Source organism: Oncorhynchus kisutch, linkage group LG16, assembly GCF_002021735.2.
Source record: "Oncorhynchus kisutch isolate 150728-3 linkage group LG16, Okis_V2, whole genome shotgun sequence".
NCBI classification, from domain to species: Eukaryota; Metazoa; Chordata; class Actinopteri; order Salmoniformes; family Salmonidae; genus Oncorhynchus; species Oncorhynchus kisutch.
The window spans coordinates 21,720,733-21,792,821 of NC_034189.2; the positions used below are offsets into that span (position 1 = coordinate 21,720,733).

Below are 72,089 nucleotides of genomic sequence, written 5' to 3' on the forward strand. Positions count from 1 at the left end.
CCTCTCTCTGCCCCCCCCTTCCCCTTGCCTATCCTTAGCCCCGTCCAACCCACTCCTACCTATCCTTTGTCCTGTCCAACCCACCCCTACCTATCCTTAGCCCTGTCAAACCCACCCCTACCTATCCTTCACCCTGTCCAACCCACTCCTGCCTATCCTTTGTCCTGTCCAACCCACCCCTACCTATCCTTAGCCCTGTCAAACCCACCCCTACCTATCCTTAGCCTTGTCCAACCCACCCCTACCTATCCTTCACCCTGTCCAACCCACTCCTGCCTATCCTTTGTCCTGTCCAACCCACCCCTACCTATCCTTAGCCCTGTCAAACTCACCCCTACCTATCCTTAGCCCTGTCAATCCCACCCCTACCTATCCTTAGCCTTGTCCAACCCACCCCTACCTATCCTTAGCCCTGTCCAACCCACCCCTACCTATCCTTCACCCTGTCCAACCCACCCCTACCTATCCTTAGCCCTGTCAAACCCAACCCTACCTATCCTTAGCCCTGTCAAACCCAACCCTACCTATCCTTAGCCCTGTCAAACCCAACCCTACCTATCCTTAGCCCTGTCAAACCCACCCCTACCTATCCTTAGCCCTGTCAAACCCACCCCTACCTATCCTTAGCCTTGTCCAACCCACCCATACCTATCCTTTACCCTGTCCAACCCACTCCTACCTATCCTTAGCCCTGTCAAACCACCCCTACCTATCCCTAGCCCTGTCAAACCCACCCCTACCTATCCTTAGCCTTGTCCAACCCACCCATACCTATCCTTTACCCTGTCCAACCCACTCCTACCTATCCTTAGCCCTGTCCAACCCACTCCTACCTATCCTTAGCCTTGTCCAACCCACCCATACCTATCCTTTACCCTGTCCAACCCACTCCTACCTATCCTTAGCCCTGTCCAACCCACTCCTACCTATCCTTAGCCCTGTCCAACCCACCCTTACCTATCCTTAGCCCTGTTCAACCCACTCCTACCTATCCTTAGCCCTGTCCAACCCCTCCTTACCTATCCTTCACCCTGTCCAACCCACTCCTACCTATCCTTAGCCCCGTCCAACCCACCCTTACCTATCCTTAGCCCTGTCCAACCCACCCTTACCTATCCTTAGCCCTGGTCGTCGTACATTTCACCTCCCTCCACCCTAGAGATACTATAGTCCAGTTTATCCTCTGAAACCTTTGGTCATGGATGTCTGTTTCCTCTCTATTATTCAGACACACAGCTCCACTCTGATGTATTTGTAGTCTGCAATGGGAACCTTATTTTGGCAGTCGCAGGGTTAGTGGGGACAGGTGATTTACGACACCGGGGGCCTTAGGGGAGGGCAAGGGTTCCGCGTTTCTTTGTTTCTAAGCGCGGTCTGGATGTTGTTATGGCAGGCACACACACACGCCATGTAGTGGGCTTCCCGGAACGTTCTGAGACTGTCGGAATGCGTGGTGGGAGTGGGAGAGAGTGAGAAGGGATCGGTAGGCCGGGGTAGGTGGGATTAGGGATCAAAAGGCAGCGGGAGGGGGGAGAGGTAACATTAGCCTACCCTGCCCAGGTGGTGCGGCACTGGGGTCTGAAAGGAGACCCCCAGCTGGGGTGGTTGCGGTTGTGGTGGTGATGTGTGTGTGTGTATGTGTGTGTGTGTGTGTGTGTGTGTGTGTGTGTGTGTGTGTGTGTGTGTGTGTGTGTGTGTGTGTGTGTGTGTGTGTGTGTGTGTGTGTGTGTGTGTGTGTGTGTGTGTGTGTGTGTGTGTGTGTGAACTCCTTCTAGTTGGGTTTGAACCGTAACTGATGGGATTTCAAGCCAGGGAGGTGACCCCCAACCTTTTTACAACATCTGCACTGTGTGACACACACACACACCAATCCCCCCCCCTGCCCCAAATCTACTGTCTCCTTACACCCTCCATGTGCACCCGCTGTTCGTTTCTCTACCTCCTAGGACTTAGTACCTCATCGAAAGTAAAGGACAAGTTGATCAGCCAAAAGCTTTACAAATAAATATATTTATTTATCTTTACAATGTCTATAGATTACATGTCCCCTCTCTCTCTTTTTCCTGAGTCTCTGTTGGCCAACAGTGATGTTTCCAGGAGTTTAAGGTTCATATGTTGGTGGTCTCATCTTCCTCAGTGGTCTCTGTGTCATGTGATATGCATGTCTGGGCTTCAGGCAGGTTGTCACACTGCAGATAGAAATACACAACCTGGACCTACACACACACACACACACACATACACACACACACACACACACACACACACACACACACACACACACACACACACACACACACACACACACACACACACACACACACACACGCACACACGCACACACACAAAGAGAGAGAGAGAGAAAGACTGATACACACATTACACACACTACTACACAAAGAGAAACATGTTTAAAACAACTACTCATGGTCCGTCAAATACTTGGAAAAAGCCTCCTTCCTTACTACCTTGAAGTAGTCACTGATTTGACATCAGGGACTTTTTAAAGTACAAATGATGTACATTTTTGTAGCGGTTGATACATTTTTCATAAGAGAAAATCAAGTCTGAAATTTCAAACTTCAGAACCCTTTTCAAACCTTAAATACACGATACGATTTAAATGTCCTGCACCAACATGTGAAGGCCTGTATCCTTCCTGTATGCTACTGTAAAAGCAATCGGCTATAATAATAGCATAAGCCTGATGAAGTAGCCATGACCAACCTGCACTTCCACCTCCTGAGAGATGTCCACTGTCGGGCTGCACTGTCCCAGAACAGCCACAGGGGGGCGCAGTAGACTGGGACCAAACACAGTGGCCAGGTTCATCAGAGGCATCTTGTTCACATGCTGTCTGTCTGACACTCTGGAGAACAAAAAATACGAATGAGAGAATGACGTCATTGGAAAAAATACAAATGCATATGGGTGAGAAGTACTTTGTTATAAAAGTGTCTGCTAAATGACTCAATGTAAATAGTAATAGAAATATATTAATATAGTAGCATGTTATTAGTAACATATAAGTAGTGTATTAGAGGTGTTGAGAGACCTTTTGAGGTGGTGGAGGAGGAACAGGAAGGTGTTTTGGTTGACGGAGGGACAGGACTGGAGCAGAGACAACATGGTCACACTCCTGGAGCTCAGGTCTGGAATGTCTGTTAGAGAGACACAACACAGACATGGATGGAGAAGAGGGAGTGTGTGTGTCTGCATGTGTGTGTGTGTATGTGTGCGTGCGTGCGTACATGCGTTTGTGTATGTATGTGACCTACCCAACGCCTTGGTGAAGCTCTGGAACAATTCTGTTGGTATGAGAGGTTCAGGGAGTTCTCTGAAGTAGAGCTTCAGTATACCTGAGACAGCATTCACATCTGCACACCTCAACCTGGACACTGCCTCACGCAGACCTGAGAGAGAGAGAGAGAGAGAGAGAGAGAGAGAGAGAGAGAGAGAGAGAGAGAGAGAGAGAGAGAGAGAGAGAGAGAGAGAGAGAGAGAGAAAGAGAAAGAGAAAGAGAAATAGAGAGAGGTGGATATATATAGATATATATAGACAGAGAAAGAAAGAGAGAGAGAGAGAGAGAGGGGGAGGGAGAAATGATATAGACAGAGAGAGAGAGAGAGAGAGAGAGAGGGGGAGGGAGAAATGATATAGACAGAGAGAGAGAGAGAGAGAGAGAGAGAGAGAGAGAGAGAGAGAGAGAGAGAGAGAGAGAGAGAGAGAGAGAGAGAGGGGGAGGGAGAAATTATATAGACAGAGGAAGAAAGGGAGGGAAAGTAAGCGAGAGAGCAAGATCAGCATGCATTTCATAATGATTCAACTCTGATAACTGCACTTCATACAACCGCAAACTCTGTTTAGCGCGCCCGGTCCCTATGGAAATGACTGCATTCCCTGGTTTAGTACACGCTGTCTTGAAGGTCTCAAGCCGTGGCATCATTTTAACACTCACTGGTGTTGAAAGCAGTCTTGAGGTTGGTGATGTCACTGGTTGCTGCTGATAGCCTATAGATGCCCACCTCCTCCAGTCCTCTCCGCTCCACCTCTTCCACACAGCAACGCACCACATGTGGCACCAGGACACCCTCTTGTCTGGGAGAGGACACACACAAGACACACACTCTGGTTTGTGTATGTACATACAGTAGTATATACACACATTATATGTCGTTGGCATCCTAGAAAAAAGTGTATTGGATGTTCACATGGTGTTTTCAAATGACTTTCATTTATCCTCGAGACATGAAACACTCCAAGCACACAGAGGGCAATGACTACTTAAAATTTTTGTAAATAGATCAAAACTGCATTTTTCCCCCCCAGGATCAGACTGTATATGGTATGTGGTTCCCTTTCACTAGTCTTTCTAGTCTTGCCACAGATCTGCTGATCCTATATTGCCTAATCCTGGGTATTTCTCAATATGGATACTACCGTGCTACACACTCTCATGCTCTGAGCGCATTCTCCTAGGACGTTCTCTTGAGTACGTTCTTGTGAGGACGAGAGTGTGGAGAACGCATAAAACATTACATTTGACAAGCACTGGCACTACCCCTACTGTATGACCCCACCATTCACTGAACTTTATTCCAGCCAGGACGATGCCAATAGAGACGAAACAAGATATGCACAAAGCAAATGTTTTACTTCATAATTATCAGCTAGCTATATGCAAATCGTAAAAATCTAGCTAGCCAGGTAGTTAAACAGGCAAAAAATAACCTGTAATTAATGTTATGCAAGATAGATTAGCATTTGTTTGCGGGGAGTAAGCATAAAAATTGCCAACTAGTTAGCCCTATCAATTTACCCATTCACTGAACCTTATTTCAGCCAGGACAATGGCAATAGAGGAAACAAGATATACACAAAGGAAACGTTTTACTTTACATAACTAATGTTTGCAGCTAGCTATTTGTGAATCGTAAACATTTACATAGCTAATAAGATAGTTTAAAAGGCAAAAATGACGTAAAACTAATGTTATGCAAGGTAGATGTCAATTCTTTGTGGGTAGCTAGCTAGCTAACAATTATTTGTGCCTATCTAGCTAGCTAACAGTAGTAGCTAGCCAGTTAGCTCTATTGACTTAATATGGGCTTGTGATCTATTCACCCTACAGTGGGTGTTGTAGAAAGGTAAACATGACAAAATTAACACAGCATGTATTTACGTGTCAATATTAAATATTGTAGTCAGGCAACATATGAGATGTGAATAGGCAACATTACATCCTGAAGTTGGAGTGTGTTTTTTCTCGCTTCAGCTCAAATAATAGCCGCCATTGATTTCAATAAATGTTACTTCATTCTTCCCATAGTTGCATCATATTTCTGGTCATCGATGCATGCTTCAAAATATGTACAAACGTAGTACGCATTTGAGAAGTGCCCTCCCTGCTCTGTTTTGCATACTCTTATCTGGACTCATACTCCGACCCTCCCGTGGTCCAATGTGTGTGCTCGAAGCACGATAGGATGCATTTTGAGGAACACCTCGTGTTCTGGTCTGTCAGAATGGTTTCTTTTCATTTCATTTCATAACCAAACAAGAGAGGGAAACAAAAGTAGATCCCACTGTGTCATTTACGATTATGCTACAAATAACTTAGTTAAGAGATGAGAAAAGGAGAGGAAGTCACTTTAGAGTACTGAAATGCACCCATTGCGCAAAAACCCCAGGTCCTTAATCCTCATTGGACTAGTGATGATCGACAGGACTCACTGTGCCACAGCTCCAATGGGCATGCAGAAGATGGACTGTTGCTGGGCAGGGGTCAGACAGGGTGGGTCTAGAGGGTGAGGGCAGTACTTTAGAGACATAGTCACCTCCACCTGGCCTAGAGAGAGGGTCTGTCTCCTCCATCGCTTCTGTAGGAGGCCTGGGTCCAGCTAGAACACATTCAGATGAACAGGTGACCACACAGGTGCACGCACACGCACGCACACACAGTATACACTTTTAAACAGATACAGGCACACACACCTTCTGAACATTGAAGAACACACACATCTAGACACAGATGCACAGATGCAGACACACACCTGTATAGAGGTCTTGCAAAGGACTCGGTCCTCACAGCTCTCTCCTTCCTCTGGCTGCAACACACACAGCACCCTGAGGTTCTGAGCCCCATCCACCTGGAAGGAGAACTCCTGAGGACCAACACAAGACACCGTTGAAGAGTAGTATTGATGACGTACGGGTAGAATGGATATGTTAGAAAGTTATTTTAAAAGACCAAATCAAGTAAAAAGCATCCTCACTGAAATACAACTGAAAAGCATCATCATAATGATGTACATCGTCATGCAATGCAGGACAATTACATGTAGTTTATTTAAGGTTTAAAAAGGGTACTGAAGTTTGGTACTAAAAAGGGTACTGACTTCATTTACCCTTACAAAAAATGTATCAACCCCTACAAAAATGTCCATTAATTATAATCCACATAATAATTCACATATCCTGATACTGCTGTGGCAAACTGGCTCAAATAAGATCCTACATCTGTAACAACAATGATGTATGATGATTCCCCCAATCAAAATGGCTGCCGGTAGAGCTAGCCTAGATATGGCATCTTACCTGGTCCCAGTGAGGGCTGAGGCTGCTGACAGAGGAGTGGGTCTGGGCCTGGCTCTCATAGAACTCAAAGCCATCCACCTCCACACACACATACACACCTAGGTGGGAGAGCAGTGAAAATGAAAACAGTGTGCGTCTGTTAAAGAACTCAATGGTTTGTGTTACAGTGGAGTCTGAGGGTAGAGTATTCTGTGTGCATATAGACACTGCGGTATAGATACTGAAGATACAGATGCAGACACTCACTGGCTGGCTGTTGTAGTCCACTGGCAGAGTGAACGGCTACACTAAGAGTCCCACATAGAGACTGTTCCTCACCTGAAAGAGAGGGAGAGGTGTGGGGGGAGTGAGCATTAGAAAAAGTGTAAGAAAGTAAAATAAAGTATGATAAAGAGAGATGAAATAAACAGAAGTGAGTGAGAGGAATCTGTGTGTGAAAGCAGGTCTCACCAGGCAGTATGCTGTGAAAGGGAGGCTGTTGGGTCATTCTCAGTTTGACACAGGAGCTGGTTAGGGTGAGCAGGTCTGGAGGAACCATTTCTCTGTCTGAGAAATAACACACCCACATCATACACCACTTGATGGACATACTGTTCAGCACAACAACATCTCATAGTTTCCCTTCGAAAGTTGACGTATTGTGGATGAGTTCCACATGGTTACAAGGTTAAAACAGAAGGGACTCAAAGGTTAACAGTTTAGGCATTCATTCTGAGTGGTTAAGGTTAGGGTTATGGTTTTCAGAAGGCTTAAAACAAAATAATTAAAAACGACACTGATCACCATCAAGTATCTACAAGTATTCTCGCAACTTGCTAGAGCATTGTGAAGTGCGGTGATGCAGTGGTCTGAGCAGTGATTTACATTTTTTGGGCGAGAGCCGAGGAAGGCATATAGTGCCTTCAGAAAGGATTCCAAATGTTTTTGTGTTACAGCCTGAATTTAAAATGGATTACATTTACACACAATACCCCATCATGTCAAAGTGAAATGTTGTTTTTAGAACATTTTTGAAATTAATAACAAATGTAAAGCTGAATTGTCTTGAGTCAATAAGCATTCAACCCATTTGTTATGGAAAGCCTAAATAAGTTCAGGAGTCAAAATGTGCTTAATAAATCATGTAATAAGTTGCAAGGACTCATTCTGTGTTCAATAATAGTGTAAAAAAAATCTAAAGCAGACGCTGAATATCCCTTTGAGCATGGTGAAGTTATTAATTAGGCTTTGGGTGGTGTATCTACACCCAGTCCCCACAAAGATACAGGCATCCTTACTAACTCAGTTGCCGGTGAGGAAGGAAACTGCTCAGGGATTTCACCATGAGGCCAGTTACATAGTTTAATGGTTGCAATATGAGAAAATGGAGGATGGATCAACAACGCTGTAGTTACTCCAGAATACTAACCAAAATGACAGAGTGAAAATAATACAAATACAGAATACAAATATGCCAAAACATGCATCCCAAAGGCACTTAAGTTAATGCTACAAAAAATGTGTCAAAGAAATGAACTTTTTGTCCTGAATACAAAGCATTATCTTTGGGGGGAAAAACGGAATACAGCTTAGTATAGGCAAATTCCTAGAGGAAAACTTGGTCCAGTCTTCTTTCCAATAGACACTGGGAGATTACATCATCTTTCAGGCTGATAACCTAAAATACAAGGTCAAATATACACTGGAGTTGCTTACCAAGATGACATGGAATGTTCTTGAGTGGCCTTGTTACAGTTTTGACTTAAATCGGCTTAAAAATCTATGGCAAGACTTGAAAATGACTCACAGTCGTAATCGCTGCCAAAAGTGTTGCTGACGTGTATTCTCTCAGGGGGGTGAATCCTTATCTAATTAATATACACTGAGTATACAAAACATTAAGGACACCTTCCTAATATTGAGTTGCACATAGGGCTGTTATGGTGACCGTATTACTATTAACTATGTGTTGTTGTATGTGTCGCACTGCTTTGCTTTATCTCGGCCAGGTCGCAATTGTAAACGAGAACTTATTCTCAACTAGCCTACCTGGTTAAATAAGGGTGAAAAATAAAATAAAATAACCGCCACACCAGCGTTCACGAGTCATAACCGCAGTCAAATTCCACGTGACAGTTTAGTCATGGTAACTAGGCTTCTCCAAGCTTTGATGCTGCTGATTAGTAGTCTACCACACGTGCTAACTGCCTGGTACTCAGCACTCTAATGTCCCTCTAATCACTCTGACATCAATGCAAATGTTTTTGAAAATCAAATCATACACGTCATGAAAGCCCATAAGCTCATGTTGCGCAACATTTCTATAGGATATGCAACTGCGTGAGAAAACAGATTGATGGCCTCTACTAAAAAGAGCAGGATCCCATCAGCTTTCTATAGGTTAGGCCTACTATATTTATTTATTTATCAACTTTCCTAATATTAAGCACATTGCTTCTCTTTACAACGGGAGTATAGCCCACCTGGCTGGCATGAAAATGAACCTTGGGCAAAAGCGTCCTCCATTTGCTATTTAAGTGCATAGATGACATGTATTTTTTTTTCCATGGCCATGTTCCAAGACAGTTGCATGATAATGGTCCATGCTATATAAAAACTAATTTCACACATATATTATTTAGTATATGTAAAGACAACATTAAATTAAGAACAGTCTGATGGATGGCAATATTATCTATCACTTGTGAATGATGCCCAGCGTGTGAAGTAACGCAAGAAACAGAGCATGCCTTTTTTTCAAATCATAGTCACACACTTCATGTAGCCTAGCCCATAGGCCTATATGTTTTGATAAGGTTTATATCACAACTAAGTGGCTAAATAACTTCTTAAAATGAAGGACATTAATCCGATTTACAACCGGTGTAGAGCCGGTTGTAACTGGTATACATAGGAGGAGCATGAGTTTGCGTAAAATGCACCTCTGTAATAAAGCATTACATGTATAATCACATTTGGGATCACTTTTGAGAAGAGTGTTTTCCGCTTATTGATTGCATTTTGGAACATTCGCGTTTATAGCCTACTGCCATGTGCACATTGCTGCGCTTCTAATGTGATGAACTTGCAGCCTTGTTTACGTGCTGCTGTGCGTTTGGTTGCTAACCTTACTTTGCTACCTGACAACTTTACATTTTTTACTTTTTAATTAACGTTTAGATTTTTGTTTTTTCCCTCACTCAACTTTTTTTCATTCAACTTTTTCACTCCGGGCGCTAGATCTGGATGTGGTTCAGGACCTCCAACAGCCGAAGCTAAGTAGTAACATTAACATGATGCCTTCTAATTGCAGTCGCTCTACTCATAATATACAGGAGAACGATCGCCTTATGGCGAGGATAGCTGTGCTGCAAGCCCAGCTTCAGACGCAATCGTTAGGCAAGGGGAATTTCAGTTTAGGAAAGGATGAAACAGCGTCTGTGCCACCAGTAAGTACAGATAGTAGTATAAATCCCCTCGCACGGTCCCCGCAGCCGGACAACTTTCTCATAGCTTCAGGAGGGAAATGCTGTAGGAATGCTCAACCGGTGTCGGTGTTGCTCATTCAGCCGACAGAAATGTTCAACAGGTTCTCCCCATTAAGCAGCGAGACGGAGTCAGAGGCCAAGCCTTCTCTGGTCTCTACTCCTCCCGTTACGGGGTCTGAGATGCCAAAGCCTCCCACCATTAGCTCTGACAAATTGAAAACCCTAGTCATTGGCGACTCCATTACACGCAGTATTAGACTTAAAACGAATCATCCAGTTATCATACACTGTTTACCAGGGGGCAGGGCTACCGGCGTTAAGGCTAATCTGAAGATGGTGCTGGCTAAAGCTAAAACTGGCGAGTATAGAGAGTATAGGGATATTGTTATCTACGTCGGCACCAACAATGTTAGGATGAAACAGTCAGAGGTCACCAAGCGTGTAAATCAGCTAGAAAAATGTGTCGGCATTGAGTAATTGTCTCTGGCCCCCTCCCAGTTAGGGGGACTGATGAGCTCTACAGCAGAGTCTCACAATGCAATCGCTGGTTGAAAACTGTTTTCTGCCCCTCCCAAAAGATAGAATTTGTAGATAATTGGCCCTCTTTCTGGGACTACTATATTCTGACGGACTCCATCCCAGCTGGAGGGGTGCTCTCATCTTATCTACGAACATAGACAAGGCTCTAACTCCCCTAGCTCCACAATGAAATGGGGTGCAGGCCAGGCTTAGTGGAGTCTGCCACTAGCACAGTCAGTGTAGTCAGCTCAGCTATCCCCATTGAGACCGTGTCTGTGCCTCGACCTAGGTTGGGCAAAACTAAACATGGCGGTGTTCGCCTTAGCAATCTCACTGGAATAAAGACCTCCTCCATTCCTGCCATTATTGAAAGAGATTGTTGATACCTTACATCTCAAAATAGGGCAAATTAATGTTAGATCCCTCACTTCCAAGGCAGTTATAGTCAATGAACTAATCACTGATCATAATCTTGATGTGATTGGCCTGACTGAAACATGGCTTAAGCCTGATGAATTTACTGTGTTAAAAGAGGCCTCACCTCTTGGTTACACTAGTGACCATATCCCCCGCGCATCCCGCAAAGGCGGAGGTGTTGCTAACATTTGCGATAGCAAATTTCAATTTACAAATAAAAACAATGTTTTCGTCTTTTGAGCTTCTAGTCATGAATTCTATACAACCTACTCAATCACTATTTATAGCTACTGTTTACAGGCCTCCTGGGCCATATACAGCGTTCCTCACGGACTTCCCTGAATTCCTATCGGACCTTGTAGTCATAGCAGATAATATTCAAATTTTTGGTGACTTTAATATTCACATGGAAAAGTCCACAGACCCACTCCAAAAGGCGTTCGGAGCCATCATCGACTCAATGGGTTTTGTCCAACATGTCTCCGGATCTACTCACTGCCACAGTCATATTCTGGACCTAGTTTTGTCCCGTGGAATAAATGTTGTGGAACATAATGTTTTTCCTCCTAATCCTGGACTATCGGACCACCATTTTATTACGTTTGCAATCACAACAAATAATCTGCTCTGACCCCAACCAAGGAGTATCGAAAGTCTTGCTATAAATTCTCAGACAACCCAAAGATTTCTTGATGCCCTTCCAGACTCCCTCTGCCTACCCAATGACGTTAGAGTTCAAAAATCAGTTAACCACCTAACTGAGGAACTCAATTTACCCCTAGATGCAGTTGCACCCCTAAAAACTAAAAACATTTGTCATAAGAAACTAGCTCCCTGGTATACAGAAAATACCCGAGCTCTAAAGCAAGCTTCCAGAAAATTGGATCGGAAATGGCGCCACACCAAACTGGAAGTCTTCCGACTAGCTTGGAAAGACAGTAACGTGCAGTATCGAAGAGCCCTCACTGCTGCTTGATCATCCTATTTTTCCAACTTAATTGAGGAAAATAAGAACAATCCAAAAATGTTTTTTTGATACTATCGCAAAGCTAACTAAAAAGCAGCATTTCCCAAGAGAGGATGGCTTTCACTTCAGCAGTAATAAATTCAGAAACGTCTTTGAGGAAAAGTTCATGATTATTAGAAAGCAAATTACAGACTCCTCTTATTCCTCCAAAACTCAGTTGTCCTGAGTCTGCACAACTCTGCCAGGACCTAGGCTCAAGGGAGACCGAGGCTGTGGTAGTCAGATGAAACCAAAATTGAACTTTTTGGCAACAATGCAAAACGTTATGTTTGGTGTAAAAGCAACACAGCTCATCACCCTGAACACATCATCCCCACTGTCAAACATGGTGGTGGCAGCATCATGGTTTGGGCCTGCTTTTCTTCAGCAGGGACAGGGAAGATGGTTAAAATTGATGGGAAGATGGATGGAGCCAAATACAGGACCATTCTGGAAGAAAACCTGATGGAGTCTGCAAAAGACCTGAGACTGGGACGGAGATTTGTCTTCCAACAAGACAATGATCCAAAACATAAAGCAAAATCTACAATGGCATGGTTCAAAAATAAACATATCCAGGTGTTAGAATGGCCAAGACAAAGTCCAGACCTGAATCCAATCGAGAATCTGTGGAAAGAACTGAAAACTGCTGTTCACAAATCCTCTCCATCCAACCTCACTGAGCTCGAGCTGTTTTGCAAGGAGGAATGGGAAAAAATGTCAGTCTCTCGATGTGCAAAACTGATAGAGACATACCCCAAGCGACTTACAGCTGTAATCGCAGCAAAAGGTGGCGCTACAAAGTATTAACTTAAGGGGGCTGAATAATTTTGCATGCCCAATTTTTCTGTTTTTGATTTGTTAAAAAAGTTTGAAATATCCAATAAATGTTGTTCCACTTCATGATTGTGTCCCACTTGTTGTTGATTCTTCACAAAAAAATACAGTTTTATATCTTTTTGTTTGAAGCCTGAAATGTGGCAAAAGGTCGCAAAGTTCAAGGGGGCCGAATACTTTCGCAAGGCACTGTATGTTTGGAATATTTATTTATTGCACAGAAGGACAAGTCTACCAATAGAATAGGTCATATTTTGCTTTGCTCTTCGCTAGGCCTACTCATCTTGTTAGCTGACGAAAAGTAGGCTAAATGTGGACAGTTCTTCTAACATCTTCAATATGCACCTCGGAATTCGATAAGATGGAGGCGCACAGTTTCCCTAATGTGTCTCTCTACAATTGCAGCCCACTTCTTGGCTGAGATGCCTGTAAGAAGGAACCGATCATGTGACGGGCATTAACTAATAAGAATTGAGATATCTGAGAGAGCCATGTGATTGAGAGGTGCTTCAGAGCACGGCAGACGGAAGAAGGGAATTATAATTATTATATTCAGCTCAAGGGCACAACGTCCACTTTGACCGCAAAAGACATGGATCTTTTAGGGGGAATTACTGCCACACAAGGGGGATGCCGCTGGGAAATTTGAGGCCTGGTGAGAATATTATCAAGAGCTTGTCAAATTGTGAATGAGAGACTGATGAAGTGTGTACAGCCTGCACAAAAAAAACAAGCAGAGCTCATGCCGTTCATACGAGTTTTCGCATCATGCAGCCTTAGAAGGTATTAAAAACCTAAACATATAGCGCAACGTTGGTATCGCAACTAAAGTTGCATAAATAACTCTAAATTATAGGAGGACCTGTTTCTCTGTTAACCGCTCATCACATTAATAGCCGAATGTGCCCACTTCCTTGGAAATAGTTTGGAGAAGAAATCCTTTCTATTTTATTCAGCTATGTTCAATTGTATTCTTCATACTATAAAATAATACAAAAATAATGCTACAGATTTCTAAGCAATTCTTGTCTGCTCAATGAACTAGTGTAGCCCACAGCCATTTGGCATAGCCGGATCAGGACCTAACATAAGGACAACTCTGAGTATCCTTTTCTGTTCTTCTCAAATAGACTACATTTTCTTCATATAATTTTTCTTTAGATCTGTCTAAATTAGATAATGGACTTATTATGATGTTGTAGGCTATATTAAATGTATAAATTGACTTTTTAAAATGTAAATGTTCTAAAAGTCTACATCAGTGGCTTGTAGGCTGTACATGGAAGCCAGATGTCAAAAGTGTTTATGTTAATTAATGGTAAATTACCGTGAGGCCGTCAGTTATTTGCTTGACAGTCACCGGCTGACAAAATCTCATGACCTCCACAGCCCTAGTTGCACCACCCTCTTTTGTCGTCAGAATGGCCTCAATTCGTCGGGGCATGGACTCTGCAAGGTGTCGAAAGCATTCCACAGGGATGCTGGCCCATGTTGACTCCAATGCTTCCCACAGTTGTGTCAAGTTGGCTGGATGTCCTTTGAGTAGTGGACCATTCGTGATACACATGGGAAACTGTTGAGTGTGAAAAACTCTGCAGCATTGCAGTTCTTGACACAAACCGGTGTGCCTGGCACCTACTACCATACCCGGTTCAAAGGCACTTAAATATTTCGTCTTGCCCATTAACCCTCTGAATGGCACACTCACTCGCTCATTCCCTTTCTCTCACACGTATATACACCCCCACCTTCACTCACTATCTCCGGTGAGTTTGTGGATGGCCTCTCTCCACTCCTCTAGTTCATACAGAGATGACATCACCAGAGTGTGGCTCTGAAAAAGAACACCCACATGCTTGTGAGAGTGTGTTTGTGTGTGTGTGTGTGTGTGTGTGTGACTGTGTGTGACTGTGTGTGTGTGACTGTGTGTGTGTGTGTGTGTGTGTGTGTGTGTGTGTTTGTGTGCGTGTGTGTGTGTGTGTGTGTGTGTGTGTGTGTGTGTGTGTGTGTGTGTGTGTGTGTGTGTGTGTGTGTGTGTGTGTGTGTGTGTGCCTTTCCGCTGGGGCTATGTAGTTCCAGCGGGAGGAGAGGAGAGTGTGTCAGAATCATCAGTTCAAGCTGCTCCATCTTCTTCCATCTGCTTCGCTCTATAGTACGAGCTGCCAAGCACTTCTGTGGGACAGGCTTCTGTAGGACACATACACACGCAAAGTTTAGTTTTCAAATCTGGTTACTTTAAAGAGGGTTAGTTCTATTGAATACTACACTCACTCACTCACTTGCTCGCACGCACACACGCACGCACGCACGCACGCACACACACACAGTCACACACACACAGTCACACACACACACACACACACACACACACACACACACACACACACACACACACACACACACACACACACACACACACACACACACACACACACACACACACACACATACACACACATTCACACACATACACGCGAACACTCACCATTGTCTGTCGCAGCTCGTGTCTAAGCAGGTACATCTTGGCTCTCGTGGCGTGTATGCGGTGGTGTGTGTCTGTGGTGAGCTCCATCTCTGGTCCCCAGTGGAGTTTTAGTCCAACCAGAGGCAGGTACCAACAGAACCTGTACTGGGGCTGCTTACTAGGAGAGAGGACACACACACACACACACACTCAAATGAACAGATGCATGCATGCTCAGTTGCAAACACAATCTAGGTGGTGACTCTTCATCAACTTAAATTACTGATCTACCATTCTGGACCTGTCACTCACCCTTGGGCACCACCCTTGAGTTTGGTGCACAGCAGCAGGTCAGTGTACAGGAAGAGATGGCGAAGGTTACGCCCCCCCTCACACACATCCACCACAAAGCCATCACGAATCAGCTGGCGCCGCTGTAACACACATATAGCAATGGTTATGATATGGTGTATGTGTGTGTGTGTGTGTGTGTGTGTGTGTGTGTGTGTGTGTGTGTGTGTGTGTGTGTGTGTGTGTGTGTGTGTGTGTGTGTGTGTGTGTGTGTGTGTGTGTGTGTGTGTGTGTGCATATGTCCCTCTCACCATGCCTCTGCTGAGGGTGACCTCTCGTTTGCACTGTGATCCCTCGTTGACCCCAGACAGGAAGCCCCGGGACAGTCTCAGAACCTCCTGCAGCATGGGGTGGTCACTATGCTGCTGGGGAGTGTGTTTCAACAGGTCCTATACAGGGGGGGGGGGGGGGGGGGACAACAACAAGAGTGCATGGTTACTTGGGAGTCAGTGGATAGGTGGGTAGGTGGAGAAATCAATGGATGAATGCCAGGCAGGATGAATGGGGTGGCACTCTTACATGCAGCACTAGGGTTGTCTTGGTGATTCTGTCCAGAGGCTTGTACAGGAGAGCTGGAGGGATATAGACAGACATCCAACACATAAACACACACGTGATTCATCTGTGGAGGTTGGAGTGACATACAGTGACTTTTTAAAAAGAGGTGAAACCTTCATCTTACCCTCAAAGGTGTATTTCGTTTTAGTTCTGTCTGATCCATTATGAGACATCATACTCTGAAAACAGTAGGAGAGAGATAGTGTGAGGAGGTTGCAATGTCGCAATACTTCGACTAGAGAGGTCCCTGATAATGCATGTGTTATTCAAGATAGAAAAGAGAGAGATGTTGAAATACACAAATCAATCTGTCTTACCTCGGCCAGTATCCTGAAGCGCTGGTCAGTCTGAGTACACCTCCTCACGATCTCAACAGCACTCTCATAGTTATCAATGAATCCACGATACACACCTAGCTGGCTCACCTGTATGTGAGAATGTAACTTATCTTAGCTAAGACAGTGGGACAATGGATGGATGGATGGATGGACGGACAGACGGACAGACAGAGCAGGAGCAGTAACTCACAATCTTTAGGAAGAGGTCTCCAACCATTAGCTGGTAGCCGCTTTGGCCTTGTTCTTTCTCCTCCCCCTGCTCCAATCCCAGCCCTGGCCCGGGCCCCTTGTCTGTCTCTGGGTGTGCTTGTGGCTCCAGGTGCCCCAGGCGGTCCCTCAGGCCAGTGTAGAAGTCTCGGTGCAGGTCTCTGAGCTCAGGCACCTGGTAGAACACAGTCTGGACCTGTTGGCTGGACAGAACCGGCTGAGACGTCCCTGCTGTGGCCTTTAGAGCCTTCATAGGCTGGGGGAGAAAGGAGGTGGGGGTAGGGAGAAGGGTGGGGAAGAGAGAGAGAGAGAGAGAGGAGAGAGAGAGAAAAAAGAGAGAGAGAGAGAGAGAGAGAAAAAAAAGAGAAAGAGAGAGGGGGGGGGGGGGGGGGGGGGGGAATGAGAGAGAGACCGAGGCAGACAGGCAGACAGACAGAGAGACAGACAGACAGACAGAGGGAGTGTAGGGGAGAGAAAACAAGATGAGAAAGAGGGAGGTGAGAAGAGTGTAGTAGAGACATTTAATCAAGCATTTTCACACATTTGTCAAAAGCATATTTGACATTCACTCTGAAAGCACACACAAACATACACTACATATTCTCTCTCACACACATTACCCATATTGTAGTTGGCCTAGTTTTGCTTTGTGTGTTAGTGTGGGTGCTATATGTGAGAGAGAATATGTAGTGTGTGTGGGTGTGTGTTTGTGTGTGCTGCGAGAATGGGTGAGTTCTACGCGTGTATACTAATTAGATGTGAAAATGTCCAACCTTACAACACAAATCCAAACGGTGTTTATTTCTCACATCTATTTGTGTTGCTTGTTGACACAAAAACAGAAGCATACAGTTTATAATAGATGGAGATGAAGGAGAAGAGAAATTAAGAGATTCAAAATGACTTGGTCACTTGTTATTGCAACATCACTTTCTGACACACTCACACATAATGCTGCCTAATGGTATAGCGGACTCTTTGGTCTAATTCTGCAAAAAAAAACTCACCCACTTCCCTCAGCGCTTGTTGACTATATACGAAGCAATATATGGAGCAAAATATCGTTCCAGAAGCTTAGGTGTAGCTATTACCATATTACTCCACATACGCTACCATATATAGTACACCTAATCCCTGTCAGGTTTGCAAGAGACGTGAACAGGTGGAGAGGGAAGGGAGCATGGTTTTCATAATGAAATCGAACCCTGGACAAAAGAGGGAAGCCATTCTTCTCTCAACAAAGAATTACAGAAGTGTTGTGGCTCCAGGAGGAAGCAATGTGCCACCAGACACGAGGTGATATAAAAAAGTGTGTTGTAATTGTTATTTTAAATAATACTGTATGGCACAACACTGTCAATTTCGTCAACAAAAACTGCAATAAAAATATTTGTCAAACACCTATTTTTCAGTAGACTGCAGAAATGTTTATATTTTTTTCAGTTCATTTTAGTTGATTAAAATGAGGTGAGGCAAAACATTTTCTGTGACAAAAATCGGACTACTAAAAGGACTGGACAAGAGTTTTGGAGAGATTGAGAGCTGTTCAGTGATAAGCACAATTCATATTTGCAGCACAGACGCACAGCGCAATTCTGTTCAGCTGTGGGAAGTACGCACCACACCAGGCACACACAGCCTACATCAGCTGGTGAGCTGCGGGGGAGCAAGCTATGAGAGTGTGCAGACAGGCTCCGTTCCTGCTCTGATTATACCAACCTGGTCTCAGAGCATTTCGTATTTTTTTGTACGTAAATCCGAGACATTCCATTTATTATGATATGTTACGTTTCATATGGTATGTAATTTGTGTATGTCAATCACCCATTTCATAATAATAATATAATATTATAATAATATGTCAGGAATTACAATTCTTATTATATGTTACGAATTTGAAAAATGTACAATTTGTTACAATATTGCAAAACATGTTATATGTTATGAATTTGCAAAATGTATGATATCTTACAAATTCTAGCAAGGTGGCTAATGTTAGCTATCTCACTAACGTTAGCTAGGCTAGGGGTCATGGTTAGGAGTTAGGGTTAAGGTTAGGGTTTATGTTAGTGTTAGGTGAAGGATTAGCTAAGTTCAAGAACTTTTAATGTTTCTTCAAGTGCAGTCGCATAAACCACCAAGAGCTATGATGAAACTGTCTCTCATGAGGACCGCCACAGGAAAGGAAGACCCAGAGTTACCTCTGCTGCAGAGGATAAGTTCATTAGAGTTACCAGTCTCAGAAATTGCAGCCCAAATAAATGCTTCACAGAGTTAACGTAACAGACACATCTCAACATCAGAGGAGACTGCATGAATCAGGCCTTCATGTTCGAATTGCAGCAAAGAAACCACTACTAAAGGACACCAGTAAGGAAGAGACTTGCTTGGGCCAAGAAACATGAACAATGGACATTAGACCAGTGGAAATCTGTCCTTTGGTCTGATGAGTCCAAATTTAGAATTTAAGGCACATTTAACCAGCATGGCTACCACAGCTTTCGCCATCCCATCTGGTTTGCGCTTAGTGAGACTATCATTTGTTTTTCAACAGGAAAATGACCCAATACACCTATTTGACCAGTGATGGAGTGCTGCATCAGATGACCTGGCCCCCACAATCACCCGACCTCAACCCAATTGAGATGGTTTGGGATGAGTTGGACCGCAGAGTGAAGGAAAAGCAACCAGCATATGTGGGAACTCCATCAAGAATGTTGGAAAAGCATTCCAGGTGTCGCTGGATGAGAGAATGCCAAGAGTGTGCAAAGCTGTCATCAAGGCAAAGGTTTCTACTTTGAAGAATCTCAAATATAAAATAGATTTAGATTTGTTGAACAATTTTTTGGGTTACTACATGATTCCATATGTTTCATTTCATAGTTATTCTACAATGTAGAAAATTGTAAAAATAAAGAAAAACCCTGGGTAGGTGATTAGGTTTGTCCAAACTTTTGACTGGTACTGTATGTAGACCGAATCAGGAATTTGGGCAGATCATTTTTATAAATAGTTTTATATATTAGTCATATTTCTGCTGTTGGGAAGAGAATAGGATGTTATGCATAAAAATATGTTGGTAGGACAAGGCTATGTATGTTTGTGCACATGGAAGTCAGTGATATATGTTTACTATAGGTTACAGTGGAGATTGCTGAGGGGAGGACGGCTGATAAAATGCCTGGAACTTTCACGTTCTGACCTTAGTTCCTTTGTTTTGTCTTTGTTTTAGTATGGTCAGGGCGTGAGTTGGGGTGGGCAGTCTATGTTTGGTTTTCTATGTTGGTTTTTGTGTTCGGCCTAGTATGGTTCTCAATCAGAGGCAGGTGTCGTTAGTTGTCTCTGACTCTGTCTCCTTTTTCCACCTGGGTTTCGTGGGTGTTTATTTCCTGTTTAGTGTTTGTCATTCACCTTACGGGACTGTTCGATTGTTGTTTATTGGTTTTGTTCAGTGTTCATTTTTCTTCATTAAATTATGGACTCTTACCACGCTGCGTTTTGGTCCTCCGATCCTTCTCGCTACTCCTCCTCAGAAGAGGAGGAAGAGATCCCTTACAGGAACGGAGATAATGGAATGGCATCAAAAACGTGGATGCCATATGTATGTATTTGATAGCATTCCACTGATTTCGCTCCAGCCATTACCATGAGACTGTCCTCCCCAATTAAGGTGCCACCAACCTCCTGTGATAGGTTAATGTGGCAATACAAATGTGAAGTGACTCAAATTTGACAAAAATTAAAGGGCATTTAGTTTACTAAAATGGTCCAGTGTTTTTGTAATTTTGACAATAAGTAGACTAAATCATTACTTAAATGGCCAAAATGGGATGAAGACTTAATTATATTTTAGTCAAAATTACTAAGACGAGTCAACATAAAAAAAGAGTGCCAAAATGTAAACTGTGGCACAATTCATAACCACATGCACTTTCACTTAAAATACACGTACAACCACTTAGACTACAAACACACCAAACATACAAACTAGTAAACACACCAAAGCCCCATGAGCCCTGAGCAGTGTGTGTGTTAGAGAGAGACTTAGAGATGTCAGTGTGTGTGTGAGTTACCATCAGCAGTGTCTCCAGCTCGTTGAGGTAGATCCTCTCACTGTCCAGGATAGTTCTCAGCACCATGTGCCTCCTATCCAGCATCTCTACAGGGGTACGCAGGACCTGAGAGAGAAAACACTCTGCTGTAAGTGTGTGTGAGTGTGTACATTTATAAGAGAAGAAGACTATTTGGGTTTGGCAGATAGGAGACGAAGGCGCCGTAGTGCACAGACTCACGGGGGTGTCGGGCAGGTCCATGCTGTCTGTCTGGTGGGGGGAGAACAAATCCTCCTCTGGGAACACATCCTCCTGCAGTGGATCAGGACTTGGCTCACCTACAGCCTCCACTAAGATACAGTACAAACACACACATCATTTACATAGAAAGATAACATTCATACACACACACATGGACAGACAGACAGACAGACAGACAGACAGACAGACAGACAGACAGACAGACAGACAGACAGACAGACAGACAGACAGACAGACAGACAGACAGACAGAGGCATGCACACACACATGGACAGACAGACAGACAGAGACATGCACACACACATGGACAGACAGACAGACAGACAGACAGACAGACAGACAGACAGACAGACAGACAGACAGACAGACAGACAGACAGACAGACAGACAGACAGACAGACAGACAGACAGACAGACAGACAGACAGACAGACAGACAGACAGACAGACAGACAGACAGACAGACAGACAGACAGACAGACAGACAGACAGACAGAGGCATGCACACACACATGGACAGACAGACAGACAGACAGACAGACAGACAGACAGACAGACAGACAGACAGACAGACAGACAGACAGACAGACAGACAGACAGACAGACAGACAGACAGACAGACAGACAGACAGACAGACAGAGGCATGCACACACACATGGACAGACAGACAGACAGACAGACAGACAGACAGACAGACAGAGGCATGCACACACACATGGACAGACAGACAGACAGACAGACAGACAGACAGACAGACAGACAGACAGACAGACAGACAGACAGACAGACAGACAGACAGACAGACAGACAGACAGACAGACAGACAGACAGACAGACAGACAGACAGACAGACAGACAGACAGACAGACAGACAGACAGACAGACAGACAGAGGCATGCACACACACACAAAACACATAAATGTACTTGCCTGGAATATGCTGTGACTCAAGGTAGGCAGCTGCCTCCATGAAGACCTCCATAGCTCTAATGTCCTATCTGCAACACTCTGGGCTAAGTGACTGTGAGACTGTCTCGAGAGGAGTAAGTGAGAACACGCTCTGCAGTCGTTAAACTTCCTGTTTCGGTGATGAAGATAAAAAAAATATACGTGTGTGGACATTCTGAGTGACTCATTTGAAAATAAAATCTGCATTATCCGACATCCAATAGCCTAATTTGCCTAGTTAAAGAACTAAATTACCTTGGGATCTGGTTCTATAGGCTGTTCTCAGATAAGGGTGGCAGGTAGCCTGGCAGTTGAGATAAGTTGGGTCAGTAACCTAAAGGGTTGCTGGTTCAAATCACGGACTAGGTGAAAAATCTGTTGATGTACCCTTGAGCAAGGCACTTTGCCCAAGTCGCTCTGGATAAGAGGGTCTGCTAAATGACTAAGATGTAAATTATTTAACCTTTACACAGGATGAGAGCAGTGAGCTCAACTCTGCTTGACATCTCAGCTCACCCTGATGGTTAGCCATAATCCCGACTGCAGCACCTTGGACAGCGCACACAGGAAACGGATGGCATGTACACATGCAGCTCTGATATCACAAGTGCGACACACAAACACTTGTGATAGGCTTACTGATGACAAGCAACATGATAATGTCTGCAGTCACTTGTGGCAATTATAAATTGGGAGGAAAACACTGACATGCTGGAATGTTTTTTGTGCATGTTTGAGAATATTTTATACATAATGATATGGTTTATATGTGTTAGAGTCAACCAATCACTTATAACGAATAGTTTATTAGAGGGACAAAATGTGTCTTTTGTAATTTTTCTGTGGTTCTTGATTTATGCAACATTGCCATCTAGTGGTCATTTTTTGTAATTGTTTTAATCTGACAAAATGTATTTAGGCTACGTGATGTATTGTTGCATAGTTCTATTTTTTGGTGAGCTTACATTTGCATCGAAGTTACATTATGACATCACATAGTTAAGTTCTCTGTCTTGTAATTCTAGAATGGCTGGTTACAGTAACATTCAAAGGCCGATCATATAGATGTGTAGATCCGGTTTCCTTTTCCTCTCGATCCTCTGAGTATTTTCAGAGAATTTAGGAAAAGAGAATGTCGGACCAATCCAAATGCACCACCATCTATATGTCTCGGGAGTTGAGACAGGCCAGCGACAAGGCTTTATCGACAGGTGCTCAAGAGATACGCTTTCCAGACCATAAATCACCACCATCTCTTCGGTAAGAATGTTTATTTTATAGCTAGGTCCAATAATATTCGGATAATCTGTGATCTCCATCAAGCGCACTTGTAGTTTATTGATTGGAAGATGACTGATAGCAAATCCGAGATGCCTTTTTTTAATGAGTCCTTGCATGTGAAAATGTTTCAATCCCTCTCCCTCTCTCTGTGCTGTCTGTTGTGTGTGTAAATCAGAATTGGTCAAATTCAGTCACACCATTTGAGTTTAGGAATCCGCCGCTCTTTCGCCTCCACGGACCTGCTCACCAATGCGCATCCGCATTCAGCACACAGTGCACTTTCCTTGGACAGCCTGGAGGGGGTGCTATCGCTACACTCAGGTATGGACCAACCACAGCCATTGATTTCTATTCTATTCTCTCTCTCTCTCTCTCTCTCTCTCTCTCTCTCTCTCTCTCTCTCTCTCTCTGTCTCTGTCTCTGTCTCTGTCTCTGTCTCTCTCTCTCTGTCTCTCTCTCTGTCTCTGTCTCTGTCTCTGTCTCACTTTCCCTCCCCCACCTTATCTAAACACTTACTAATTTCACGAGAAAAGAAAGTGAAAGATACAACACACCCAATTGATACAGGAAATGGGTGAGGAAAGGGTTTAATCATTTCTAGAAGTGCACTCAAGTTCAAAGCCCTTGAGCATTTGTGTGTTTCAAGTTTCATTAGTCATATGTGCGGGATATTGCTTCTCGAGTATGGCCGGTGGGAGGCCTGTAAGCGGGGCACTGTCCCCATTTGGACTCAAGAGATTTTAGCATTTTTTTTAACAGCTGTAACTGCCAATACCTGCAATCTATAGAAAAATGTGCCGCCCCTGGCATGTTGCCGCCCTGGGCGTCTGCCCATGTCGCCTATGTCAACGTAGGGATGGTGCCAGGTTTCCTCCAGACGCAATGCTCGGTATTCAGGCCAAAGAGTTCAATCTTGGTTTCCTCAGACCAGAGAATCTTTTTTCTCATTGCATGTGTGATTTCGTCTGGCCACTCTACCATAAAGGCCTAATTGGTGGAGTGCTGCAGAGATGGTTGTCCTTCTGGAAGGTTCTCCCATCTCCACAGAGGAACTCTAGAGCCCTGTCAGAGTGACCATCGAGTTCTTGGTCACCACCCTGACCAAGGCCCCCGATTGCTCAGTTTTGCCGGGCGGCCAGCTCTAGGCAAAGTCTTGGTGGTTTCAAACTTCTTCTATTTAAGAATGATGGAGGCCACTGTGTTCTTAGGAACCTTCAATAATGCAGAAATGTATTGGTACCCATTCCCAGATCTGTGCCTTGCAACAATCCTGTCTCAGAGCTCTATGGACAATTCCTTCGACTTCATGGCTTGGTTTTTCCTCTGACATGCATAGTCAAGTGTGGGACCTTATATAGACAGGTGTGTGCCTTTCCAAATCATGTCCAATCTGTGAATTTACCACAGGTGGACTCCAATGAAGTTGTAGAAACATCTCAAGGATGATCAATGGAAAAGGATAGACCTGAGCTCAATTTCGAGTCACATAGCAAAGGGTCTGAGTACTTATGTAAATAAGGCATGTCTGTTTTTAATTGTTAATACATTAACAAAAATGTCAAAACTGTTTTCACTTTGTCATTATGGGGTATTGTGTGTAGATTGCTGAGGAAACTGTTTTATTTAATCCATTTTAGAATAAGGCCGTAATGTCACAAAATGTGGAAAAGGTCAAGGGGTCTGAAAACTTGCCAAAAGCACTGTAAGTGGACATTATAAAGGGGTATATTTTAGGCCAGTTTTTGTGGCATTTATAATGCACGTTTTTTTAATAGGCTATGTAATAGGCTATTTGTGTTTTTTTCTTCAATATGGCCTGTGTGCTGATTGAGTTTGACACCCCTGCTTTAGGGCATTCGTTCTACCATTTATGACATTCTTCTGGTGAGCAATGGTTTATTTAGTCTTCTAGTGCAACATACTGTATAATGACAGAAGAGAAGCTGCATGTATCTAATTACAGACCAGTTGACTAACAAGTAGCTGACCAAAATATTGGAAATTATAAGCAGAAACATGTCTAAATTAGGCAACAACAAAATAATCCTGCAACCCCGGTCAAAATAATCATTCCACTGTCTCTGGCTGTAGCCTACAGCTAATTTTCTATATTTTGCGGGTTATATTTTGCGGGTGCGGGCTTCAGATTTTCACTTTATCACATATAGTCAGGCGGTTGAAGATGGGTTATTAGCAATTGCGTGTACGGGAGCGGGTGAACAAACCGTTGACCCGCTCACCACTATTTCTCATATTCTTTGGGGAGAACCCTGAGGTCTGTGTGGGAGTGTGCGTGAGCGAATGCATCTGTGCTAAGGTATAGAGAATCAGAGCAGGTGGTCAGTCCAGTTCAAGTGTTCATTAAATGGCTTGTAACAGAGATGAGCCTGTCGGTATCAGACCTTATTAGGGGTGTGCCGAGTAGTCGGACAAAACGAGTATCATAACGGATATGTGCAATTTTCTGGATACGTTTATGATTAGAGTATTTTTTGTAATTATCCGTGATAAAAAGAAAAAATACAAAATGAGGTGCCAGCAAACATCTTTTCATGTCAGTCAGTCATGTGCAAGGTTCCATGTGGTTTAAATCATGGTACCGGGCCGTAATGCAACCAGTCTGGATGTTCTCGATGGCGAAGCGGTAGTATTTGGAGAGGACCCAGGGTGGCATGTCCATTTGTGTCTGTGTGTGTGTGTGTGTGTGTGCAGGCCTAAGTGCATGTGTGTGTGTGTGTGTGTGCATGCATGCAATTGCCTTTAGTCTTGTCATGTTTCTGCTAGTGTTTTCCAGTTCCCCACATGCTGTGTACTCCAACTCATCAGGATCAAAGTTGTCCATCATGGTTTACACTTTAACCCATGTCATCTCAAACCATGACATCATTTTCCCAATATAGTGCACTACTGACCAGAGCCTCTTGTCTTCAAAGTAGTGCACTACTAAAGTAATAGGGTGTCATTTGAGATTTGGACATTATTGGAAGTTTAAATCAAGGTGGACAACTCTAGTCCTGAAGAACCAGTGTGTGGAGGCTTTTGTTCAAAACCAGATTTGGCCCATGAAACATAATAGACTACCTTTCCCCTTTCCCCTTCACTATCAGACTCTAGAGTGGAGCTCCAGCCTACCAGTGACACCACCCTGAACCCCAGGAGCTCCCACAGCAGCCGGCTTTCCCTGGAGGCCATAGCGCTGCCTGCAGGCGGGGAGGGGAAGTGCAGCGACGGAAAAAAGAGTTTGGGCACGGAGCACGAGGAGAACTGGCAGGACGCCAGGGACGGCGCCAGCGAGTTGCACCCTGAGGATGATGAGGATTCGGGGTCCCTTGAGTCCATCGATGAGGAAGAGGAGGAGGAAGGGTTAATGGTGGTAAACCTCAAAGCAAGTAAAGAGAAAAGGAAAAAGAGACATGATGTGGAGGGGACTTCAACTGAGAGCCCATCAAAGTACCTACAGGTCAGGCAGTGTAGAACTGATGTTTGGGGTTGTTTGCCTTAACATATTGGGAGACAGGTGGATGGTACATATTGGTGGAGGATGGAGTGAGACTTACACAAGTTATTCCCATTCAATGTTATTCAATGAGTCCCTTGTAAAAGTACTTAAAAACTGAAAAGAAAACCCACTATTATCATTAAGGTTGTTTGAATGAGCTATTTCGATGTTGAAGCTATTGTGTTTTTACATTTGCAATGGTTACATCCACCACTCAGGAAGTGTGGTTAAATCCACCACCCAGGAAGTGAAAATAATGTGGCAAGGCGTTGAAAACTATTGTGGTTCCCCTGGCTTTAGATTCTGCAGCATTATAAGAAACGTCTGTCTTGTTTGTTTCTGTATTTTCTTTGGCTTTTGTCCCTGCAGGAATTCCATAGTTTACCCAAGAGGCTAGTGCCCTCTGAGATCACCCACTGTCTGTATGAACTAGAGGTGAGTAACAGACAGAAAGCAACTAAAACGGTGGGCTGGGTTCAAGTAGTATTGGGGTTTCTTTCTGTTTGAAAAGACTGAAATTTCAGCTTGTTTGCACAGGTGGGGTTTGTGGACCGGCTGACACCATCGCCAGACAATATAAGTTAATAGACCAATAAAGAGTTTGCCCTCCTCTCTGACAATAATAGTTCGTTTTCATGTTACATTTCCCACCCATTAGGCTCCTCCAATTAGGTCCCTCACTCAGGCCACTCCCAGACAGTCCTATCTTGAGAAATAGCTTTTTGATAAGAATCTATTTTTGTTTCCTTTTGACCATTTTAATTAAACAATCAATGTAAGGTACTTAATTCTTACCCTGAAAATATTTGATATTGACATGAATACGGCTGCAGTTAACCTCAACAGATGTGTGTGGAGATGTTTGTTCTCTACTAACTACTCTGTCAGCTCGTAGTGCTGGCATCTTGCCAGGTCTTTCCCGGATGCAAATAATAGTTAACTTCCTTCCCTCCCTTTCTCATAGGAGGAGTGCAGGGGAGTGGAGAGAGAGAGTGACAGTGTCAAATGGAAGATGGAGCTAATTCATCGCAGCGTGGTCACAGTCCAGGTGAAAGAAGGAGGTGGAAAAAGGGAGGAGCGAAAGAGAGAGGGAGACCATGGCAAATGTGAAGAGGGATAAGATGTTCTAGCGTTGATAGCTTTCTCATGACTGCGGAATAAATATGCTGCTAAATATGCCATGCTGGAGACAAATTCCAAATGGATACAGTATATTGTACATGGAATGCTCCTTTAACAGAAGTTTTTCTGCTGTAGCTAAATTAATTCATTCTATACTAGATTTTCAGGTTTGTACGTTATTTTCAGGAAACACTGCGGACTCTTCTGAAACGCCTGGTGGAGGCTCAGAGCAACGAAGCCCTGGACCCAACCCCAATACCGACCACCCACCACCTCCTTTCCACCACCCACCACCGCCCCCCTCACTCACCCTCTCACTCCCTCTTCCACTCCGCCAACCCTCTCTTGCTGGCAGACGCCCCCACCAAGATCCTTTCCACCTCCCAGGTGAACCAGGTGCCCTCCAACCTGTCCCAGTGTACACACCACCACTGCCTGGCTCACCGTTCCGTGGCGCGCCGTCCATCCGAGACTTGCCTGACCGAGGCCAATGCCACCCTGACCCAGGGCCACTGCTGCCCCAGGACCACAAGCCCTGGAACCGCCACCCTGACCAGCTGTGCCCAGCGGGGGAAGGAGAGGGCAGCAGCCCTCCATGCCATCACTGACCTGAGGTACTGGCAGTATAGATGCAGGCAGCCAATCAGAATAATAATAATAATAATAGATGTATTTTATACAGCGCTTTTCATTACATACAGAATCAAACAGACACAGACGCACATTTACATTTCCTTTCACCATATTCAGCAAACCAAAAAAACACCAGTTTCATGAAAAAGATTGATTTACAGTATGTGGCCTTCTCCCCCCTAACCTCTATAGGATGGACGTAGAGCACCTGCGCGCGGCCTATGAGGAGGGGCGCCAGGAGCACCGGGAGACCCTGGGGGTGCTGAGGGCCTTCCAGAAGGACATGGGTACCCTGGTGTCCCACTGGCAGAGAGACAGACAGGACAGACAGAAGCAGAGTGACGTCGGCCCACAGCTGGAGGCTATCAGACAGCAATCCAACAACGTTACTGAGATGTGAGTGGGGGGGGGGGGGGGGGGGCAGAGAGAAAGAAAGGGAGGCATACCTTGTGAGAAAGAGAGAGGAGGAGCGAGCGAAGATCTGGACAGTTGGAAATGTGTTAGAGATGGGGATTGAAGGGGAGGGGGGAGTAAAAAGAGGAGAGTGAGACAACAAATGAGAGCAAAGGGGAGCAAAGGGGAGCAAAGGGAAGGAAAGGGAAGGAAAGCGAGGGAACGGTATGGTTAAAAGCGGTCACCTGAGGCCTCGGAGGAAGAAAGAGAAGTCAGCAGACATTTTGAGACGAGTCTGTTCTTATTTGCCCCTTTCGATTATTATCATCATCTCTGAACCATCGCAGAGGACTGGTAGCTAAAAGAAAACAACCACATTTCCTCAAGTCTTATCATTATTTTATTAGTGTTTCTTTATGCAACCAAATGAAATGGTGGTCGCTGAATATGATGCTGATAACAAAAGGCTTGTTTGGTGAAAAATTTGGCTCAAATCAAATCACATTTATTCGTCACGATCACAGTTTATAGCATGTATAAAATGTGCAGTGAAATGCTGACGTGTTAGCGCCCTCAACAAAGAAGTACATTAATCAATTATCAATAATAACAATGAAGAGTCAAGTCAACAATAACAAGTAATAGTAGGAGTAATAGCGAGTAGCAGCAGTGGGCTCTGGGGTGAGGTGTGTTAGTAAGAGCACGTGTGTGTGTGTGTGTGTGTGTGTGTGTGTGTGTGTGTGTGTGTGTGTGTGTGTGTGTGTGTGTGTGTGTGTGTGTCAGGACTCGGCAGGCAGTTGCTGTGTTCGGTAAAGTGGGGCTTCAATTGGAGGGGCTGGGAGCAGTAGGAACTCTGGTCCGCTCTGCCTCTACCAAGCTGACACCCAACAGGTAGGAGTGAGTGGTAGGGGGTATGAGTCTGTGTGTGTTACCTATTGGTACGACTGTTGCATGCACCATTTTCTGTGATCTGATACTAAATGCTTGTGTGTGTAGCTCTCTACTGTGCCAGTGCTGCACTTCCAAGACAATGGATGGAGAGAGCAAAGAAGACTGAGAGCAAACATATAGTATTGTCTTGATTGAAACCGTTGAAATAAAACGTTTATCTGGAAATCTTATCTTCTTTCTGTTTTTTTCCTTTCCTTTTTTTTTAACATTCTCACTGAGTTCAACTTAACTGCACATTAACTTATGTTAATCTTTAACTTTTTCAAAAAGGGAAACAGGTAAGTCATTCACTATATGCTGCTTTGTGATACAGTACACATAGGCCTCTTTGGAGTTCAGTCACAGATAAATGTCATACATGTACTGAACATCTTATGGGACACTGTTGACGGTAACACACACATGCACACCCACATGCGCGCACGCACACACACCCACACACAAAAGGATCACCAATACTCCTTTGAACAACTTTGTAAAGGTAAGACGTGTAAATGCTTTATTTAAAATACTTATTGAACAAGCAGGTGAAATCAAGGACAAAGCAACAGAGAAAACAGTGTTCCGCTGTAGCTCAGTTGGCAGAGGATGGCGCTACCAGGGTAACGGGTTCGTTTCCCGGGACCACTGGTACGTTATATTTATGCACGCATGTCTGCTAAATGGCATACACTATCATTTATATATAACATTCCATTTTAAATGCTGTTGCCAAGCATTTTACATTTACAACAGTACATTTAGTCATTTAACACTTATCTAAAGTACTCATCTTTAGGTAGCGAGGTAAGACAACCAAATAGTAATAATAGACCAAACGTTTTCTCAGTAGAGCATCTATCAGCAAAGTCAGGGATAGTAATAAAAGACAAGTGAAAGTGTGCAAGAAAGGCAAGTAGCCTACATGTTAAACTGTAAAAGAAATGTTTAAAGGTCCAATGCAGCCATTTTTATTTCAACATCAAATCATTTCTGGGTAACAATTAAGAACCTTACTGTGATTGTTTTCAATTAGTACTGTCTGGGTGTGGTTTAAGTGAGGAGGGGAAAACTGACAATTTGCTGTTATTGGCAGAGAGGTTTGGAACTCTCTTTCTTATTGGTCCACTAACTCATTTACAGCCTGGTGATGTCACATGGAAGGCCAAAACTCCCTCCTACCAAAACAGGGGGACATTTCAGGCGGTCTTTTTACACAGCTCTTACACTAAAAGGGCATTATCATAATTTTCACAATTTCACAGTATTATTCCAACCTCATGTGGAAATATATATATAAAACACAGACAAATCACATTTTGACTGGACTGGACCTTTAAAGCCTGACATTAACATTCAATGGTTACTATGAGATGAGTAAATGGTATAAAATGTCTCTCCTCCAGACACATCTGAAGTGTGCAGTACATTCAACATATCTTTGCTATAAACTGGAATGGTATTCTATTTCGATAAGGCCATCACTATTTGGCTATGCTAGTAATTATGAAATTGTGTAATTTTTCAACCACAAACCCAAACTGTAAGCCCGATCCTTAACCTTTACACAATATAAGGAACAAAAAGTTAGTAAAGCACTTGCTCAGCAGTTAAGACCCTTCTAGACTTTGCCATCTAGTCCCTACCCTCATTTTGGGGTCCTAAGCCATGCGAACTTGTTGGGTGACCACGTGAACCTGTTGGGGGCCTGATGTGGTCTGAGTCTTAACCTCACGAGCCATCTGGCACCAGGTACAGACGTAGCAGCAACACACCAATGCGACGTCTCCACACGTCGAACCCTGAGAGGGGGAAGAGGGAAGGAGAGATGGATAGAAAATGAAAGCAGAGGACAAGAACATGTCAACAGGACAGAGTTAAAAGGGGATGAGGACAGAGGTGGAGAGAAGAATAGCGGGTGTAGCACAAGTTCAGGGGAGAAGGAGAGAGAAAAGGTTGAGTTTAATTCCATATTCAGTGTTATATTTAAAGGGTAATCAAGGCAATAACAACACTAAGAACAACAGCATTGAGGGGTGGGTTTAAAGGGGTGGTGGGGAGGGAAGTGCACCAACGTTATTTGTTCACACCTCAAACATCTGTTTCCAAAACCATATCCCCTCAGATGGGAAAGTAAGAAACGCTGTGGATGGCAACGGATGTGGGTGCTGTGGAAACCACCACCCACCTACCCCCTCCCTTTTTCCACTCTCACCTCACCCTCCCTGCTCTCCCCCATCGGCACCCCCACCCTCTCGCAGGGCTCCTACCTGGATGCCGTAGCGTTCTCTCATGGAGGAGCGCATGCAGCAGGAGACAGCCATAAAGGCACATGGGTCCAGGAGGGGCATGCAGAGACACCATCCGAAGTGGGAGGCCGTCTGACACTGAAAACAGGGGAAGCACCACAAGGCACAGCAACCTGGGAGACACACACACACACAATTGAAGGTCAATGTACAGTCATGGCCAAAAGTTTTGAGAACGACACAAATATTAATTTCCACAAAGTTTGCTGATTTTGTCTAATGTTACTATGAAATACTGAAGTATAATTACAAGCATTTCATAAGTGACAAAGGCTTTTATTGACAATTACTTGAAGTTGATGCAAAGAGTCAATATTTGTTGTGTTGACCCTTCTTTTCAAGACCTCTGCAATCCGCCCTGGCATGTTGTCAATTAACTTCTGGGCCACATCCTGACTGATGGCAGCCCATTCTTGCATAATCAATGCTTGAAGTTTGTCAGAATTTGTGGGGTTTTGTTTTTCCACCCGCCTCTTGAGAATTGAACACCATTTCTCAATGGGATTAAGGTCTGGGGAGTTTCCTGGCCATGGACCCAAAATATAGATATTTTGTTCCCTGAGCCACTTAGTTATCACTTTTGCCTTATGGCAAGGTGCTCCATCATGCTGGAAAATGCATTGTTCATCACCAAACTGTTCCTGGATGGTTGGGAGAAGTTGCTCTCGGAGGATGTGTTGGTACCATTCTTTATTCATGGCTGTGTTCTTAGGCAAAATTGTGAGTGAGCCGACTCCCTTGGCTGAGAAGCTACCCCACACATGAATGGTCTCAGGATGCTTTACTGTTGGCACGACACAGGACTGATGGTAGCGCTCACCTTGTCTTCTCCAGACAAGCTGCTTTTTTCTGGATGTCCCAAACAATCGGAAAGGGGATTCATCAGAGAAAATGACTTTACCCCAGTCTCAGCAGTCTATCAGTCTGTCCCTGATGTTTTTCCTGGAGAGAATTGGCTTCTTTGCTGCCCTTCTTGACACCAGGCCACCCCCCAAAAGTCTTCGCCTCACTGTGTGTGCAGATGCACTCACACCTGCCTGCTGCCATTCTTTAGCAAGCTCTGTACTGGTGGTGCCCCGATCCCGCGGCGGAATCAACCTTAGGAGACGGTCCTGGCGCTTGCTGGACTTTCTTGGGCGCCCTAAAGCCTTCTTCACAACAATTGAACCGCTCTCCTTGAAGTTCTTGATGATCTGATAAATGGTTGATTTAGATGCATTCTTACTAGCAGCAATATCCTTGGCTGTGAAGCCCTTTTGTGCAAAGCAATGATGATGGCACGTGTTTCCTTGCAGGTAACCATGGTTGACAGAGGAAGAACAATGATTCCAAGCACCACCCTCCTTTTGAAGCTTCCAGTCTGTTATTCAAACTCAATCAACATGGCAGAGTGATCTCCAGCCTTGTCCTCCTCAACACTCACACCTATGTTAACGAGAGATTCACTGACATGATGTCAGCTGGTCATTTTGTGGCAGGGCTGAGATTCAGTGGAAATGTTTTTTGTGGGATTCAGTTCATTTGCATGGAAAAGAGGAACTTTGCAATTAATCTGATCACTATTCATAACATTCTGGAGTAAAGGCAAATTGCCATAATACAAACAGGCAGCAGAATTTGTGAAAAATAATATTTATGTCATTCTCAAAACTTTTGGCCACGACTGTAGTATGTAACACTTGATAGTTCATATACAACAGATTAGAATGTCATGAAACAATGTTTGATCATAGAGTGAAAATAGGGGTAAAACTATAAACAAATGTATGTAAATTAACTCATTTTCAACACATATTTCTCCTCTCCCGATCTTTCTTCCTTCTCTCCGTCGATCATTTATCCTAACTTCCTCCCTCTTCCCCTCTCCTTCAGTCTCTAGAGAGCTCTCAACAACCACAGATCAAATCTTTATTTTTAAGGAAACCGACTAATAAGTATACAATAATGGATGGGCAGGGATGGCTTTCTCTCCTGTTCACTGTGGATGTTGGTGTAAAATGTCCTGATAAAACCAACCCTATCCCACCCTGTAACGTTTAAGGATCTGATTTCACCAGTTTATTGACATTCCAGTAACACAGCCCCCACTGTGTTACTGGAATGTGACGTCACACATTTGGTTCGAGCTTCCTGTTTTTCATTATCCAGTGAGGTCGTTTCTCCTAGACCCTCCCATCCCATGTAAGATTTGCAAAGTATGAGATGAGCTATAAAACTGAACCCCCCCCCACACACACACACACACATGGCAACAAGTATAGATTTGCAGGAAATGTAGCTTTAAAACTGCAACATTTTCTCTTAGCCTCAGGACAATACGTGTAGAATAGCATTATAAAACTGCACATGTTTCTCTCTGCACCATGTCAAAATGTGTTTCAAATGCAGGAAGTTAGCTGATTTCCCTGGGGAGGTCGGTTCCCTGGGGCCAGGGGGTATCAGGTATATGTCTGGTTGTTGGTACAGTATACTCTCAGTAAATCAAAGTATATGAAGTGCAAGATTCTTCGAACTAGTCTCTAGTCACGACAGACTGATTTTAATTGAAATATATAACAAATATATACTCGGAAAGAAGAGCCCGAGGAAAGAAATAAACAAACAAAAAATGTATACATTACAAAATAAAAACATAAATCTAGATTTCGTTCTGGGTTTTGAGATGAGCATATTAGGTAAGTGACTCTATGATGACTTACAGGTGCCCATGTCAGAGCAGCAGTCACACAGTCCTGTGCTCCAGTCCCCCGACCTCTGGGTGGTTGTTACAGTGGTGATCTGCTGCTGGTGGACAGCCATGGCTACACCACACCCAAGGAGAAAGAAGGAGGTAGGGAGAGAAGGGATAAAGGAAGGAAGGAAGGGAGGGAGGGAAGGAAGGAAGGAAGAAAGGGGGAGGAAGAGAAGGAATTACATTTAGTGGGGAGAGAAATGCATCGGTCTGATAAGAGGTTTTAAATCCATGAAAGGAAGTAGTTACACTGAACAAAAATATAAACGCAACACGCAACAATTTCTAAGATTTTACTGAGTTACAGTTCAAATAAGGAAATCAGTCAATTGAAAAAAATGAATTAGGCCCTAATCTACAGATTTCACGTGACTGGGAATACATATTTGAAAAAAGTAGGGGCGTGGATAAAAAAAAAACAGTCCGTATCAGGTGTGACCACTATTTGCCTCATGGAACAAGACACATCTCCTTCGCATAGAGTTGATCAGGCTGTTGAGTGTGGCCTGTGGAATGTTGCCCCAATTCTCTTCAGAGGCTGTGCGAAGTTACTGGATATAAGCAGGAACTGGAACTCACTGTCGTACACATCGATACTTGTCTTATGCCTGCCCATAACTTCACCCCCACCCTGGGGCACTCTGTTCACAACGTTGACATCAGCAAACCGCCGGCCCACATGTCGCCATGCACGCGGTCTGCCATCTGCCTGGCACAGTTGAAACTGACGTTCATCCGTGAAGAGCACACTTCACCAGCATGGCAGTGGCAATTGAAGGTGAGCAATTGCATACTGAAGTTGGTTACAACGCCAAACTGCAGTCAGGTCAAGATCCTGGTCAGGACGAAGAGCATGCAGATGAGCTTCCCTGAGACGTTTATGACAGTTTGTGCAGAAATTCTTCAGTTGTGTAAACCCACATTTCCATCAGCTGTCTGGGTGGCTGGTCTCAGACAATCCCGCAGGTGAAGAAGCCGGATGTGGAGGTCCTAGGCTGCCATGGTTACATGTGGTCTGCGGTTGTGAGGCTTGTTGGACATACTTCCAAATTCTCTATAATGACTGCATATGGTAGAGAAATGAACATGAAATTATCTGGAACCAGCTCTGGTGGACATGCCTGCATGCCAATTTCACGCTCCCTCAAAACTTAAGACAACTGTGGCATTGTGCTGTGTGACAAAACTGCACATTTTAGAGTAGCCTTTAATTGTCCCCAGTACAAGGTGCACCTGTGTAATGATCATGATGTTTAATCAGCTTCTTGATATGCCACAGCTGTCAGGTGGATGGATTATCTTGGCAAAGGAGAAATGCTCACTAACAGGGATGCAAACTAATTTGTGCACAACATTTTAGAGAAATAAGCATTTTGTGTACATGAAACATTTCGGGGATCTTTTCTTTCAGTTCATTAAACATGGGACCAACACTTTTTCTATTCAGTATACATGTAACATTTCCCCAAAAAGTTTTGTTGTTGCTGCAAACAATGACCTGTGCCTGTATCAAATAATGTTGAAGATTAATATTGAATAATATCAAAGATTCACTTTGAAAATCATCATGATTGCTCTATCTGTAGGATGATTTTCTGATATGACTGCAGTACCAACTGTTCTATGACGTCAATCATACATTCCCTTCCTTATACTAACACATTTTACAGCCAATACCGTCACCTTGCTAGATACGATAACTGACCCACCACATGCACATAACAATTATATGAAATGATAGGCTATGCAAAGTACTCATTGTTTTCTGACAGATATATTAATTGAACCTTACTTTTGATTGATTTAATTATTATAGTTTCGTGAATCTTCAGGATGCCCAGGCCACATCGGGTTACAAGACACTATTTGCAATAGCAAAAGGAAATAATTATATATTGACGTTTACATATACGGTATACATAAATACACACGAAAACGAAAGACTATTGAAAAACAAAACCCTGATATTTCAATTATATAGTGTATCTTGTCGAATCTTCCATGCTTTTGAAATAAGATTTGCAACCATGAAGACTTATTTTCTAATGAACCATTCATGTTTCTCTTCATCACTAATTCAGAGTAGTTCTGGTTTCTTATTAGTGGGGAAAGTATAAACACACCTCATTCGATTAAATCAAATAGCCAAATAAGTCATGTTAGTTTAACATACAAGATCCATTATCGCAATGAACGTCTACAATAGAATATTGAAGACACTGAAACCAAAATAGGACGGTTTTAACCGCAATGTGCTATTAGTTGAAGATGGTATGTGTTTTTAGAAATTGGCAACTAGCTTTACAGATACATGTCATTTGTAATCTTACCTTTCTATTCGTATTAACTATAAAGCCTGAGAAGAGAGAAGTTGCAACACAGGGATCAACGGTTGTTCTGTTTCGGGATGTGGCGGCAGGCAGCCTAAAACACCTACAATGAAAGTTGGCCTCGGTGGAGTTTCGTTTTACAGAAATAGAGGTGCGGGCAGTGTAACGCCTGGACGGTCCACCACACTTTAGCGATAAACCTTGTTGAGTATAGTTAGTGTGGGTTCAGTGAAATATATGATGAATATCAGAATTATATTTTTCTTTATTACTGTGCTTTCTACAAGTAGGTACACTCTAATAATCTGACATACTCATTACAGAGTATGGGATTGATTGAAGCTCAATTTTAAATTCAAATCGCCCTACCATCATATCTAAGATAGTATGACAACCGGGGCGTGTATTCATTGATGCCAAGGGTGGCTAGAATTTTTTTTTTTTATGTAAAACGTTTTTAGTTTTTATTAACCTTTATTTAAACAGGTGAACAAGCTGAGACAGTCTCTTTTACAGTTGTGCCCTATGATACAAAAAAAAACACAGTAATCAATAAGAATTTAAAACCAAACAAAATAAAATAATATAAAAAGTACAAGACGGGGATTAAAGCTATTCAAATAAATAAACTTCTATAAGAAAAACACACATTACAAAAAGCAATCACTGTTTATAATAAAAAGTTCATGTAATGTGCATCTAAACTGTTTCACAGGCACCAAAACATCTAACTGGAGTTCTTTCGGCGATTCATTCCATGACTGGTGGAGCATGATATTCAAGAACCGTTTTGCCTAACTCAGAGTGAATACATGTGTCATGTGACTGCGATTATAACGGTGATTCTGATCCAACCATTAATTCATACATTGTTGTGTCCCTGGCCCGATAGGATGGAAGTTCAATATGTAGCTAGATGTAGAAGGCTAATGTTAACTAGCTAACGTTGCCCATGAAAGGAAGTTAGGCTAGCGAGGAAGCATTTTAGCCATGTAACCTAAGAAAACAAAAAATAAAAGCGTGCACTGTATGACAGACGTATAGACTTTTTTGTCAACATGAAAGAAAGGAGGATGGCATTGGCGTTTCTCTACTAGTAGGGTGAGTGAACATGTTTTTCTACTTGCACAAACACACGCACACACACAGAAATCAGAAACCATGGACAGCCACATCATATTTAGCTTACGTTGATTGGACTAAATTGTTTTCCTTATCTTTTAGTTGTCACTGTATTAGACTAAGCAGAGGTGATTACATGATGTTGACATTTTGAAGTTGAAATGGTGCTGGAATAGTGGAGGCAGCTCCTGTTTTCTTTCAGACTTGTGGTAACTCTGTGGGTCAACATTACTTACCACGCGGTACGTCATGTTACTGTTTGCTACATGCAATATGCTTTGTGGACTTCACCGGACAGATATTGCTCTCCAGTTTAGTGATAAAACAAAGGTGTGGTTGAATTTATTCGGCTACTATCTTCCTATTGTCTCGGCCTTAGGCCTATATATCAAGGTCGAAAGGCATATGAAAGGTTGTAGAAGAAAAAAAACGCAATATCACAACACGAGTCAAAAGTTTAAACACACCTACTCATTCAAGGGTTTTTCTTCATTTGCTCTATTTTCTACATTGTAGAATAAAGAGTGAAGACATCAAAACTATGAAATAATACGTAACCGCCGGACCCAACCCCCCACTGAACCGCCTTCGGCCCGCGGACTGACACCACCCGGACGCAGCCCCTTGCGCGACCACGCACGAGAGACCGCGAGATGGGCCGCACAACGAACTTCCAACGGTTCCGAGAGGAGGGCGACGGAGCGACTGCTCCCCCAGCCGCGGCTCGAGCCCAGCCCATGAAAATTGACAAACTGAAGGGTGCGCAATGTAAATGCCCACTGAGTTGACATTCTGAACCTTGTTTGAGTCCAGTAGGTCACATGACCAAGGAGCTATTGAAATTAGAAAATTAGAAACATTTATGTAAAAACGTGTGAGATGAAATTTGACTAACTAAAGGGTATGCAATGTGTAGGCCCACTCAGTGTACATTCTGAATCTTGTTTGAAGTCAGTAGGTCACATGACCAAGGAGCTGTTGAAATTAGAAAGTTACATTTTTAAATGTAAAAATGTGTGAGATGAAAATGGACAAACCAAAGGGTGTGCAATGTGTAGGCCCACTCAGTGTACATTCTGAACCTTGTTCGAGTCCAGTAGGTCACATGACAAAGGAGCTATTGAAATTAGAATGTCAAAAATGTTTATGTAAAAACGTGTGATGAAAATGGACAAACCAAAGGGTGTGCAATATAGAAGGGTAGTCTGTGGACATTCTGAACCTTGGTTGAAGTCAGTTGGTCACATCACCAATGAGCTATTGAAATTCGAATGTAAAAAAAGTTTGTACTTTGTTTACGCTCCCTAACTAATTCAACTAGGAATACAAAATGCTGCTCACATTTCCACATGTTTATTTGCTTTGGAAAGCTAGTTAATGTCAAAAATGTCAAAATAAGACCTATGCAATGTTGTGCACCATTTTTACAACAGCATGAGACTTATTTGGAGTCTGTGGCTCAAGTGGTTTGAAAGCTATTGATATTTGAAAGCTCGAATATCCGTCGAATATCCAACCTGAAACTGACTTTACCTCGGTTCTAATGGACTTGAGCAACATGCTACAAGTCATAAGAAGTATATGAGAACAAACCTATAGGCTACTGTAGCTAACTAGTTATATGGTGGTATTAAAGCTGGTATATATTGTAGCTAGCTAGCTAACACCAGTCAGCTGAAAGCTAGCTAGCTAACAAACAGGCAAAGAAAGGAAGCTAGTAATACTTGTTTATGGCAGAAGGTTTGTTACACAAATAACTTCAGCCAATAGCTAGTTAGAGCCAGTCAACAACGGCTGACCTCGACACAAAAGCTAGCTCACGTCCAAATACCAGTGCTACATTTTTCCACAAAACATAAAGGGAAAGGAATGGGGGATACCTACAGTGGAAGTTTCCAAATTGAATAAGAAAAAAACTATTTAAATCAATTTTAGAATGTGGTCTGAATACTTTCTGAATGCACTGTGTGTGACACACAGTTGAAGTCGGAAGTTTACATACACTTAGGTTGGAGTCATTAAAACTCATTTTTCAACCACTCCACACATTTCTTGTTAACAAACTGTAGCTTTTGAAGTTGGTTAGGACATCTACTTTGTGCATGACACAAGTAATTTTTTCAACAATTGTTTACTGACAGGTTATTTCACTTAGAATTCACTGTATCACAATTCCAGTGGGTCAGAAGTTTACATACACTAAGTTGACTGTGCCTTTAAACAGCTTGGAAAATACCAGAAAATGATGTCATGGCTTTAGAAGCTCTTGATAAGCTAATTTACATCATTTGAGTCTATTGGAGGTGTACCTGTGGATGTATTTCAAGCCCTACCTTGAAAATCAGTGCCCCTTTAATTGACATAATGTGAAAATCAAAAGAAATCAGCCAAGGCCTCAGAAAAAAATTGTAGACCTCCACAAGTCTGGTACATCCTTGGGAGCAATTTCCAAATGCCTGAAGGTACCTCGTTCATCTTTACAAACAATAGTATGCAAGTATAAACACCATGGGACCACGCAGCCGTCATAATGCTCAGGAAGACGCGTTCTGTCTCCTAGAAATGAACGTACTTTGGTGCAAAGAAGTGCAAATCAATCACAAAACAACTGCAAAGGACCTTGTGGCGATGCTGGAGGAAACCGGTACAAAAGTATCTAAATCCACAGTAAAACAAGTCCTATATTGACATAACCTGAAAGGCCGCTCAGTAAGGAAGAAGCCACTGTTCCAAAACCGCCATAAAAAAGCCAGACTACGGTTTGCAACTGCACATGGGGATGAAGATCGTACTTTTTGGAGAAATGTCGTCTGCTCTGATGAAACAAAAATAGAACTGCTTGGCCATAATGACCATCGTTATGTTTGGAGGAAAAAGGGGGTGGCTTGCAAGCCAAAGAACACCATCCCAACTGTGAAGCACGGGGGTGGCAGCATCATGTTGTGGGAGTGCTTTGCTGCAGGAGGGACTGGTTGCACTTCACAAAATAAATGGCATCATGAGGAAAGAAAATTATGTGGATATATTGAAGCAACATCTCAAGACATCAGGCAGGAAGATAAAGCTTGGTCGCAAATGGGTCTTCCAAATGGACATTGACCCCAAGCATCCTTCCAACGTTGTGGCAAAATGGCTTAAGGACAACCAAGACAAGGTATTGGAGTGGCCATCACAATGCCCTGACCTGAACCCTATAGAAAATTTGTGGGCAGAACTGAAAAAGCGTGTGCGAGCAAGGGGGCCTACAAAACTGACTCCGTTGCATCAGCTCTGTCAGGAGGAATTGACCAAAATTCCCCCAACTTATTGTGGGAAGCTTGTGGAAGGCTGCCCGACGCGTTTGACCCAAGTTAAGCAAGTTAAAGGCAATGCTGCCAAATACGAATTGAGTGTATGTAAACTTCTGACCCACTGGGAATGTGATGAAATAAATAAATAATTCTCTGACATTTCACATTCTTAAAAAAAAGCGGTGATCCTAACTGACCTAAAACAGGGATTTTTTTACTAGGATTAAGTGTCAGGAATAGTGAAAAACTGAGTTTTTAAATGTATTTGGCTAAGGTGTCTGTAAACTTCCGACTTCAACTGTAGGCAGTTGTAGAACTGAATGCATTCATCTGAATTGTGTCTCCACATTTAACCCAACCCCTCTGAATCAGAGAGGTGTAAGGGGCTGCCTTAAATCGACATCCACGTCATCGGTCCCTAGCTAGCTAACGTACATAAATTCAAAACCAACACCAACGTTGGACAAATTGTCATTACTGCTACCTTACAATGCATGCAATGGACTTTTTGTAACACGAGCTAACTATCTACTACATAGTCCAAGCTACGGTAAGAGCTAGCCATTTTTCGCTGTCCCGACAGGACACAACTCAAACTGTAGCTGAGAAAACAAATGCACATGTAAACAATGCGTTGTGCACTGCAGTGGGCCAATCAACGCATGATTGCTAGCATCAGAAAAACAAACCAGTCTCGAACATCTAAAATAGATTCCAGTGCGCTCCTTCGCCTGTCTTCTTGACATGTTTATACAAATATTGTCTGATCAACAGTGCCATTTGACCGTCTTGATTGTATTTACAGCTCTGATCTGGATACTGGACGAGCCCATGCGTTGGATATTGGACAAATTCTGTCAACAACTCTGCAGTGCATGGTCATTCCAATGGCACAGGGTGAGGTGAAGGGAGGGGGCTAATGCACTCCCCCAACCCAGATTTTATATTTGTATAGGGTGTATAACTCTGCAATGCTTTAGGCCAGAAACAAGCTGTCAATGGCACAAGAAAGACATGTCTCTTGCGTACATGGTATATGTTCGAGTTTCTATGGCGGAGTTATACAACCTTCAAAAATCCTTGACCTAAAAACGTTTTCCTTTACTTCGCTTTCAATCAGTATTGAGTCATATTTTACAATGTAAGACTGTCGCAATCAATTGAGATATTCATCTTTTGAAAACTGTAAACAATTACTCTTGACTGTCCATGGTAAGTTCTAAACAAACTTTAATAGTTAGTTCCAAACTGATTTGAGCTATTAGAGGGCAACAGCCAGCAGACCAGCGTTTAAACCAGCAACCCTTGCAGTTATGCAAGCACATTACATGTGCCATTAATGCCCAGACCTTTTGGCAGAGGCCAAATTAATGGGTACAATAAGCACTGCAAATGGCATCCTTGGTTGCCTTGCCACCGCGATATTTGGGCCTAAGGCCGAGATAATAAGAAGACACAGTGGCAGAATTTAGTCCAATCAAGTAATTGTGTGTCTAAATATGATGTGGCTGTCCATGGACTGACTTATGTGTGTGTGTGTCCGCAATTGATAAAACAGGACCATGTATGCAAAACAAGTGTTTCTGAGTTTATGTCAATATTATACAGGTAAGTTAAAGGTTACTGTGTCCAACACACCTGCAGCCGTGCTGGTGCTCTAGTTTCAACTGTTCTGCCTGCGGCTATGGAATCCTGACCTGTTCACCGGACGTGCTACCTACCCCAGACCTATTATTTGACCATGCTGGTCATTTATGAACATTTGAACATCTTGGCCATTTTCTGTTGTAATCTCCACCCGGCACAGCCAGAAGAGGACTGGCCACCCCTCATAGCCTGGTTCCTCTATAGGTTTCTTCCTAGGTTTTGGCCTTTCTAGCCAACGTGCTTCAACACCTGCATTGTTTGCTGTTTGGGGTTTTAGGCTGGGTTTCTGTACAGCACTTTGAGATATCAGCTGATGTACGAAGGGCTATATAAATACATTTGATTTGATTTGTTGTTATGTTGAGCACCTACTGACCAAAAAAATATATTTTCTAAATTAAATGTATTGCTACAAAACAAAGGTTTAAAAAAATAGAGGCAGGCATGACATTACAAGAAAAAAAAGCTCACTCAGTCAAGCATGGTGGTCTTAAAAGAAAAGCTTGCTTTCATATAATTAAAAAAATATTGAAAAGGTAGTGGATTGGGATTTGTGTGGTGTGTGAAGAATCCAATACTTTAACTTGTATGTGGTACATAACACATTATTGTGGTCGTACCTCCGCTAAAGGCATCATCATACTTTGGTTTGGCTGGCGGCTTGCCGAACTCTCCTAGGCGAACCAAACGAGCGGGCTCGCATACTCCCTTAAAAGACCAGGACGCTTGAAAAATGTAAAAAGAGGGGGGAAAGCGGCAATATTACCCAGGGACAGTAGGGGGCGATGATCTAGTAATAGCCATCTACGGCCAAACAAGGAAGTGACGACACACCTAAACAAAGAACAGTGAATTGCCGTCCCTAGGAGGGGTGCGTCACTTGAGTGGGTTGAGTCACTGATGTGATCTTCCTGTCTGGGTTGGCGCTCCCCCTTGGGTTGTGCCATGGCGGAGATCTTTGTGGGCTATACTCGGCCTTGTCTCAGGATGGTAAGTTGGTGGTTGAAGATATCCCTCTAGTGGTGTGGGGGCTATGCTTTGGCAAAGTGGGTGGGGTTATATCCTTCCTGTTTGGCCCTGTCCGGGGTTATCATCGGATGGGGCCACAGTGTCTCCTGACCCCTCCTGTCTCAGCCTCCAGTATTTATGCTGCAGTAGTTTATGTGTCGGGGGGCTAGGGTCAGTTTGCTATATCTGGAGTACTTCTCCTGTCTTATCCGGTGTCCTGTGTGAATTTAAGTGTGCTCTCTCTAATTCTCTCTTTCACTCTTTCTCAATCTCGCAGGACCTGAGCCCTAGGACCATGCCTCAGGACTACCTGGCATGATGACTCCTTGCTGTCCGCAGTCCACCTGGCCGTGCTGCTGCTCCAGTTTCAACTGCTCTGCCTGCAGCTATGGAATCCTGACCTGTTCACCGGACGTGCTACCTGTCCCAGACTTATTATTTGACCATGCTGATCATTTATGAACATTTGAACATCTTGGCCATGTTCTGTTATAATCTCCACCCGGCACAGCCAGAAGAGGACTGGCCACCCCTCATAGCCTGGTTCCTCTCTAGGTTTCTTCCTAGGTTTTGGCCTTTCTAGCCAACGTGCTTGAAAGGCCAACATGCTTCAACACCTGCATTGTTTGCTGTTTGGGGTTTTAGGCTGGGTTTCTGTACAGCACTTTGAGATATCAGCTGATGTATGAAGGGCTATATAAATACATTTGATTTGATTTGAATTTCATAAAAATGCAAATTGTAAAACATTTAAAAAGTTATCCTTTTTAGATAAAACTATACTAAATATATTAATGTCCCCGAATAATTTATTAAAACACACTGTTTTTCAATGAAGGTGTACAATAGCCTCCACAACACTATAGAGTAGCACCATGGTGTAGCTGGAGGACAGCTAGCTTCCATCCTCCTCTGGGTACATTGACTTCAATACAAAACCTAGTAGGTTCGTGGTTCTCACCCCCTTCCATACTTGCAAAGTAATTATGAAAACTTCCAGAGGACGTCCAACCTATCAGAGCTCTTGCAGCATGAACTGACATGTTGTCCACCCAATCAAAGGATCAGATAATTAATCTAGTACTGAAAGCATAAGGTACAGCTGGCTTGCACTGCAGTGCATAAAATGTGATGAGTAGTTGACTTAGAGAAAGACAATAGTTTTGAACAAATTAACCTAGAAAATGGAGGTAGCTAGTTTAGCCTAGTCAAACAGAGGGATGCTATGTTAGCTAGCTGGCTATGACTCTCCAACACAACACTGGAACTCTTCCAAGTCAAGGTAAGCTTTTGGTTTTCCCAATTCATTGCCCCCGGGGCCCGCCGGTGTAAGTGCTATACTGCTTACTGACTGCACACTGTAACATTACTGCATGATTGTAGCAGGTTTACATTACATGACATTACTTTAGCTAATATGGGGACAATGATGTAGGCTGTGTGTAGCAGTTATGATATGGTTTGGAAAGTGTTTTTTTCACCTGGTCACATACAGCTGATGTATTGTGCATTGAAGTCCACAAACGAAGGGAAAAAGTGAGAGAAGGTGAGCATTTAGACGCGAAAAGGAATACAACGTGGCTGTTGTATTATCTTGTATCAAATCAAATCAAATTGTATTAGTCGCATGCGCCGAATACAACCGTACAATGAAATGATTATTTACAAGCCCCTAATCAACAATGCAATTTAAAAAAATACAGATAAGAATAAGAGATAAAAGTAACATGTAATTAAAGAGCAGCAGTAAAATAACAATAGCGATACTATGTACAGGGGGGTACCAATACAGAGTCAATGTGCGGGGGCCCTGGTTAGTTGAGGTAGTGTGTATATGTAGGTAGAGTTATTAAAATGACTATGCATAGATGACAACAACAGAGAGGAGCAGTGGCGTTTTCGTCATAAGGGGGGCATGCAAATAGTCTGGGTAGCCATTTGACTAGACCTTCAGGAGTCTTTTGGCTTTATATCAAGGCTTTTGGAATATGGTTACTGGTAAATGGTATGGTGTTTTTTGTTCTTGACCAAATCGGCTTCATTTTATATCCGACATGTAATTATTTTGTTACCTTTCATTCAGTTGTCCATATCAATTAACCTGGGCGTACCTAGAACTACTGCCACTCTCGTTGTCGGAGAGTCATAGAGAATGCATTCGGTATCATGGCTGCAAAGATTAGGATTCTTGGTTGTCCAATCGAGTGTACCCCTGAAAAGGCTAAGACCATTGTGAAGGCATGTGTGGCCTCCACAACTACCTGTCTTCCACAGATGAAGCTCATGAGCCAAACGCTAGATACGTCCATCCCTTCTGGTAACTACCAACCTGGAGAGTGGAGGAGGGTTGTGGCAGAGGACAACAATCTTCAAGAGCCAGCGAGACTCGGCTTGCAAGTGAAACAAGAAACAAGCTCAGGGACTTCTTCCTCTTGACCCTGGACTTGTCATGGCAGGAAGACAAGGTTAGGAGAGTACAACTCAACCCAAGGCCAGCAAATACTGCAGAATAGGCCTTTGTTTGGATTGCAAACACACACACCCCTTGATGGACGTACACAGTTATTTGTGTGCACTGTAAACCAAAGTACATTGTACTAAAATGTAGAGTTCTAATCTTGTTTGTAAATTGAAACCTGATTCTATGATATCTGTGCTCCCCAAGCTCTTGTTTAAGCCTGGGGTGGAATAAGTCATCACCTTTATCCCTCTACATCTACACGTGTAACATCATATGATTTCCTTTTCATCAGCAAGTAATATTATACAGTATAGAGAGAAACCCCTGCACCATTTACGATGTGGGAACTGGCACCTAGACCAAAATGAAAGGAAGAACATGTAGAAATCCATTTGTACCGCTTGCAACTGTCAACAGGAAGAAGTACCAAAAATATAGCGTTTATGTAAATTATTTGTGAGATAATGAAACCCCATGGGAATGTCTGAGATGTTGTTAGTAATGCATTCAGCTACAAGTGTTTCTGCCAGACAAGGCTATAACCTATAAAATCATATCAGGAAAGAGTAACAAAATGTGTAGTCAACATGTAGTAATTATTAGTTTTTGATAAATCAGTTGTAATCAAACAATCATTTTATTCATCTTGTGAAGGACAGTGTTCTGGTTTTCCTGTCAAACAGACAGCCTTATGTAATTGTGTCATTTAAGGTATTTGGGTCAGCCAGAATCCTTCACAGCAGTGCATTTATTTTCCTGTGTTGTGGACATTCAGTACTCTGAGAGACTTGGTCATTTCTTCAAACAATCCTCTTTTATTTAATATCAATTCATTATTGCAAAAAATATATATTTGACCAGGCCACCCGATAATGATACTGTCAGCTCAACAGTCTAGACTGCTGGACTGAGAGTCTTCCCTTTACAGACAATGCACAGTTAATATAGCTAATACCCAGAATGCTTGGTTCCACCTTTTTTTATCACTGAGACATCAATCAACTGGCAGCTTCAAGCCATCTCTTGTAAAACCCATGTCCTCGACTAGCTGCAGGAAGCTAGAGTGGACACCATAAAACTCAGCATTAACAGGGACAGATATATCTTACTGTTTGTTAAGTAAATAATTGTTAAATATCCACCAAATAAGGTGAATACATTTTTTTTTTACCTCACACCGTTTATAAATGCAACAATGACCATAGCCGCAGCCGCAGCTTCCAGTTTTGCATTTGTTAGTAGTGTGGCATCCATCCAGGTCAACTATGCAAAGTTGTAAAAAAGCAGAACAAGTCAACACATGTAAGACCTTCAGTGATACTGAGAGAACCAACCTGTTTGTCCATATTGTGTTTTTGGTTCTCTCAGACTGGGCTTCGATGCCCCCTCCTTTATCCAGCAGGAACTCCACTTCAACATGATCCTCTGCAGCAGCCAGGATTAGAGGAGTGAAACCTGGGGACAGACAGTTTGATTACTCTCCAACAACAACAACAACATATACAGATACAGACTCCCCCACTTCTACACACGTATGATCAAGTTCCCTAAAAGATGGACAAATCAATATGGAAATATAGCTACTTGGCGCACCAGTCAAAATTTTGGACACACCTACTCGTTCGAGGGTTTTGCTTTATTTTTACTATTTTCTACATTGTAGAATAATAGTGAAGACATCAACGCTAAGAAATAACACATATTGAATCATGTAGGAACCAAAAAAGTGTGAAACAAATCAAAATATATTTTATATTTGAGATTCTTAAAAGTAGCCACCCTTTGCCTTGATGACAACTTTGCACACTCTTGGCATTCTCTCAACCATGGGGTGTTCACCTGGAATGCATTTCAATTAACAGGTGTGCCTTGTTAAAAGTTAATTTGTGGAATGTCTTTCCTTCTTAATGCATTTGAGCCAATCAGTTGTGTTGTGACAAGGTAGGGGTGGTATACAGAAGATAGCCATATTTGGCAAAAGACCAAGTCTATATGACAAGAACAGTTCAAATAAGCAAAGAGAAATGACAGTCCATCATTACTTTAAGACATGATGGTCAGTCAATCTGGAACATTTCAAGAACTTTTCAAGGTGTGTTGGGTCATTGTCAACAGGACAATGACCCAACCAAGGGTGCGCCAGGGATTTTGGGCCCCATGAAAAGATATCACATTGTGCCCCACCACCACAGGCCACACCAACCCAACCCAATCGACCCATTCAAAGCTTTAAATAACTCTACCTTTGCAGGCTTGCAACTCTCTTGTAGTCCAATATTTACTGCATGATATTTACTGACAGTGAGCTGTGAAAATATAACACTGTGCAGACATGCATGCAACATTCTGCATCCAGTGGAATTCACTATTGATGCAAGACTGATACCCTCTATAAGAAATGTGCTAAAGGCCATCTTTTACACTCAATGTCATTTTAATGGTACAATTCTTGAATGGAGAATTCTCTTAACATTAATGGATAACTTAAAATAAGTATAATTTAAATATACATTAACCTCACAAATTAAAATAAATGAACAGTATTATCTATAGAATGATGTAACAATCAAAATAATAAAATCAGCAGCAGATTTTTGAACTAGGTATACATACCAACTAGAAAATAAGCAGCTGTAAAAGTGGAAATGGAAATGAAAAGGCTTGATGGTGGCACTAGACGAAAGGTCAAGAGGTCACCAAATCAATAGGTTTCTTCCACTTGGGGTCTTGATTAGGCACAAGAAAATATATGGCAATCCAGCCATTACTTTGAGATATATCTTGTTCTCAGTCTGTTTTCAGCCTGTGGGCATCATTGTGTAGTGATCCAATATCCATAGCCATGCCATTTAACAGTCAGTTATCACTGTCCCTTGCTCAGCCTTACTCACCAAGAGCCCAGCGCTGAGCCTTCTTGTTAGCAAAGTCACTGATCAGCTTGTTTTTCAATATCCTCACTTTGTCTGTCTCTTTCTGTGCACCTTCTCTCATTTGCTCCATCCACATAATCTGCATTGGTACTGTCTTTCACCTCTTCCTCCACTTCCACACTCCTCCCTGAAAAAACTGTATCACTTGAAGAGGGTCCTGGCTCTGTAGAGAGTAAATTATGCATATGATAATATATCCTATAATACCATTTGTAGTAACATCATGACCAAAGTTTCAGTTACTAACATTTTGTTGACTTAAATTAACTGCATGCACCACGGAAAGAAATGTAACAGCACTGAATCCTGCAGAATATTGACCCAAAGTACCTGCAGTTGCGTATCATCACCACTAGATATCAGTAAACTACCATATTTCAGTCTGCATCAGTCTATATTTTTTTACCTTTATTTAACTAGGCAAGTCAGCTAAGAACAAATTCTTATTTACAATGACGGCCTGCAAAAAGGCATCCTGCGGGGACAGGGGCTGGGATTTAAAAAATAAATAAATACAATATAAATATAGGACAAAACACACATCACAACAAGAGAGACAACACAACACTACATAAAGAGAGACCTAAGACAACAACATAGCAAGGCAGCAACACATGACAACACAGCATGGTAGCAACACAACATAACAACAACATGGTGGCAATACAACATGGTAGCAGCACAACACATGGTACAAACATTATTGGGAACTTACAACAGCACAAAGGGCAAGAAGGTAGAGACAACATCACACAAAGCAGCCACAACTGTCAGTAGAGTGTCGATGATTGAGACTTTGAATGAAGAGATCGTGAATGAAGAGCAGCTCGTTCCAGTCTCCAGCTGCAGCGAACTGAAAAGAGGAGCGACCCAGGGATGTGTGTGCATTGGGGACCTTCAACAAAATGTGACTGCCAGAACAGGTGTTGTATGTGGAGGATGAGGGCTGCAGTAGATATCTCAGATAGGGGGGAGTGAGGCCTAAGAGGGTTTTAAAAATAAGCTAAAACCAGTGGGTCTTGCGACAGGTATACAGAAGATGACCAGTTTACAGAGGAGTATAGAGTGCAGTGATGTGTCCTATAAGGAGCATTGGTGGCAAATCTGATAGTCGAATGGTAAAGAACATCTAGTCCCTCCAGAGCACCCTTACCTGTCGATCTATAAATGATGTCTCCATAATCTAACATGGGTAGGATGGTCATCTGAATCAGGGTTAGTTTAGCAGCTGGGGTGAAAGAGGAACGATTACGATAGAGGAAACCAAGTCTAGATTTAACTTTAGCCTGCAGCTTTGATATGTGCAGAGAGAAGGACAGTGTATCGTCTAGTCATACTCCCAAGTACTTGTATGAGGTGACTACCTCAAACTCTAAACCCTCAGAGGTAGTAATAACACCTGTGGGAAGAGGGGCATTCTTCTTACCAAACCACATGACCTTTGTTTTGGAGGTGTTCAGAACAAGGTTAAGGGTAGAGAAAGCTTGTTGGACACTAAGAAGGCTTTGTTATAGACCCCCCCCGGGGAGGGGCCAGCTGAGTATAAGACTATCATCGGCATATAACTTGTTGAGAGAGCTTCCTACTGCCTGAGCTATGTTGTTGATGTAAATCGAGAAAAGCGTGGGGTCGGGATCAAGGCTTGGGGTTCTTTGGTGACAGGCAGTGGAGGAGACAGCAGATTTTCTGACTATATATATATATATATATATATACTGCACTCTTTGAGAGAGGTAGTTAGCAAACCAGCCCAAAGACCCCTCAGAGACACCAATACTCCTTAGCCACAAGAATGGAATGGTCTACCGTATCAAAAGCTTTGGCCAAGCCAATAAAAATACCAGCACAATATTGCTTAGAATCAAGGGCAATGGTGACATCATTGAGGACCTTTAGTTTACAGTGACACTTCCATAACCTGAGCGGAAACCAGATTGCATACCCGAGAAAATCTAATCAAATTGTATTGGTCACATACACATTGTTGGCAGATGTTAATGCGAGTGTAGCGAAATGCTTGTGCTTCTAGTTCCCACCAGGCAGTAATATCTAACAAGTAATCTAACAATTTCACAACAACTACCTAATACACACAAGTGTACAATAATGAATAAGAATATGTACATATAAATATATGGATGAGCGATGGCCGAACGGCATAGGCAAGATGCAGTAGATGGTATAGAGTACAGTATATACATATGAGATGAGTAATGTAGGGTATGTAAACATTATATAAAGTGGCATTGTATAAAGTGGCTAGTGATACATTTATTACATCCAATTTTTCCATTATTAAAGTGGCTGGAGTTGAGTCAGTATGTTGGCAGCAGCCACTCAATGTTAGTGGTGGCTGTTTAACAATATGATGGCCTTGAGATAGAAGCTGTTTACCAGACTCTCGGTCCCTGCTTTGATGCACCTGTACTGACCTCGCCTTCTGAATGATAGCGGGGTGAACAGGCAGTGGCTCGGGTGGTTGTTGTTCTTGATGATCTTTTTGGCCTTCCTGTGACGTCGGGTGGTGTAGGTGTCCTGGAGGGAAGGTAGTTTGCCCCCAGTGATGCGTTGTGCAGACCTCACTACCCTCTGGAGAGCCTTACGGTTGTAGGCGGAGCAGTTGCCGTACCAGGCTGTGATACAGCCCGACAGGATGCTCTCGATTGTTTGTGAGTGTTTTTGGTGACAAGCCAAATTTCTTCAGCCTCCTGAGGTTGAAGAGGCGCTGTTGCGCCTTCTTCACCACGCTGTCTGTGTGGGTGGACCAATTCAGTTTGTCCGTGATTCTCCACGATTCATTTCATCTCAATTCAGTTGACTAAGACATTTGATTTTGTAATATCCAGTTATTTAGATTGCTTATGATTATAAGAACTGAGGTCGGGGCGTTCGTATACTTTAGTTTAACTTTACTCAGAAGTAAATGCTGGCATTACATACTGCAGTTCACATGGCATATCCCTCCCGCCGTCTGGCTACTGTAAAACACGGAACTGGAATCCCACAGCACGAATACACGGACTGGAAAATGGCATAATGTTCACTACATTACAGATTTCTCCATAAGACTGCCACGAAATATATCACGAAATTGGGGAGAAAAGGGGTGTAAAAAAATATGAAACCAAAAATAAAATATAAAGATTGCCCATTCAGTTCCTGAACTAAGTGGAATTGTGAGTGTAGAGCTCCCTGCGTGAGCCATCCTCACCTTTACTCCACGAGAACTCGGGCTTCGAGTTGCTGTCCATGTTTTCTTCAATGGACCTCCTTTCTTGCCACAGTGTGATTTAAAAAACAACATCCGCGACCCATCCTTTATTAGTGGACGACAGGTTGCGGTCACATCAGTCATTTCGTTATTTAAAGGAGTTAATATACACCCAGTGTATTATGTTTGTGTGTGCCTATGTATACTATTTAGGTTATTATAGCAACTAAGCGTGCCTTTTTAGTGTATAAGCCTTTTATGACAGTTAGTGATTATTGGTTAGTTAAGCATAAAATGGCGCCAGTGCATGTTAATCAGAATTATGCCCAACCCTTTTCCGATGTTTGCGATTCCACCGTTCAGTTATGAAGTTATGCCCTAGTCATTAATGTGTTACTACTGCCACCTAGTGGTACTTTAGAATAGGGCCTGTATCTGTCGTAAATTGTTGTAAAGTGATGCCTTTGAACTGTGGTTTAAATTGTAAGTGGTGACATGCAATGTCATTGTATAATTGCTGTATATTATTCCTGATATTAATGGCACTCTGCATTCTGCCTTCTCCTATAGGACAACCACACACAAGCACTAATCACCTTTCCACGTCCACAGTTATGGATCAGTGGTACAAGCAGTAGCCTTCCTAGTGATCCAGCTATAGCCCTGTACATATCATGCTGTTATTTACGGTCTTCTCTTCTTTCAGGAAACTACAAGCCAACCGTTCACCGTGTCTTGCCATCCTTGCGTTCTGACCGACGCCCAGAGGTGAACCCACCCAAACCAAAGCAGAAACCTAAGAGTAAAACAGTCCTTTAGTTCTCCATTACACATACTATTTGTGAACTGATCAGAATTTCCATAGAACTACAGGCATAAAAATTAATAAGTACACCCCTTCCCCCTGTTTTACATATTTGGACAGATGGAAATTTGAGCTAAATTCCAACCACATTAATTGATAACTGTAACCCAATTTAACAAATCACACACAAAAAATGTACTTTGAAAATGTCCATGCAAATAAAATAAACAACAATGCAATTTTCTTATGAGGAAAAAGCTAGTACACCTCTACATTTACCATCACATAAAATGTCTCAACTTAGAATCAGGTGCACCAAAACAGGTGCAAATTATTAGACAGTCATTAGCGAGTAACTTGGGAGGGTCCAGCCTTCCATAAATATCAGAAACATGGTCTGGTTTAGTCTTGACCATATCGGTGTGTGGTAACACATCATGCCAAGATCAAAATACCTACCCAAGGCCCCCAGGAGAAACATTATTGATGCCCATGAATCTGCTACGGATTATCTACAAATGGAGAAAATTCCAGACCAATGGCAATTTTCCTAGGACAGGTTGTCCCGCCAAATTCAGTCCAAGAGCTGACCGAAAGATGCTCATAGAAGTCTTTAAGAACCCTAGGGTAACATCCAGTGATCTACAGGTCTCTCTTGCCACAATCAATGTCAAAAGGAATGAGTCAACTGTCAGAAAGAGACTGCACAAACTTGGCCTACATGGGAGGTCAAGAAGGTGGAGCTGTTTGGCCGCAATGCCAGATGCCATAATTGGTCGAAAACAAAGCACTGTCTTTGAACAGAAGAACCTCATACCAACCGTAAAGCATAGAGGCAGTGGTATTATGGTTTATGGCTGCTTGCTGCTTCAGGGCCATCTTGCCATCATTGAGTCAACCCTGAATTCCATATCGTACCAGAGAATTCTTGAGGAGAATGTGAGGCCATCTGTCAAGAAGATGAAGCTGAACCCGAACATGAATCTTGCAACAGGACAATGATCCAAAACACACACGCAAAGCTACAAGAGAAATCTCAAAAATATGAAATGGAGAGGGCCGTGCATGAAAGAAACCCTCGACCATGCCACAGTCGAAGCAGTACTGTGAAGAAGAGTGGGCAAAACTGTCAATAGTGTTGAAGTGTCCAAATATGTACAAAAAAAGACAACTTTCCAGGGGGTGTACTCACCTTTTTACATGACTGTATATGACACAAAAGATGAACAATGCTTACAATTTGGAGTCTGCAAATTACCTCCCTAAACATGGGTCCTTCTAAGACTGTCATGTCATCATTGCAGCTGGCGATATCAAACATAGAAAGAATAAAGAAAAGGAAAAGTTTGGAGAAATTACTAAGAAGAATCACTTAGGACCCAAGGCCAAGGAGGACAATGGTTAATTTACTTTCAGTTCTCAAAAGAGACAGACAGACAGACGGACGGACAAACGGACGGACGGACGGACGGAGAGGGGCAGACAAAGAGAAACAGACACAAATAGAGCAAAGAGAGATGGCCAGAGAGACAGACAGCAAGAGAGACAGAGACAGACAGAGACAGACAGACAGACAAACAGACAGAGAGACAGTCAGAGAGACAGACACAGAGAGACAGACAGAGACAAACAGCCAGAGAGACAGACAGACAGACAGACAGTGAGAGAGAGACAGGGATAGCCAGAGAGATAGCTAGAGACAGACAGAGACAGACAGCCAGCCTGAGAGACAGACAAAGACAGATCGCCAGACAGTGAGAGAGACAGACAGAGAAAGACAGCCAGCCAGAGAGACAGATCGAGACAGTCAGAAAGACAGCCAGAGAGACAGACAGAAAGCCAGAGAGACAGAGAGAAACAGAGATACACTACATGATAAAAAGAATGCAGACACAGAGACAGACAGACAGACAGCAAGAGAGACAGACAGAGATAGCCAGAGAAATGGAGACAGACAGAGAGACAGACAGAGAAAGACAGACAGCCAGAGAGACAGACAGACAGTCAGAGAGACAGACATCAAGAGAGACAGCCAGAGACAGACAGCCAGAGAGGCAGGCATCAAGAGAGACAGCCAGAGACAGACAGAGACAGCCAGAGAGATATACAGCCAGAGAGGCAGACAAAGACAGACAAAGAGACAGAGAGAAACAGAGATACACTACATGATTAAAGGAATGTGGACACCTGCTTGTCGAACATCTCATTCCAAAATAAGGGGCATTAATATGGAGTTGGTTCCCCCTTTGCTGCTATAACAGCCTCCACTCTTCTGGGAAGGCTTTCCACTAGAAGTTGGAAAATTGCAGCAGGGATCTGCTTCTATTCAGCCAAAAGAGCAATTAGTGAGGTTGGGCACTGATGTTGGGCGATTAGGCCTGGCTCGCAGTCGGCATTCCAATTCATCCCAAAGGTGTTCAATGGGGATCATGATCCAAAACACACAAGCAAAGCTACAAGAGAAATCTAAAAAATATGAAATGGAGAGGGCCGTGCATGAAAGAAACCCTCGACCATGCCACAGTCAAAGCAGTACTGTAAAGAAGAGTGGGCAAAACTTCCTCCCAGCCGATCTAAGAGACTGATAGACAGTTAGAAGAAACGGCTACATTAAGTTATTTCAGCCAAAGGGGGAAACACCAGCTATTGAAGCTAGCGATGTACTTATTCCACACTATGGAATTGCATTTCTGTTGATTTTTCAAATAATAAATGATTGCAAAGTAGTGTAATTTGTTGAATTAGGTTACCTTTATCTGTCAATGGATCATTGTCCAAGCCAAAACCATGGAAAAAGCCAAGATAACTTTTCCTCCTTCACCAAACTTTACAGTTGGCACTATGGATTGGGGCAGGTAGCGTTCTCCTGGCATCCGCCAATCCTAGATACGTTCGTCGGACTGCCAGATGGTGAAGTGTAATTCATCACTCTAGAGAACGTGTTTCCACTGCTCCAGAGTCCGATGGTGGGGAGCTTCACACCACTCGAGCCGACACTTGGCATTGCGCATGGTGATCTTAGGCTTGTGTGCGCTGCTCAGCCACGGAAACCCATTTCATGAAGCTCCCGGTGAACAGTTGTGAGGGGAACATTATGTATTCACCTTATTTGTTGGATATGTGGCAATTACTTATTAACAAACAGTCAGATATGTCTGTCCTGCTAATGCTGAGTTTTATGGTGTCCACTCTAGCACCCTGCAGCTAGTCTGGGCGTCGTGGACACATGGTCTTACTAGAGGTCACTTGAGATGGATATCTTAGTGATAAAAAACAACAGCCACATTCCATTCTATGATTAGTGGTGCACGTGAGACGTATGTCTCAAGGTCTGATTGAGCCTGCATTCCATAGACAAGCTATGGTGTATGTTTAGACGGGATAGAGATGGCCTGGAGGAGCAGAACAAAGGCCTCGGTATTCCTAATTATCCTGGCATCTGGGAAACTATGACAATGGTGGGATTAATAATAACACCAGAGGCAAATGACCAGGAGATGAACCCCCCCACACACACACAATCTATATGGGAGGGGTGGAACCAAGCATTCTGGGTATTAGCTATATAAACTGCGCATTGTCTGTAAAGGGAAGGCTCTCAGCCTAACAGTCAGTCAAGACTGTTGGGCTGACGGTTTCATTATTGCAATAATGAATCGATATTAAATTAAGATGATTGTTTGAAGAAATGACCAAGTCTCTCTCAGTACTGAATTTCCACGACACAGTTATTGTGCTGACGTTGCTTCCAGAGGCAGTTTGGAACTCGGTAGTGATTGTTGCAACCAAGGACTACACGCTACAGTCTTCAGCACTCGGCAGTCCCGTTCTATGAGCTTATGTGGCGGAGCTGTTGTTGCTCCTAGACGTTTCCACTTCACAATAACAGCACTTACAGTTGACTGGGGCAGCTCTAGCAGGGCAGAGATTTGACGAACTGACTTGTTACGACATCCTACGACAGTGCCACGATGAAAGTCACTGAGCTTTTCAGTAAGGCCATTCTACAGCTAATGTTTGTGTATGGAGATTGCATGCCTGTGTGCTGGATTTTATACACAGGTCAGCAACGGGTGTGGCTGAAATAGCCGAATCCACTCATTTGAAGGGGTGTATTTATATCAACGAATTGGGCACTATTCTAGAACAATCCTCAGCTCCTGGTGTTATTCTCCACAGTTCAGAGGTTTAATGCCTGCTCTTCACAGATGACCTGTACCTGCTGTCACCCACAGCACATGGCCTACAGAGCCTGGACATGTTAGAGTAGTACTGCCAGACCTGGACCCTGGCAGTATACCCCAAAAATTTGAGAAGATCTAGATCTCAGGGAGTTAAACCAAAGTTCTCAGTTGGTACAAAATATATAGAGTAAATATATAGAGTAAAGTATATAGAGTAAATAAAATATATAGAGTAAAGTATATAGAGTAAATATATAGAGTAAAGTATATAGAGTAAAGTATATAGAGTACTGCACACACTACAATTACTTACGTTTAAAAACAAGCTCAACTGGACACCTACAGTATATGAGGAAGTGAAGGAACTGAGATAGAAAGCATCTACGCTGTTAAAAAAAGAATTCAAATTGACATGCCTATTAACATCTGGCTAAAACTAATTGAATGTGTCATTGAACCAATTGCATTTCCTGGCAGTGAGGTGTGGGGTCCACTTCCAAAACAAGATTTCACCCCATGGGACAAACACCCCATTGAAACCCTGCATGCAGAGTTCTGTAAGATTCTCCTACATGTCCAGAGGAAAACTACAAACAATGAATGCAGGGCAGAATGTAGCCAATATCCACTAATAATAATTAAACAAATAGCAATTAAGTTTTGGAAACATCTAAAATACAGTGAGCCCCTCTCATATCCTTACCAAGCCCTGCAATGCCAAGAGCTGAGCAAAGAAAAGAGTACCCTCATCCAGCTGGTCCTAGGGCTGAGTTCACAAACCTGTTCTACTAACACACTGAAGCCTCAGGAACAGAACATTCAATCAATCAGAATAACCCAAATCACAACACAGTTAAAACAAAACGACATTACTTATTGAGAAACACAAGCACAAGCACAAAACAAAATGCAGTGCTATCTGGCCCTAAATCGACAGTACACCGTGGCTAACTATTTGACCATGGTTACTGATCAAACCTTTAGAAAAATATTGACAAAGTACAGACTTAGTGAGCACAGCCTTGTCATTGAGAAGGGTAGACACAGGAAAACCTAGCTTCCTGTAGAGGAAAGGCTGTGCAACCATTGCACAACAGTAGAATCTGAGACAGACCTGCATTTCCTGACAAAATGTTTTAAAAAATCTATACAAAAATGTGAGAGTACCATTTCCCCAAATTTGAAACAGTTATTCATGCCTTTCTGATGAGAATAGGCTACCCATCCTGTTGGGGGAGGATGCAGAGAGCTGTGGGTTGGCAGCGCACTACAGTGCCTTGCGAAAGTATTCGTCCCCCTTGAACTTTGCGACCTTTTGCCACATTTCAGGCTTCAAACATAAAGATATAAAACTGTATTTTTTGTGAAGAATCAACAACAAGTGGGACACAATCATGAAGTGGAACGACATTTATTGGATATTTCAAACTTTTTTAACAAATCAAAAACTGAAAAATTGGGCGTGCAAAATTATTCAGCCCCTTTACTTTCAGTGCAGCAAACTCTCTCCAGACGTTCAGTGAGGATCTCTGAATGATCCAATGTTGACCTAAATGACTAATGATGATAAATACAATCCACCTGTGTGTAATCAAGTCTCCGTATAAATGCACCTGCACTGTGATAGTCTCAGAGGTCCGTTAAAAGCGCAGAGAGCATCATGAAGAACAAGGAACACACCAGTCAGGTCCGAGATACTGTTGTGAAGAAGTTTAAAGCCGGATTTGGATACAAAAAGATTTCCCAAGCTTTAAACATCCCAAGGAGCACTGTGCAAGCGATAATATTGAAAGTATCAGACCACTGCAAATCTACCAAGACCTGGCCATCCCTCTAAACTTTCAGCTCATACAAGGAGAAGACTGATCAGAGATGCAGCCAAGAGGCCCATGATCACTCTGGATGAACTGCAGAGATCTACAGCTGAGGTGGGAGACTCTGTCCATAGGACAACAATCAGTCGTATATTGCACAAATCTGGCCTTTATGGAAGAGTGGCAAGAAGAAAGCCATTTCTTAAAGATATCCATAAAAAGTGTTGTTTAAAGTTTGCCACAAGCCACCTGGGAGACACACCAAACATGTGGAAGAAGGTGCTCTGGTCAGATGAAACCAAAATGGAACATTTTGGCAACAATGCAAAACGTTATGTTTGGCGTAAAAGCAACACAGCTCATCACCCTGAACACACCATCCCCACTGTCAAACATGGTGGTGGCAGCATCATGGTTTGGGCCTGCTTTTCTTCAGCAGGGACAGGGAAGATGGTTAAAATTGATGGGAAGATGGATGGAGCCAAATACAGGACCATTCTGGAAGAAAACCTGATGGAGTCTGCAAAAGACCTGAGACTGGGATGGAGATTTGTCTTCCAACAAGACAATGATCCAAAACATAAGGCAAAATCTACAATGGAATAGTTCAAAAATAAACATATCCAGGTGTTAGAATGGCCAAGTCAAAGTCCAGACCTGAATCCAATCGAGAATCTGTGGAAAGAACTGAAAACTGCTGTTCACAAATGCTCTCCATCCAACCTCACTGAGCTCGAGCTGTTTTGCAAGGAGGAATGGGAAAAAATGTCAGTCTCTCGATGTGCAAAACTGATAGAGACATACCCCAAGCGACTTACAGCTGTAATCGCAGCAAAAGGTGGCGCTACAAAGTATTAACTTAAGGGGGCTGAATTATTTTGCACGCCCAATTTTTCAGTTTTTGATTTGTTAAAAAAGTTTGAAATATCCAATAAATGTCGTTCCACTTCATGATTGTGTCCCACTTGTTGTTGATTCTTCACAAAAAAATACAGTTTTATATCTTTATGTTTGAAGCCTGAAATGTGGCAAAAGTTCGCAAAGTTCAAGGGGGCCGAATACTTTCGCAAGGCACTGTACATTGCTGCCTGCCATAAAATGAGGGACAGTGTCTGACAGACCAACCAACCTGTGTCCTCCATGCCATTGTTATTGTCCATTGTATGGTTATTTTTACCATTGATTATTGTTGTTACTGATTGTCCCGTTGACAATCTTGGTTGTTATTATTTTAATTATGTTCATATTGTAAATGTATCACTTAATCTCCAAAGTAAGCTCTGGCAATATGTACATTGTTACGTCATGCCAATAAAGAAAATGTAATTGAATATAGAGAGATGGAGAGAGACAGAGTTCCGGAGAGAGGGAGAGAGAGAGTTCCAGGAAAAGACAGAGAGAGAGAGAGAGAGAGAGAGAGAGAGGCATCCAGAGAGACAAACAGCCAGAGAGCGGGACAGAGAGAGAGAGAGAGAAAGATCTTCTGCGCAGATTCTGTCAGACCTGGGCCCTGACAGTAAATCTCAGCAAGACAAAAATAATGGTGTTCCAAAAAAGGTCCAGTTGCCAGGACCACAAATACAAATTCCATCTCGACACCGTTGCCCTTGAGCACACAAAAAAATATACATACCTCGGCCTCAACATCAGCGCCACAGGTAACTTCCACAAAGCTGTGAATGAGCTGAGAGACAAGGCAATAATTTTTATTGAAATTTTTTATTTTATTTAACCTTTATTTGACTACACAAGTCAGTTAAGAACAAATTATTTACAATGACGGCCTAGGAACAGTGGGTTAACGCCAGACAAGGGGCAGAACGACAGACAAGAAGGGCCTTCTATGCCATCAAAAGGAACATCAAATTATACATACCAATTAGGATCCAGCTAAAAGTACTTAAATCAGTTATAGAACCCATTGGCTTTCATGGTTGTGAGATCTGGGGTCCGCTCACCAACCAAGAATTCACAAAATGGGACAAACACCAAATTGAGACACGACATGCAAAATTTAACAAAAATCTTCTCAGTGTACAACATAAAATACCAAATAAGGCATGCGGAGCAGAATTAGCGATATCCGCTAATTATCAAAATCCAGAAAAGAGACGTAAAATTCTACAACTACTTAAAAGGAAGTGATTCCCAAACCTTCCATAACAAAGCCATCACCTGCAGAGAGATGAACCTGGAGAAGAGCCCCCTAAGCAAGCTGGTCCTGGGACTCTATTCAAAAACACAAACAGACCCCACAGAGCCCCACTACAGCAACACAAGTAGACCCAACCAATAGCCTTGCTATTGAGAAAGGCCGCAGTAGGTAGACCCATCTCTCAAGAGAAGACAGGCTATGTGCACACAGCCCACAAAATAAGGTGGAAACTGAGCTGCACTTCCTAACCTCCTGCCAATTGTATGACCTTATTAAAGATACATACTTCCCTCAGATTACACAGGCCCACAAAGAATTCGAAAACAAATCCAATGTTGATAAACTCCCATATCTATTGGGTGAAATACCACAGTGTAAATATCACAGCAGCAAGACTTGTGACCTGTTGCCACAAGAAAAGGGCAACCAGTGAAGAACAAACACCATTGTAAATACAACCCATATTTTTGTTTGTTTATTTCCCTTTTGTACTATTTGCACATCGTTACAACACGGTATATAGACATAATATGCCATTTGAAATATCTCTATTCCTTTGGAACTTTTGTGAGTGTAATATTTACTGTTCATTTGTATTGTTCATTTCACTTTTGTTTATTATCTATTTCACTTGCTTTGGCAATGTAAACATGTTTCCCATGCCAATCAAGTCCCTTAAATTGAAATTGAATTGAGAGAGAGAGAGAGAGGGAGAGAGAGAGAGAGAGAGAGTGTGTGTGTGTGTGTGTGTGCGTAACCGGTTATACTACAACTCCCAGACTGCATTGCAACTCCCAACATCCACAGGCTAACGATAGCAATTAGCAAGCCCAGCCGAAGTCTAAATAGACATGCCATTCCACATTTATTTTGGATTACAATCATGCTATAATGCTCATATAATGCTGAATATATGTTCATACCATTGTCCCCAATTAACTGAATTACACTCAAAATAGTTGGAATTCAGATGCTTATCTGGATGACGACACTAGCTAGCTAAGTTGGCTAGCTAAACAAACCCATTATGATGGTTAGCTAGCTCGACTGCTACATCAGAAATAATTGTTAACAACAATAACAGCTGAGTTTAATCATAGCGAATGTCTTAAACAACAGTCCAAAACAACATATAAGCATATCAAGTTGTGGTGTGTGAATAGTTATGAATATCTAAGTGTGGTGTGTGAATAGGTATGGATATATAAGTGTGGTGTGAATAGGTGTGGATATCTAATTTGTGTGTGAATAGGTATGGATATATAAGTGTGGTGTGAACAGGTAGGATATCTCATTTGTGTGTGAATAAGAATGGATATCTAATTGTGGTGTGAATAGGTATAGATATCTAATTTGTGTGTGAATAGGTATGGATATCTAATTGTGATGTGAATAGGTATAGATATCTAAGTCGTGTGTGAATGGGGAAGGATATCTAATTTGTGTCTGAATAGGTATGAATGTGTAATTTGCAGTGTGAATAGGTATGGATATCTCATTTATGTGTGAATAGGTATGGATATGTAATTGTGGTGTGAATAGGTATGGATATGTAATTGTGGTGTGAATAGGTATGGATATATAATTTGTATGTGAATAGGTATGGATACGTAATTTGTGCATGAATAGGTATGGATATGTAATTGTGGTGTGAATAGGTATGATATCTAATTTATATGTGAATGGGTATGGCTATGTAATTTGTGGTGTGAATAGATATGGATATATAAGTGTGGTGTGAATAGGTATGGATTTCTACGTTGTATGTGAATAGGTATGGCTATGTATTTTGTGGCGTGAATAGGTATGGATATCTACTTAGTGTGTGAATAGGTATGGATATATAATTGTGGTGTGAATAGGTATGGATATCTAATTGTGGTGTGTATAGGTATGGATATATAATTTGTGTGTGAATAGGTATGGATATCTAATTTGTGCATGAATAGGTATGGATATGTAATTGTGGTGTGAATAGGTATGGATATCTAATTTATATGTGAATGGGTATGGCTATGTAATTTGTGGTGTGAATAGATATGGATAGATAAGTGTGGTGTGAATAGGTATGGATATCTAATTGTGGTGTGTATAGGTATGGATATATAATTTGTGTGTGAATAGGTATGGATATCTAATTGTGGTGTGTATAGGTATGGATATCTAATTGTGGTGTGTATAGGTATGGATATCTAATTGTGGTGTGTATAGGTATGGATATATAATTTGTGTGTGAATAGGTATGGATATCTAATTTTGGTGTGAATATGTATGGATATCTAATTTGTATGTGAGTAGATATGGCTATATAATTTGTGGTGTGTAGATATGCATATTTAAGTTGGTGTGAATAGGTTTGGATATCTAATTTGTGTGTGTGCGTGTGCGTGCGTGCGTGTGTGTGTGTGTGTGTGTGTGTGTGTGTGTGTGTGTGTGTGTGTGTGTGTGTGTGTGTGTGTGTGTGTGTGTGTGTGTGTGTGTGTGTGTGTGTGTGTGTGTCTGTGTGAAGGGAAGTAGCTTCAAGTTTAACAAGTGGGAGTGGGAGAAAGAGAGAGTGAGAGGGGGAGAGCGATTGAGAGGGAGGGAAGGGGGAGGGAGAGTGAGAGGGGGAGAGAGAGAGAGAAGTATTGCCAGGCGTCTGTCCAGTACAGGAGGATCCTGGAAAATGAATCAAGTGATTCCCGAGGGGGAGGAGCAGTAGGCGTGGATGGTCTAAAGTTTACGGGAGGATAAGCACATTCTCAAGTAAAGTTTTTCATAGTACCAACTTTTGAATGAAAACTGGCGCACCCATGTTTTGGGGCATATTTTGTGCATACGTGACATTTATAAATGTGACCCCTAGTGGTCCTAATTCGAAATTAGACCACAAAGTGATTATATCGATTGTATAATATTAGTATATTTTGACGTTTATTAATCAAGTAAATTATTTACTGTATGTGGTTGCATAAATGAGGCTATATACTTCTCAGAGTAATATGCCTGCCCTGTATCAGAGCAGCGCGTGTTGATGGAAAATGTTATTGTTTAACATGACGTTTGATTATTTTAGAAAGAGTATATATCTCAAAAGCATATAGTATTCAGTTGAAATTGGAAACGTACTTCCCTTTGTGAATGTGGCGATTGCGCACTGTGCACACTGGTGCGCTTTTTGGGTTGGAAGACAGACAGGCAGCCAGAGAGACAGCGAGAGAGATAGAAAGAGAGAGGGGTTTCTCATACACAGACATTGCATTGCATTGATGTCTTGGATGTACTCTGATTGAGTAGCCTAGTTAAGCGTTTGGGGAAACTATAAGAAGGCAGAAGCCATGAAGAAACAACTCCACCAAATACCCTAAATACACCATCAAGGAATAATGTCGATGTATAATGGGACTGGAGAAACGGGCGGAAAGGACTATACCTATGTACGGGTTTGTGCGTCGACCATCGCCTTCATAACATTGGCATTCTTCAACATCGTCATTAACTGGACTATACTGCGCGAGGATCGACTTCGGGGCCATGCGCGCTTTGTGTTGGTTTTTCACCTGTTGGTGTCCGCTCTGGTGTACTTCGGAATGTGTTCTGTTTTCTACCTCCAGATCTACTTCGACGCCAAGCCGGTGGCATCCATATGTGTGGCCATGATAACCGTCCTAATCACCAGCGCGTCCAATATCCTTCTGACTCTCACTGCTATGTCGCTGGACCGTTATTTTGCTGTCTGCCATCCTCTGTGGTACAGTTCTGTCTGGCAATGGCCTTGGCTAGTTGGGCTACTGACATGGGGACTCGCACTGGTTATCCCCCTCACTCTGCTCTCCAAGACAGAGATGCTCGGCAGTGATACACATGTGGAATGTGGAAGGGAACAGCTGAAGAAAGGTGGCCTGGAAAAAATATTGTTGATATCTGTGTGCACGGCGCTCATTCTGTACAGTTATGTAAGGATACTGTTTGAGGGGCGACGGTTGGGAGTGATGAATCGACGCAACATGGTCGGATGCAAGACCCTCGCCCTGCACGGTACTCAACTCGCCGTATACATCCTCCCCAACTTCATGAACTTTGTGCTAACAGTTCTCCAGAAACAAGGACATATTCAGCCGGAGACCAAAGAACTGTCTGCGGTGGTTAGTTTCGCCTTCTTCAGCTTGGCGCAGTGCGTCGCACCAATCGTCTACGGGTTGCGTAAAGAGGAACTCATGGAGCAGGTGCATCGCCGATTCCCTTGTTGTTCCCGCCACCTGAAAACCGTCCTGGGCCCGGTTTCCCAAAATCATCTTAAGGCTAATTTCATATTAGAGCCCAAAAGCCTAGGTTCTAACGATGAATTTAGCCTTAAGATGCTTTTGAGAAACCGGGCCCTGGAGTGGACCTGGCGTGCCATAACGCCTTGTCTGCATTCCCAGTCAAGGTATGTGATCAACTATTTGTGGCTAAGATACTGTACATACCATCAAGTGTTACATACTTTATGCACACGTTATGCACACTCATTAGGTGAGCCCAGTGGCATGGAGAATGATGAATGGATACATGCTGAAAGACAATAGGTGATGACTAAATACTCAAGGATGTAGACCAGCCAGAAATGGCAGGGATTATTACCAAAACCATATATATTATTATATACTATATATTCTCTGACAAAGTTAAGTTGATAGTTGTCATTCGCTGTTTTGCTTTCTTCCTTTTCCGGACATCAGTTTTAGATCATGTGGGTTGTGAGACTACAGACAAACATCGCATGGCTTCGGACCACCTTTTATCTACTCCTACTTTTAATATGTTTCTTATTTCCCCAGTGAAAGAAGACTGACGTTCCAGACACTCATCTCACTGGAGCCCCCACAGACCCCAGTTTGAGGGGACGCCGGGAGCTTAGAAGCCACCGTTCCAGACACTCATCTCACTGGAGCCCTCACAGACCCCAGTTTGAGGGGACGCCGGGAGCTAAGAAGCCACCGTTCCAGACACTCATCTCACTGGAGCCCCCACAGACCCCAGTTTGAGGGGACGCCGGGAGCTTAGAAGCCACCGTTCCAGACACTCATCTGACTGGAGCCCTCACAGACCCCAGTTTGAGGGGACGCCGGGAGCTAAGAAGCCACCGTTCCAGACACTCATCTCACTGGAGCCCCCACAGACCCCAGTTTGAGGGGACGCCGGGAGCTAAGAAGCCACCGTTCCAGACACTCATCTCACTGGAGCCCCCACAGACCCCAGTTTGAGGGGATGCCGGGAGCTAAGAAGCCACCGTTCCCGTAACTTCACTACCCACGAGTACTTCTCCTGTGCTCCATAGACTGGGCTGAAGACGTTTTGTACCAGCCTGATACTGCCTTTTAGATGTCATTGAGACAACGGTGGATGGGGGGACATAGCAACCAGACGAAAGGTGTCGCTCTCACTATAAACATTTGAGACGAGTCTCCATTTTTTTTTGCCAATGAACATTCATACAGTACTTGGTTATCCAGCATCTGTACAAAGCTGTGAAAGTGCTTCTGTTCTACCCAGGGTGTCGTGACTTTATAGGCTTGGGGCATCACTATGGACAGACCAGCCTCAGACGACCTGTAATGCATTAACTGTACTGTGTCAGAGAGGAGTCAAGCAGGAATTTGACTTGTATTACAGTACAAGACCACCTGACCATCAGAATTGACTGGATGTGCATTGTGCAATATAGCCTACTTTGAAGGAGTTGATTCATTAATGATAATTGAAGCAGCAATGTCAGATTTTTTTGTGTGAGATAAAGTCAAGACATCTTTTATTTGAGATGAAAAGATCCCGATTCATTCAAACAAGAGCCAGATTGAACATTGTTGCCCATCTTCATCGCCATGTGAACCTCAGTGGCAAATTCTCTGTAATAAAAGAGCTGAAACTGTGAACAGCACGTGATATGGAGCAGTATTTGTATTTATTGTGGATCCCCATTAGCGGCTGCCAGAGCAGCAGCAGCTACTCTTCCCGAGGTCTAAAAAAGGCTGTTTATACCATTTTTAAAACATTACAATACATTCACAGATTTCACAACACACTGTGTGCCCTCAGGCCCGTACTCCACCACTACCACATATCTACAGTACTAAATCCATGTGTATGAATAGTGCGTATGTTATCGTGTGTGTGTGTGTGTGTGTGTATGCATGTGTCTGTGCCAATGTTTGTGTCGCTTCACAATCCCCGCTGTGCCATAAGGTGTTTTTTATCTGTTTTTTTAAATCATATTTTACTGCTTGTGTCAGTTACCTGATGTGGAATAGAGTTCCATGTAGTCATGGCTCTATGTAGTACCGTGTGCCTCCCATAGTCTGTTCTGGACTTGGGGACTGTGAAGAGACCTTTTGTGGCATGTCTTGTGGGGTATGCATGGGTGTCCGAGCTGTGTGCCAGTAGTTTAAACAGACAGCTCGGTGTATTCAACATGTCAATACATCTCATAAATAAAAGTAGTGATGAAGTCGATCTCTCCTCCACTTTCAACCAGGAGAGCTTGACATGCAAATGATTAATATTAGCTCTCTGTATACATCCAAGGGCCAGATGTGCTGCCCTGTTCTGAGCCAATTGCAATTTGTCCTTTTTTTGTGGCACCTCACCACACGACTGAACAGTAGTCAAGGTGCGACAAAACTAGGGATTGTAGGACCTGCCTTGTTTATAATGTTGTTAAGAAGGTAGAGCATCGCTTTGTTATAGACAGATTTCTACCTGTCTTAGCTACTACTGCATCAATATGTTTTGACCATGACAGTTTACAATCTAGGGTTACTACAAGCAGTTTAGTCATCTCAACTTGCTCAATTTCCACATTATCTATTACAAGAGTAGCAGCTCTGTGGTCGAACTCGCTTCACTTCAGTTTGTGTCATACAATCCATTCTGGTTTGCAGTGCACATCCACTAATAAGGAAGGGGTTAATGTTTGTTATCTACACACAATCAGTGTTCATACATCGCTTCAACTCATTCCTGTAAATGCCTGGTTAGGTTCAGTAAAGGAGGATGTTGAAGTAAAACAAAAATTAATGTTGAGTTTAGTAGACTAGAGGGGTTGCATTTCACAAACCCAGATTACGCCTGGTTTTAATCCTGGACTATAAAGTGCTTTCAGTGAAGACTTGTCTCAACATGCTTTTTTGTTTAGGTTAAGGATTAATATGGGTTTGTGTACCTGGCCTGCCTCTCAAATGAACAGAAGTAGACTTTTAAGAATGATGGGGGGTACTACTAGGCTATATGGGATTGTTTTAAGGTCAAACCAAGGATAATTTTGCTATTGGATTTAGAATTTTAAAACACTGAAGTATCAAAAAAATCTATACATCATTTTCTGATAAAAAATGATTTTGTTGCCTTACCGCTATTAGCCCATGCAAACGCATTCAAAAACAGATTCACAACATGGAACAACAGATTTATTTTTGGGACTAAAGGAAGTTTGTTCTTGAAGTGTCTTTCCTATATCTGAGAGAATATTCTTTTTTCAAGTATTTAAAACCCCTTATGTTTTCCACTCAACAGTCTCCATATACTTCAGATTTTTTTTTCGACGTACCGGGGGACTTTCACACAAGTCTTTGGGTATCCTAGAGCAAAACAACCATGTACGTGTTAGTGAGTCTCACCTTTACACACTCATAATAGTGTGTAGCCCAAACTGTTACAGAAAGAAGTTGTCAGATCAGCCGATTTTCAGATGTCTCATGGTCTGACAAACACAGCTCTAGCTCTGTCACCTTCCACCACAGAAACGGAAGTGTTACATAGGTGGATGTGGTGGATTGAGACGCATCAAATGCCCCCCCAAAAAACATAATCTCTCTATCTTAGATTATGGGGATTTTTTATTATGGTAATTCGACTTATGCTGGGGTGTGGACATCGACCTTAATAAGGTGAGTTCTGTTTTTCAGGTGGACATTTGATTTATTTCCTCAACACATTGTCCCCTAAACCCTATGGTGCAGTGCACTGGCCAAGCTTCGAGACAATAAGCCAGTGGGACAATGTCTGCAACATGCTGGTGTAGACAGACAGATAAGACATTTCCTTCAAAAGTTCTTGAACATTAGAGGCATCTGCAGTCCTGTGAGAACAGGCACTGGCCAAATATGTGCGTGGGGTGGGTGTGGTTTAAAGAATACTCACTATTACCTGACAATTCTCCAATGAGAGTCAGTTAAAACTATTATCTTCACTCAATAATGCATGCACATGATAGCATAACTAAATATTGCTTATGGCTAGCAATCTTTAAAAACTACATTGAAAGGAGCACTGTAGGGGTAGCAGACATTCAGAACAGGGCAAATAAGAACCATGTGTTCACAATCCTGCGAAGGCAGCAGAAACTATGTTGACCCTATTACATGACCTATTACAATTAATGGACCTGCTATTACTTTTAGCTGAGAAAACATCTGCACTTTGGTCCTTGTTAGTCACAGTAGTTGTAAAAGAATGGTATTAAGACCACATTTTTCTTAATCAAGTCACAAAGTGCTACTGAACAGCATTTTTTAATACGTTTCTAAGGCAAATATTTCAAAACCTAATATTAAATGTTTCTTGTATGTACTGTATGAATTAATATGGACTGAAACTAAGCAGGACTAACCAATCATACAAAATATGATGAAGGTGCACGCATAGTTCCATCAGAAAGTATTCACATTCCTTGACTTTTCCACATTTTGTTGTTTTACATCCTGAATTTAAAATGGATTAAATTGAGATTTTGTGTCACTGGCCTACACACAATACCCCATAATGTCAGAGTGGAATTATGTTTAGACATTTTTACCAATTATAATTCAAAATGAAAAACTGAAATGGCTCGAGTCGACAAGTATTCAACCACTGTTATGGCAAGGCTAAATAAGTTCAGGAGTCAAAATGTGCTTAATAAGTCAGATACTAAGTGGCATGGACTCGCTCTGTGTGCAATAATGGTGTTTAACATGATTTGTTAATGACTACCTCATCTCTGTACCCCACACGTACAGATAATTGTAAGGTCCCACAGTCGAGCAGTGAATTTCAAACGCAGATTCAACCTCAAATACCATGGAGGTTTCCAATGCCTCGCAAAGTAGGGCACCTATTGGTAGGTGGGTAAAAAAAAGAAAAAAAACATTAAAATAGCCCTTTGAGCATGGTGAAGTTATTCATTACTCTTTGGATGGTGTATCAATATAGCCAGTCACTACAAAGATACAGGTGTCCTTCCTAACTTAGTTGCCGGAGAGGAAGGAAACTGCTCAGGGATTTCACCAGGAGGCCAGTGGTGACTTTCAAACAGTTACACATTTTAATGGCTGTGATGGTAGAAAACTGAGAATGGATCAACAACATTGTAGTTACTCCATAATACTAACCTAAATGACAGAGTGAGAAGAAGGAAGCCTGTACAGAACAACAAATATTCCAGGACATGTTTGCAATAAGGCACTAAAGTAAAAGTGCAAGAAATGTGGCAAAGAAATTCACTTTATGTCCTGAATACAAAATGTCATGTGTGGGGCAAATCCAACATCACTGAACACCACTCTTCATATTTTCAAGCATGGTGGTGGCTGCATCATGTTATGGGTATGCTTGTCATCTGCAAGGACTAGGGAGTTTTTAGGATGAAAAAAAAACACTGAAAAGAGCTAAGCCTAGACAAAATCCTGGGGGCAAACCTAGTTCAGTCTGCTCTCCAACAGACACTGGGAGACACATTTACCTTTCAGCAGAACAATAACCTAAAACCCAAGGCCAAATATACACTGGAGTTTCTTACCAAGACGGCATTGAATGTTCCCGAGTGGCAGATTACAGCTTCACTTAAATCGTCTTGAAATGGCTGTCTAGCAATGATCAACAACCAACTTGACAGAGCTTGAAGAATTTTAATAATGTGCTAATATTGTACAATCCAGGTGTGCAACGCTTTTAGAGACTTACCCAGAGACTCACAGCTGTAATCTCTGCCAAAGATTACTCTAACATGTATTGTCTCAGGGGTGTGAATACTTACGTAAATTCAATATTTTTGTATTTCATTTTCAATAAATACAAATCTTAAACCTTGTTTTCACTTTGTCATTATGGCATATTGTGTGTAGATGGGTGAGGGAAAAGACATCTACTTTCTTAAGGCACTCTAGAAGCCCAGCAATGCATTAATATATCTAAACAAAATCTACAATATCCACAGAT

The 72,089-nt window shown here is 42.6% G+C and overlaps 4 protein-coding genes across 4 annotated transcripts; 2 read left to right on the forward strand and 2 right to left on the reverse strand.

The window, feature by feature from the left end:
- Positions 1-1,990: 1,990 nt before the first annotated feature.
- LOC109906489 (active breakpoint cluster region-related protein-like) lies at positions 1,991-22,157 on the reverse strand. The gene is made up of 22 exons (XM_031792001.1): positions 22,005-22,157; positions 21,054-21,163; positions 20,835-20,939; positions 16,745-17,017; positions 16,534-16,641; positions 16,341-16,395; positions 16,178-16,230; positions 15,910-16,047; positions 15,620-15,741; positions 15,329-15,485; positions 14,896-15,030; positions 14,602-14,677; positions 7,048-7,143; positions 6,844-6,915; positions 6,598-6,695; positions 6,054-6,164; positions 5,734-5,900; positions 3,959-4,098; positions 3,279-3,413; positions 3,056-3,161; positions 2,728-2,869; positions 1,991-2,216 (listed from the first exon to the last, which is right to left on the reverse strand). Exons 1-22 carry the CDS (start codon positions 22,054-22,056, stop codon positions 2,109-2,111), a joined length of 2,559 nt encoding a protein of 852 aa, XP_031647861.1. The 5' UTR covers positions 22,057-22,157; the 3' UTR covers positions 1,991-2,108.
- An 812-nt stretch (positions 22,158-22,969) lies between these two features.
- On the forward strand, positions 22,970-30,076 carry LOC109906491 (uncharacterized). Its single transcript, XM_020504200.2, has 9 exons — positions 22,970-23,282; positions 23,479-23,624; positions 26,411-26,763; positions 27,172-27,237; positions 27,767-27,850; positions 28,111-28,538; positions 28,750-28,953; positions 29,734-29,841; positions 29,947-30,076. The coding sequence occupies exons 1-9, from the start codon at positions 23,155-23,157 to the stop codon at positions 30,005-30,007; spliced, it is 1,578 nt and encodes a 525-aa protein (XP_020359789.1). The 5' UTR covers positions 22,970-23,154; the 3' UTR covers positions 30,008-30,076.
- Positions 30,077-30,370: 294 nt separating this feature from the next.
- LOC109906492 (placenta-specific gene 8 protein-like) lies at positions 30,371-37,634 on the reverse strand. Its single transcript, XM_020504201.2, has 4 exons — positions 37,251-37,634; positions 34,889-34,990; positions 32,151-32,302; positions 30,371-31,682 (listed from the first exon to the last, which is right to left on the reverse strand). Exons 2-4 carry the CDS (start codon positions 34,986-34,988, stop codon positions 31,542-31,544), a joined length of 393 nt encoding a protein of 130 aa, XP_020359790.1. The 5' UTR covers positions 34,989-34,990; positions 37,251-37,634; the 3' UTR covers positions 30,371-31,541.
- A 27,124-nt stretch (positions 37,635-64,758) lies between these two features.
- On the forward strand, positions 64,759-67,787 carry LOC109906840 (odorant receptor 131-2-like). Its single transcript, XM_020504687.2, has 2 exons — positions 64,759-66,285; positions 66,677-67,787. Exons 1-2 carry the CDS (start codon positions 65,243-65,245, stop codon positions 66,735-66,737), a joined length of 1,104 nt encoding a protein of 367 aa, XP_020360276.1. The 5' UTR covers positions 64,759-65,242; the 3' UTR covers positions 66,738-67,787.
- Positions 67,788-72,089: the final 4,302 nt, after the last annotated feature.

Bases quoted from the DNA above. Each gene is read 5' to 3' on its own strand.
- LOC109906489 (XM_031792001.1), bottom strand. From the start codon at position 22,056: ATGGAGGTCTTCATGGAGGCAGCTGCCTACCTTGAGTCACAGCATATT. The intron at 17,018-20,834 runs GTAACTCACACA...TTTCTCCCCCAG, and splicing joins AGCTGGAGACACTGCTGATG to CCTATGAAGGCTCTAAAGGC. The intron at 6,696-6,843 runs GTGAGTGTCTGC...TCTCCCACCTAG, and splicing joins TGGACTACAACAGCCAGCCA to GTGTGTATGTGTGTGTGGAG.
- LOC109906840 (XM_020504687.2), top strand. From the start codon at position 65,243: ATGTCGATGTATAATGGGACTGGAGAAACGGGCGGAAAGGACTATACC. The intron at 66,286-66,676 runs GTATGTGATCAA...TTATTTCCCCAG, and splicing joins TGTCTGCATTCCCAGTCAAG to TGAAAGAAGACTGACGTTCC.
- LOC109906491 (XM_020504200.2), top strand. From the start codon at position 23,155: ATGTCGGACCAATCCAAATGCACCACCATCTATATGTCTCGGGAGTTG. The intron at 26,764-27,171 runs GTCAGGCAGTGT...TTGTCCCTGCAG, and splicing joins GCCCATCAAAGTACCTACAG to GAATTCCATAGTTTACCCAA. The intron at 28,539-28,749 runs GTACTGGCAGTA...TAACCTCTATAG, and splicing joins CATGCCATCACTGACCTGAG to GATGGACGTAGAGCACCTGC.
- LOC109906492 (XM_020504201.2), bottom strand. From the start codon at position 34,988: ATGGCTGTCCACCAGCAGCAGATCACCACTGTAACAACCACCCAGAGG. The intron at 32,303-34,888 runs GTAAGTCATCAT...TGTGTCTCCCAG, and splicing joins CTGCTCTGACATGGGCACCT to GTTGCTGTGCCTTGTGGTGC. The intron at 31,683-32,150 runs GTAGGAGCCCTG...TCCCCCTCTCAG, and splicing joins GAGAACGCTACGGCATCCAG to GGTTCGACGTGTGGAGACGT.